The 60948-nt window shown below is 31.7% G+C and overlaps 8 protein-coding genes across 13 annotated transcripts; 6 read left to right on the top strand and 2 right to left on the bottom strand.

Annotated features, from left to right (window-relative positions):
* The first annotated feature begins 1581 nt into the window (after positions 1–1581).
* LOC114182680 (aldehyde oxidase GLOX1-like) lies at positions 1582–4158 on the top strand. Its single transcript, XM_028069598.2, has 3 exons — positions 1582–2145; positions 2425–2585; positions 2769–4158. The coding sequence occupies exons 1-3, from the start codon at positions 1681–1683 to the stop codon at positions 3949–3951; spliced, it is 1809 nt and encodes a 602-aa protein (XP_027925399.1). The 5' UTR covers positions 1582–1680; the 3' UTR covers positions 3952–4158.
* A 2109-nt stretch (positions 4159–6267) lies between these two features.
* XTH26 (xyloglucan endotransglucosylase/hydrolase 26) lies at positions 6268–8200 on the top strand. Its single transcript, XM_028069313.2, has 4 exons — positions 6268–6464; positions 6592–6692; positions 6789–6982; positions 7518–8200. The coding sequence occupies exons 1-4, from the start codon at positions 6287–6289 to the stop codon at positions 7924–7926; spliced, it is 882 nt and encodes a 293-aa protein (XP_027925114.1). The 5' UTR covers positions 6268–6286; the 3' UTR covers positions 7927–8200.
* A 1300-nt stretch (positions 8201–9500) lies between these two features.
* Positions 9501–13358, top strand: LOC114182189 (casein kinase 1-like protein 3). The gene is made up of 15 exons (XM_028068990.2): positions 9501–9694; positions 9816–9856; positions 9994–10063; positions 10196–10344; positions 10595–10690; positions 10802–10872; positions 11118–11179; positions 11264–11327; positions 11430–11514; positions 11587–11713; positions 12047–12129; positions 12205–12262; positions 12358–12473; positions 12652–12845; positions 12939–13358. Exons 1-14 carry the CDS (start codon positions 9619–9621, stop codon positions 12832–12834), a joined length of 1281 nt encoding a protein of 426 aa, XP_027924791.1. The 5' UTR covers positions 9501–9618; the 3' UTR covers positions 12835–12845; positions 12939–13358.
* Positions 13359–16348: 2990 nt separating this feature from the next.
* On the bottom strand, positions 16349–22658 carry LOC114181221 (putative lactoylglutathione lyase, chloroplastic). 3 transcript variants are annotated; one of them, XM_085671834.1, is made up of 9 exons: positions 22501–22658; positions 22019–22217; positions 21798–21922; positions 21615–21679; positions 21199–21411; positions 21063–21110; positions 19936–20043; positions 19623–19763; positions 16349–17040 (listed from the first exon to the last, which is right to left on the bottom strand). In XM_085671834.1, the coding sequence occupies exons 1-9, from the start codon at positions 22598–22600 to the stop codon at positions 16549–16551; spliced, it is 1491 nt and encodes a 496-aa protein (XP_085527960.1). In that variant the 5' UTR covers positions 22601–22658; the 3' UTR covers positions 16349–16548. The 3 variants fall into 3 exon arrangements, with proteins under 3 accessions (XP_085527960.1, XP_027923417.1, XP_027923418.1); XM_028067616.2 differs by having other exon boundaries at positions 16732–19269; XM_028067617.2 differs by having other exon boundaries at positions 16732–19269; positions 19649–19763.
* Positions 22659–25368: 2710 nt separating this feature from the next.
* On the top strand, positions 25369–28647 carry NINJA (Putative interactor of JAZ). 3 transcript variants are annotated; one of them, XM_028068416.1, is made up of 4 exons: positions 25369–25464; positions 25597–25820; positions 26487–27597; positions 27908–28647. In XM_028068416.1, exons 3-4 carry the CDS (start codon positions 26607–26609, stop codon positions 28402–28404), a joined length of 1488 nt encoding a protein of 495 aa, XP_027924217.1. In that variant the 5' UTR covers positions 25369–25464; positions 25597–25820; positions 26487–26606; the 3' UTR covers positions 28405–28647. The 3 variants fall into 3 exon arrangements, with proteins under 3 accessions (XP_027924217.1, XP_027924216.1, XP_027924215.1); XM_028068415.1 differs by having other exon boundaries at positions 26481–27597; XM_028068414.1 differs by having other exon boundaries at positions 26425–27597.
* A 1977-nt stretch (positions 28648–30624) lies between these two features.
* On the top strand, positions 30625–32713 carry LOC114181176 (E3 ubiquitin-protein ligase ATL42-like). The gene is made up of 2 exons (XM_028067537.2): positions 30625–32361; positions 32542–32713. The coding sequence occupies exon 1, from the start codon at positions 31053–31055 to the stop codon at positions 32349–32351; it is 1299 nt and encodes a 432-aa protein (XP_027923338.1). The 5' UTR covers positions 30625–31052; the 3' UTR covers positions 32352–32361; positions 32542–32713.
* Positions 32714–34325: 1612 nt separating this feature from the next.
* On the bottom strand, positions 34326–43259 carry LOC114181074 (protein phosphatase 2C and cyclic nucleotide-binding/kinase domain-containing protein). Its single transcript, XM_028067406.2, has 16 exons — positions 42324–43259; positions 41520–42187; positions 39990–40121; positions 39653–39883; positions 39347–39472; positions 39088–39150; positions 38591–38673; positions 37933–38164; positions 37545–37858; positions 37351–37429; positions 37209–37275; positions 36515–36792; positions 36351–36416; positions 35377–35498; positions 35023–35179; positions 34326–34887 (listed from the first exon to the last, which is right to left on the bottom strand). Exons 1-16 carry the CDS (start codon positions 42688–42690, stop codon positions 34639–34641), a joined length of 3234 nt encoding a protein of 1077 aa, XP_027923207.1. The 5' UTR covers positions 42691–43259; the 3' UTR covers positions 34326–34638.
* A 10237-nt stretch (positions 43260–53496) lies between these two features.
* On the top strand, positions 53497–56536 carry LOC114181164 (putative glycosyltransferase At3g07620). Of its 2 annotated transcripts, none has more exons than XM_085672179.1 (4): positions 53497–54429; positions 54516–54646; positions 54755–55112; positions 55759–56536. In XM_085672179.1, exons 1-4 carry the CDS (start codon positions 53752–53754, stop codon positions 56425–56427), a joined length of 1836 nt encoding a protein of 611 aa, XP_085528305.1. In that variant the 5' UTR covers positions 53497–53751; the 3' UTR covers positions 56428–56536. The 2 variants fall into 2 exon arrangements, with proteins under 2 accessions (XP_085528305.1, XP_027923323.1); XM_028067522.2 differs by having other exon boundaries at positions 53499–54429; positions 54779–55112.
* The last annotated feature ends 4412 nt before the right edge of the window (positions 56537–60948 follow it).

Raw genomic sequence — 60948 nt, 5'->3', positions numbered from 1 at the left:
AACACCTTAGTAGATTAAACTTACTAATTTAAAAAATTACATAATTAATAAAAAAGTACAAATCAAGATATTAGTATATAAAATGTATTTTACAAATCCTCTATGAGAAAAATAAAACAAGAGTTTTGAAAGATAAATAATATTGCATCAACTAGGTGGCACCCAACACCCCACTTGGCGTCCAAAACTAGATCCTCTAGTCCTCATTGTTAAGTGAACGCTCAACAAGACCAAGGACCGCCCAACAACTTGGACCCCTTGAGCTCACTAACTTGAGTTTTACGAGTGGTGCCCAACGATTCTATGGTACCACTCATTAGAGTTTTGACTCCCAAATTAACTTGAATAGGGCAATTTTAATTCAAAATAACCATAAGATAAATAAAATTGGACAATCCTAGAAAAATCAAATAAGCTCCACAAATAACCAAGCAACCCAAAAACAATATTGCAATCAATAAAATCACAATTCATAGTTCACAAATCAACATGATTAAATGAAAAACAAACACAAGCTGATCAATTTTACTATACAAATCACAATTTCACAATTAGTTCATCAAATTAAAATACAAGTTAATAGACTCCTAAAAGGTGTTACAGGTTCAACTCTCACAAGCTCCATAAACTCTACTTTACAAAAGTTGTTCTACCTACACATAATATACACTCTGATCAATGATCAAAACTCACCTTAACAATCTTAATTGTACAAAGATTCATATTGATCTCTTTAACATCACTGCAAACATATTTTTTAAAAGTTCAAAAAGAAGAACAAAAGATGAACTTAATCTATTCAAGATTCTGATTGCGTAGGATTGTAGATTTTGACGCTAGAAGTTTTCCCTTTATACATATATTTTGTTTTTTGTATAATTAGTCGTATAGTACCCAGTTTGGGGTTAGGGTGTCAAATAGGTACCCGGTTTAAAAAAAGTGTCAATTGCATTTTAACTTTTGAAAAAGTGCTTCAATTAGGTCCCTTTCAGACAGAGTTGGTCCCAAACTGAGTATCATGCGACTAATTATACCTTTGCTTTTTTATACAAATTGGAACATTCTAAATACTTCATTCTTTTAATTACATACTAGTTATTGTCGATGAAAAATTATTTTATTATTTTTAATTATTATTACCATTATATATAAGTATATCATCTAAAATTAAAATTATGGTGATAGAAATCTATTTTACAACAACTTTTATTCTTAAAAGTTAGATATGTAAATAACTTAAAAGAAAAAAAAAATAGTTGGCCTCCTCTTAGGCAGATTTATGAATCCATTCCTACTTGATATAGTATTTTTTTTCCTAAATGACTTGATATATAATAGTCCATGAGATATATTCACCACAATTATCTAAAAGTGGAGATGTTTAATGTTAGAAAGAAAATGAGTGTTGTACCTCGTGTGTTATATTCCAATGCTAGAAGAGAAAAATGCTAATTACCATATATTATAAGGCTATCTCCAATGGCTAAAATTGATGTACTACTTTTGGCAAATGCTTGAAGAACCAATGGTCATCGGAAAAACCACATGCATGAAGAAGGTTTATTAGATAGAAACATAGATCCTAGAACAGAAATTAGGCACACCCGAGTTCTTACATGTCGAATCTAGTTCATCATCCCTAGCTCTTGAGGTTGCTCAAAAAATCAAACAAACACAGTGATGGATCCAACAATGACACGTTTCTACAAAGTCCTTTTGTTTCTCACTGTCTTGTTCCTTGTGGTGAATGCGAACGAAGACAAGAACAGAGACAGAGAAAAACCGAATAAGGTTTTCCATAAGATTCCTGGACATCCACAGTATACGAAGCGTTTCACTCAGCCAGGCACTGCACAATCTGCTGTCATGGATGGTGGTGGCTTACCTAATTATGAAACAAATTTCTTAGGAAGCTGGGAATTACTTTCACCGGACTCGGGTGTTTCTGCCATGCAGATTCAACTCATGCCTGATAACACCATCAATGTCTATGATGCCACTGTTTATCGTGTCTCTAGACTCCGTTATCCACCAGGAATGCCATGTGTTCAATTCCATGATGCAAACCTTAAACGAAACGTAGATGATTGTTTTGCTCATGCAATGGAATACAATATTCTCACAAATCAAGTTAGAGCACTCACGGTTCGTACCATGTTTCTTCTTTTCTCACATTATCATTCGTTACAAAAGTTTACCTCTCCATAGGTTGTTTAATTCAAATATATAATTCATCATATTAAAAGAAAAGGGCAATAATATGCTTACATACACTGATAAATTGTTTGATGTAATGAAGAGTTATTATTTGTAGGGTTGAATTAAGCTTGGATGTAATGTTTACCATGATGAATCCTTTTTCCTTTTTTATGACACTTTCAAATGAAAGACTACCAAAAATGTTAAGAATTGACCATGGTGCAGGTGAAGACAGATCCATGGTGTTCATGTGGCGGGCTTACGGCTGATGGTACTCTACTGGTTGCCGGTGGTTTCGCCGACGGAGGAAAAACTTCTAGATACTACTTTGGTTGCAAAAATTGTGACTGGAAGGAATACCCTGAAACATTGAGAGAGGCTAGATGGTATGTCTTTATATTTTAACCTATTTTTTTGACCTACTTTTAATCTATTACTTTAATCACGATAATCTAATGATCTAATGATAATTGAAGTGTTAGGTTGAAAATGGGTTAAAGTATCCGATATCTGATCTCAATTTTACAGTGTTTTACCTTAAGACATGTTTTTGCACTCTTCCATGTTAGGTATGCAACTCAAACTCTTCTTTCCAATGGAGAGTACATAGTGATGGGAGGACGAAGATCTTTTAGCTATGAGTTCTTTCCAAAGGAGGGTCAAGTCACTGAAAAACCCTACTTTTTCCCGTTCCTCTACGAGACCTCAGACATTGATGAGAACAACCTTTACCCTTTCGTGCATCTCTCTAGTGATGGCAATCTCTTCGTCTTCGCGAATAACCGCTCCCTCCTCCTCGACCCTATGAAGAACAAAGTGCTTCGCATCTTTCCAGTGCTCCCCGGAGGTTCCCGAAACTACCCAGCTTCCGGCATGTCTGCAATTCTCCCCATAATCATCGACCCTGCTGAAACGATCAGCGCCAGAGTCCACGTTGAGGTCATGGTATGCGGCGGCAACACTCACGACAGTTTCAACATTGCTGAAAGAACGAAACAGTTCCTCCCAGCTCTCAGAGACTGCAACAGAATGGTCATCACAAAACGCAGCGCGAAGTGGGTACGTGAAGAAATGCCTTCGGGAAGAACCATGGGGGATCTTCTTATCCTCCCCAACGGACAACTCTTGTTCATCAATGGCGCACAGAAGGGAACATCTGCCTGGTGGGATGCTGATGATCCTAATTTCACACCGGTTTTGTATACGCCGGAGAAGCCTCTGGGTCAGAGGTTTCAGGTGTTGAACCCTACCCAGATAGCTAGAATGTATCACTCAACCTCTGCAGTGCTTCCCAGCGGCAAAATCTGGGTTGCTGGTAGCAACACTCATGATACTTACAGGGAAAAGGATAAGTTCCCAACGGAAACTAGGGTTGAGGCATTCTCTCCTCCTTACTTGGACCCTAACCTAGCTGCAGTTAGACCCAAAATTATCGTGGAATCTTCTGTGAAGTGGTTGTCGTACGGAAACAACTTCGACACGGTGTTCAAGATGCCTGATGTGAATCTGAAGTTGGGCCCGAAAGACGTTAAACTCACCATGTACTTTCCTCCTTTCACTACTCATGGCTACTCCATGAATCAGAGGCTATTGGTTCTTGCACCTACCATTGTTCAAAACGCCGATGGAACTTACAAGGCTACGGTAAAGGCACCGACGTTCCCTCAGGTATCTCCTCCGGGATATTACGTGCTGTTCGTTGTCCACCGTGGAGTGCCTAGCGAGGGAATGTGGGTGAATATTCTTCCGTAGACACACATGGAATTTTTTTTTTTTTTTTGTAGTTTCTAATATCTAGAGAATCGTATATTTTTGAAGAACCAAAAATGGAGGAAAAGAAAGTGGTGGTGTTGTCTCACCCTTCTTCATTTGTATTGTAAAAGTTTAAGTATTTTAGTTGAAGAGTTTTTCAACTTTTTCACCACAGGTATTATATATATATATATATATATATATATATATATATATATATATATATATATATATATATATATATATATATATATATATATATATATATATATATAAGCAAGACTTGTGGTGTTGAAGTTGGTGAATAAGTCATAGTTCTACATATACGTGAATTAAGGGTGTGTTTTGACAAACAATGTGAGGTTATGTAAACAAAGATCAATTCAGACTCTTTGTATAATCTTTGTATAAATTTTTGTTGTATGCTATAATTAATTTTTTTTGTTGATAAAAAAATAACACTTGTGTAAATATATATATATATATATATATATATATATATATATATATATATATCTTATAATGTAAAACTATCTATAAAGAAAGTAGAATATTAATTAGTACTATGCAATAAAAATATTATTAACTTCAAGAAAAATGTACTAAAATGATACTATTCTAAGATTTTCACTTAAATTATTAAAACTAATTATGACTCAAGTGAAATTAATTACAAATATAAATTAATAATATGATAATGTCACTCTCACAAAGATATAAGATTGACTTAGTTTATTTTTTCATTTTAGAATCTAAATGTTTATTCGTGTATTATTTGAATGTCCAGTTGGAGTATAGGTGTCAAACTATCACCATATTATTAAAAGTTACACCAAAAGTTTAACATTTTTTCTACATTTCATTCATTACAACGATTGATTTCAAAACAATATCATAGTGTTTTTCTCTTCGATGAGATTTGTTTTCATTCAAAGAAATTTACTTTTTTTTTTTGGTTATATGGTACATTAATAAAAAAAATTGACAAAATTTGATAAACTACTAAATAAGGTAAAAAAAGTACTATTTTTTATTACTTCTTTTTTATTAAAATATAAAAAATAAAAAATTAATCTACTCTATAATTGAAACTCCTCTTTTTTTTAACTACAATCCAAACATACTATTAGTAATAAATTTTGGAAGGGATGTTAGAAAAAGTTAAATTTTAAATTTTTTGGGTTAAACTTTTCTCATTAACATTTAAAAGATATAAAGTTGACTACATGAGTTTTGAAAAGATGGTAATAGAGGTTGAGAGGTTACCGATTCAATTCTTTTCTACTAACAAATATGAACAATTAACATTATTAATCAAATAAAAAAAAATAATGTTATTCTTACTTTTGTAATGGTTCTAAATAAATTGAAAACATAACAGCAGAGAAAAACTAAGCATTATAATGCACTCGCTAGAGTAAAGTATGTATTCGAATAATACAAATTACTTTAATCAAAATTCTATCAAATTTAATGATAAACTTAATGTCCAAATTAAATATTCAATTACCATTAAATTTAAAGTTCAGTAGCATATAAATACAAAATTAAATATAAATAAAATTGTTAAAATTAATATAAATCACTTGTACATATATATTTTGACACAGTTGACTCACTTGCATTGTTTGTCCTTCATAAAAGAAATCCCAACACGTCTTTATTTAGAATTAAGGTTTTGTTTTCTTTTAGGGAAAGAAATTATGAGTAGCAACTTCACCGGATAATATAGTAAGGAACAAAAAGTGTTCTTAATCTTTAAAAAAAGAGCACAAACAGTTCCTAAAAAAGAATATTTTCTTGTATCAGGTGTGCACGACCTTGGTGTCACTCATCAATGGCACTACTCTTTGGCACGACATTTTTCTCCGCGTTCCAGCTATGTCTGTTTTCTTTCTTTTGCTTTCATGTTCTCAATTCATCACAGAACAAAATTTCAAGTTCTGATCATAAAAATCAAAGTGCAGTGTTTGTTTTACTGATTAAACTCCTTTACTGCATATTGGTTTTCAAATATAACCCTTTACTATTATTATTCATTGATCATGATAACTGTCTAAAGTACTTAAACATCAGATTCAAGAATATTGAACATATAATTAAAACTTGAGTTTGATCTTTATATTAATAATTATAATCCAAAAGGACAGCTAATGTTGTCAAACTTATTTATGAGGAGTTTTGACAATCTTAAAAAATAACAATTTCAAAAACAAAATCCTAAGGAAAGGTCAAATATTTCTCAGAGAATGTGACATTGCTACTGCTATATAAAGACATCAAGAACAAGGAGACAATGCATTGGAGTTTTCACTTCTAAACATCAAACTTTTTCATGTCTGTTAACATGGCACAATTTGAAAGATTGTTGGTAGTTTTGTTCTTCTCTGCGGTGGCTTCTAGCATAGTCATGGTGGATGCCACCTTCTCCAAAAGCATGTACATCACTTGGGGTTATCAACATGCATCAATGCAGGGTGAAGATCTTCAACTTGTGTTGGATCAAACCTCAGGTGAAAAACTCATGCAGTAGTTTTGCACAAGATTAATAACCAATATAAACAACGTTAAAAGAAGTTAATTACTCTATATATGTTATCATCTTAATCTGAAATATTTGGTTTTGCATTTGAATTTCAGGATCTGCAGCTCAAACAAAGAAAGCTTTCTTATTTGGAAGTATTGAATCACGAATCAAGTTGGTTCCTGGTAATTCTGCAGGAACAGTTACTGCATACTATGTAAGTTCAATGGTGCAGTAGTTGGATTTCAAATCAGTTAACTTAATCAAATTGCAGTGTTGTTGACCAAATACGTCATCCATAAAATTTGTGCAGCTTTCATCTACAGGAAGCCAACATGATGAGATAGATTTTGAGTTCTTAGGCAACGTTTCAGGACAACCATACATTGTTCATACAAACATATACACATTAGGAAATGGAAGCAGAGAACAACAATTCTACCTCTGGTTTGACCCTACTGCTGATTTTCACAATTACACCATTCACTGGAACCCACTTGAAGTTGTGTAAGTTGATAAACTGTTAAAAACTCTCACAGCACTGAGTTAATTACATCATTTACTCTGTTTTTACCTTTTATTTCTATCACACTCAATAGTCTCATATCGTTTAGAATTCATGGTACGGTTTAAATACCTTTTTTTTCTCCCACTCTGTTGGAAGTCTCACATCAACTAGAGATAAGATCAATTCACAATATATAAGTGGGTGCAATCGTCACCTCAAACTGGTTTTGTAGGGTTAATTTAGGTTTAAAGCTCACTTCTAACATGGTATCAGAACCAAGTTAGAGCTTATCTTAACGAATTTTCTTGAACATTCTATTCCACTCGATATCGAGTTGTGAGGTTGAGTTAGGTTTAAAAACCTACTTCTAACACACTCTCCGATACACCGTGATGGAGCACATGCTCCAAAACGACCAGTATCTTGAATGCAGGCTGATTCAGAGTGATTCTATCATCAAAGATAAACAAAATGCATGAGTATTCACTTTTATGAGTTCATGACATGATCTATGTTATTTTGTTGCTTCCTCAGGTGGTACATTGATAGTATACCAATTAGGGTGTACCGCAACTATGAAAATGAGGGCATTGCTTTCCCAAACAGGCAAGGAATGAAGGTTTATACCAGCCTGTGGAATGCAGATGATTGGGCAACAAGAGGTGGACTTGTTAAGACAAATTGGAGTGGTGCACCATTCATAGCTAGATTGAATAATTTTAGAGCAAGGGCTTGCAAGTGGAATGGAGCAATCAGCATCAACCAGTGTTCTTCAAATATCCCTGCCAATTGGTGGACTTCTCCCACATACAAGCAACTGAGTTATGCTCAACTGGGTCAGCTGAATTGGGTCAGAAACAATCACATGATCTATGATTATTGCAGAGACACCAAAAGATTCAATGCACAGATGCCTCCTGAATGCTTCAAGTCACAATTCTAAACACCAGAAAGACTTGCAAGATGAAAAATGCTTTTTTTTTTTTCATTCAATTATTGCTTTTGTTTTTGTTCCATTTGTTTGTGTTTCTTCAATCTCTGTGATTCCTTTCTTGTACGCCAAATTCCATTCTGGATTTTGTATTTCAAATCAGCATCATATTCATTCCATGCCATTGGTAAATTAGCCACACACCAATATTATCTGTAATAAAGAGTACATTATGAATTGACCACTGTCTAGAAGAAATTTGTATCGATGCCAATGATTTTACTGATACATTTATCTAAAAGCATACTAGGTTGAAGATCATGTCTATAGAGGCTTTCATTATCATAGTATAATAATATATAAGTATGATGATGTTACACTTCATAATTGTGTGATTGTCTTTAAATAATCACAAACTCAAATCAGAATAACCTACCTATAAAAACATGCAACCAAAAAAGTTTTGCAGCAAAACAAAATCCGGATTCGATTAGATTTTTTTATGTTGTTCCTCTAATGTCTCTTCATAATATATCGATTATTATTAATTTTGATATTTTAAAATATATTAAAAAAATATTTAAAATATCAATATAGTATACTTTTAATATTCAACAAAAAATAATAAAAAAAAAACAATAAAAAATCTAGACTCAACACATTCACACCTCAGGACAATAAAGCAGGGATATCAAAACCTAGGATTCTTCTTGGTTTACTTCCGAAATTAAATTTCAAAAACAAAATTAAAAAAAATAAGTCTAACATAATCTTGGAAAACTTCATTTATTTAATAAAATAAAGTTGTTTAAAGGAAAATTAGAACAAGTAACAGTATGCAAATAAATATGCGTACTCTCTGCAAAAAGAATAATGTACTCTCCGCAAAAAGAATAATTCTTGCTCTGATTTCTAGAACTAATTAACTTGTTGGAGTTATGAGAAAAGAAACTACAAAGATGTGCCAATTTTAAGGAAAAAAAAAACAAGAAAAATTACAAATAAAACTGTAAGCAAAATAGTCATCGTTTAATCAACTATATTTTAATATGTCATTTTTATTTTTAAATGAATTTTTACCTTTTTGAAAAACTATTGATAGTTAGAAATACAAACTAACTTAACCTTTTACTGAACATGTAAATTTTATAATTACGGTTAATAAATATTATGAGAATTTAATTTAGTTATGGTTACATACTAGCATCTATACCCGTGCAACCACTAACACAGGATTTTAAAAGTTTAAAATTATAATACATTTATTAAATTAATTTAAAATTATAAAAAGATAATTAAATTTAATATAATTATTTTATTTTATAAAATTAAATAATAATTTTTTATGATTTTATGGTAAAAATATATTTAAGTTATTTATATATATTCTTAACAAAATATTATTGAGAATTTAATTTAGTTATGGTTACATATTTTATTTTGATTTTATATGTTTTTAAAGTTTACAAAATTAAGAAATTTAGAATTTTAATTAAGTGTCTTGGATTTAAAAATATGGGTAGAGGAAATGAGAAGGAAACAGGATGAAGAGGTGAAAAGACAAAAATACCCTGTAGTGCGTATTTGTTTGTTGTGTTCTCCACCAGTGATTTTGTTTGGTTTGGTTTTGGGTGTTGTTGCTTTGGGATCGAAGCGTGCGTTTGTTTGTATTGTTGTAGCGCAGCGGTCGATAGGGTTAAGGCCATGGAGCGCATCATCGGCGCCAAGTACAAGCTAGGTCGCAAGATCGGAAGCGGATCCTTCGGCGAAATCTACCTCGGTTTCTCTCTCACTCGATTTTTAATCACGAATCTCGTTTCCTAATTATTATTGTTACAATTGTTGTTGTTCATGATGTTAATGTTATTGCGTTCTGATTGCGATTCAATTCAATTACGCAGCGACGCATATTGATACCTTCGAAATTGTCGCGGTCAAGATCGTACGCTTTCTATTCCTGCGCTTTTGTTTAATTTGAAGTCCTGCTGTTTCAGCTCAGTTTTCTTGTTATTGGATGCGTTATTTCGTGGTCGAGGTTTACTTTCGATTTTTTTAAAGTTTTTTTGTTCGGTGTTGCAGGAGAACAGTAAAACGAAGCATCCGCAATTGCTTTACGAGGCCAAGCTCTACAATATTCTACAAGGAGGAAGTATGTTTTTTCTTTATTGGTTTAAGCGATTTGATTTAATTTTTATTGTTAGTATGGTGCATGGGTCTGAGGGGAAGGTTTTACTGTGAGGAAGATAGTGAAGTTTGGAAGTTTTGCATTGTTTTCATCCAGGTGGCATCCCGAGCATAAAATGGTGTGGTGTCGACGGAGAGGATAATGTGCTTGTTATGGATTTGCTGGGACCTAGTCTTGAGGATCTGTTTGTTTACTGTGGAAGAAAGTTCTCCCTCAAAACCGTGTTGATGTTAGCTGATCAAATGGTAACCGGCCATCTCTTTAAATTATTATTGTTGGACATATGGGTTACTATGTCGTATGCTAATTGTCCATGGGTTCAGCTCAAAGGACAGCAAAACCTGATTTTACAGCCTTGTTCTGTTATTTAGTCTCTTAGAAAAAAGAAATTGCCGTCGGTGGCACTGTGTTGTAAATTTGTGTTCGTCGTGATACTAGGTGAGTGAAGTGTGCATTTGATGTTGAATTTGCTTTTCTTTTTTTAATTTCGTGCAGATGACTAGAATTGAATATGTGCATTCTAAAGGATTCCTACACAGGGATATAAAACCTGACAACTTTCTCATGGGACTAGGTCGTAAGGCAAACCAGGTGATTTTCATGTTGTGGTTTTCCTTCATTTGCGGTTGACTTGCACTTTTATTCCTTCAGATATCTGTTGGCATGGCATCAACTGAAAAGTATTCACGTTGTACTTGTCAGGTTTACATAATTGATTTTGGGCTTGCAAAACGATATAGGGACTCCACAACTAATCGTCACATTCCTTACAGGTCACTAACTTTATACTACAATATTTTGTTGAATTAGTTTTCTTTCCTTTTTCTTTAGGGTTTGATGTTTGAGTCATGTAATTTTTATTTTTTCGTCTTGTCTTCCACCTGCATATCCAACTGATTTCTTAATAATTTTTCATGAATAAAACTTAACATTTTTAAGAGTATTTCTTTCTTTGTTTATTCTCTTCTCATCCCTGATAAATATGCCAGAATTAATGCTAGCAAGTTGTACTGAACAGGGAAAACAAAAACTTAACAGGGACTGCACGCTATGCAAGTTGCAATACTCATCTTGGGATTGGTAAGTCGGAAAAGGTTATTTAAGCTCTTCACTGCACGTAAAATGCAAATTTTCCTTATGTTCAATTTGTACTTTATTTTGTAGAGCAAAGTCGACGGGATGATTTGGAGTCACTTGGGTATGTGCTTCTGTATTTTCTCAGAGGAAGGTAGACATTCTTCTCATGATATTTTTCTTCCACAAACATTTATCTATTGAGAGCAATACGATGAAATGTGTTAACTTTAAATAACTTAACTTTTGTGTTTAGCCTTCCTTGGCAAAACCTAAAGGCTGCAACAAAGAAGCAAAAGTATGATAAAATATGTGAGAAGAAAGTAGCAACTCCTATTGAGGTTAGTGTTTGGACATTTTATCTGATGTGAAGTGTTCGATCACGATTCTTATTTGTCTGTTATTTCCCACAGGTTTTATGCAAATCTCATCCCGTAGAGTTTGCTTCATACTTTCATTATTGTCACTCTCTGACCTTTGATCAGCGACCTGATTATGGTTTCTTGAAGCGCCTGTTTCGGGATCTATTTGCTCGTGAAGGTGATTATTTTGATGATTTCTTGAATAATATTGGATCATACTTGCAGGAATGTGTTTATATTCCTTTGGAGTAGCATCTTTAGGCATGGAAGTTATTAATATAACTAGTAAATGAGATTCAACATGTCCTTTAAATATATCAAAAGAAAGGAAGTGAGTTTTTTAAAATAGAAAGGAAAAAAAAGGCAATATATATACCATCTGTAAGTCTGCAATCTTTATGTTATACACACATACTTAGTGTGAAGCACTAAGCAACACCATTCGTGTCCAATAATTTATTTTTGTTTTCCTATCTACATTTATGTAACTTATCCTTATTGGTTTGTGCAGGTTATGAATTTGATTATGTATTTGATTGGACTATTTTAAAGTACCAGCAGGCACAGAAGAATAGGACCCAGCCTCGCATGTCTGTAAGTATATTTACTTTACGTGTATAGAGGTTTGAGTGCTCCCATGCTTATAATACTATTTTTGTCATATTACAGATGGTCCCTGGAGCAAGCAGCACTCCTGCAGTGCCAATGGATGTGGACAACAATCGAGGTTGGTTCATCTGAAATAAGTTACATAATTTTGTGATTCTGCTTAAACATGTCTTGTTCATTATCACTTATTGACCGATATTAATGCTTATTCAGGGGATGTGTCAGCAGAACGCATTAAATCAGGCAATGTAACTGGTTCCGGTGTTAAAATTCAGTTTAAATCACCTGGTTTAAAAAATTTGGGTTCTGAAAAGCCTCTTGACAAGAATGTAAGTCATCTTTGATTAAATAGTTATGAATTTTGCTATGATTGTCTTATGATCGTCTCAGAACACTTAAGAGTCAATTCATTAGTTGCAGTTGCAGGCTATTATAATTCAATATGGAATAGATCAGTTTTTAGCATTTAACAGGCATGATTTAATTATTTTGTTCATTTACTTGTAGATTTTTGGTGAAGCAAATATACCCTCTACCTCATACTCTCTTGCTGGCACCTCAAAAAGGAACTCTTTGAAGCCTGCCTTGTCCACTGAAGCTGCTAACATAGTAAATGGGCAAGGAAGTAATAAAATTGGCCCTTCAAGTAGTTGGATTTCATCTGTGCAGCGCATATCTTCTGCCAAATGAATACCAATATGGTAATTTTATGGTTCATAATAAATGTGCTGCAGCGAGTGTTATTGTCACTGTGCCCCACTCTGTCACTGACTTCATGTTATGCTGTTTCCCAGGTTTGGTTCTGATCTAGAAGATTCCCGTACACATTTATGAAGCTGCAAAAATTTAAGATATTTGCTTGCTTCAACCTTACATTTTTGGTCAAGAATTTTCAAGTGATCTATCTATGGAGACTGCAAATGTGCTGCAAGGATGATAAATTTCAAAGCTCGTCATCTTCTGAGACCATCTGTGTTGCTTTTTTTCCTAAGGTGACTGCAAATGATTGTTTGGTATAAATTACAGACTACCCAGGCTTGGCTGCTTTGATGTAGATAAATTCAAATGTGACACGCAGCAATCTTGTGTATCCATGTTTTTATGTAAAATTAATGCGTGAATGTAGCCTTGTTTCCCCTTTTTGTTGATGATAATTATCATTTGGCCATATGATATATAAATACATATATACATGGTGCACAGTTTCGTTTAAATTGATTGATGATATTATGAATTGTAGTGTATTTTCAGGTGGTTCTGATAAGATATATTTGATTTTAGTTTTTGGCTTTTGTTAGCCATTAATTTTTAGCTGAAAGTTTTTCTCATAAATATTTATCAACTATTTTGGTGTTCTGACTTTTTCTATCACTGTCAGATCATTTGCCTCTGATGATGGTAAGTTGCTATTCCTGTCAATGTGATCATGTTTTAAGAGAATCTAACTATGAAATCAGAGGCAGAATTATTGCAGAATGATTCCTGAAATAATGGTTTCTTAACAGAAATCAAAGGTAGTTTTTGGTAGCAGTTATTTAATACTTCCAAATTGTAGTTTTATGTTAGTCTATGAGATTACTAATTTCTGGGATCTGTATTTCATCATTGGTTTTTTCCAGTTTAGTCTAAATCTAGATGTTATTCAAGAAAAATCTCCAGTGACCTGTCACTGTCAAATTTTGAATTTTATTCAATTATCCATGGTTGATAAACAACGATTTGCTCTTTTAGATTACCTCCTGTGATATTTCTTATTTTTCAAAATTTTATTTATGTTGCTCAAAAAACACTTTTTTACTTGTAGGTAGCTTGAATTTGACGGTCAGCCAGATTAACTAGTCATTCTTGGGATGAATGAAATCTGGTTGTGTCATTGTAATTCAAGGTTCGGATTGCTGTATTCTTTTTAAGTGCATGAGCAGCTTATTATCAATCAGTTCACACTTTCTCTTTTGCAGGATTTCTTTTTTCAACCTATATTGTCTGAAGGGTGAAACATGAGTGACAATTGGTGTTATATCGATGTCATTGTCAACGGGAACATACCTATTCGTACATAGCACTTTGGGGAAGTACTTGTCACAAGCTTGAGAATTGATTTTGATGTTGCTTGTGATATGGATTTTGGTTAAGATTTTCGAAGGTCTATGAGTTGATGGGTGGACAAATAATTGATTCTTGCTGGGTATAAGTAAGCCTCATAAATCGAAATATATGCATAGAAAGGAATTTCATTTTCGTAGAGTGAGAATTACATGCCTAGAAACGAAGTTTAATTCCTTCTGTAAGTTATTTCAGTTAAAGACATTTTTAACGTTTGTAGATATTCTCTTAGAAGCAAAGCTGGAAGTAACTGAGTATTGATTGGTCTCTTCCTCTAATAACTTTTTTTGCTAAATGAAATTTGCATTTTTATATTTATATTATATCAACTGTTTATAATTCAAATATCCCCCTTTGGACATCTTGACCAATCATGATCGTTAGATAAATTTTTTAAGGTAAGTTTCTTAATTTTATCTTCCACTTTGGATCGAGAAAATTTCACTATTTTAATTACTAAATTAATGAAAAATTTACAATTTTAGCGTTAACTCTTTCCTCTCCTTTATCTCAATTTAAAAAAAAAAAAATTGTAGTTATTTTTGTTTGTTTCAACTTTTAAAAAATCAGTTATTTTTAAGGAAGAAAATAACAACTGCAGTTATGTAATTTTCATAATTTTACGATTTTTATTGAGTATAATTTTTTAAAAAATAAAGCATTTTCTCTTGTTTTGAAGTAATAATTTGGTACAAGGCATAATTAGTTAATTAGGTAACGAAATGCAAACACAGTAATTCATTAGTCTCGACTTTTTTTACTGCAGAATACTAAGGTCGAGATCTATTTTTAAAGCGTGCTTAAAAGATATATATATATATATATATATATATATATATATATTAAAAGTACATGATGAATATTATGGATTAAATTATATTGTAGAGAAATTAAATATGTTACTGATTTAAAAAATATATTATTAAAATATGATACATGTAAAAGTTAGATTTTGACGAAGATTAGTATTAAACAAAATTTAAAGTGAAAATATATTTATTAAATATTAATGAAAGTAAAATAAAAATGTAAATAAATATTATTGAAAATTTTGTAACTAAGAATGTACCTTTTACTTCAAAACAACACAATACTTAAGGATATTCTATTTATTTCTTCCCTCCACAACTGTTTTCCATTGATTTGATTTTATAAGAAGCTGTAAACTATGTATTTTAATCTTGTCTAATATCTCATCAATAATTAAAAGTGGTTTAATGTATATCAATTTATTTTATTTTATTTTATGATAAAGATTGGGTAAATTAATATAAAAGATCTAAACTTAAATTTTATGACATGTGAGATACAAAATTAAAATGTAATGGTTGGTAAAATTAATGTTAACATTGGGAAAATAGGTAAATGTTTAATCTAAGGGATGGAGTGAAAAATAATATTGTCTTGGTTTCATCCTATATGAGGCTAGAAACTCGTTTTAGCTAGATTTAATATGTATATATGTTTTAATAAAATAATATTATTTTTATATTTTTAGAATTATAATTATTATTTTTGAAGATCAATCCAACCTAAACTTATTAAGATAGATATTAAACAAATCAAACTAAAATCTGACCATTTCAATTTAGGTTTGTATTTTTTTAACTTTGACTCATTCCATTTTACTTATTATTAGGATCCTCTTATTCAACCTATTTTTTCAAATCTAATTTAGACGAACATATGTTTAATGACATTGATTAGTTATCACAAAATTAAAAAAGAAAAAAATCATGTGAGCTGAAGATAATATCTTAAAAATGTTGAAAAATTAATTAACATTCTTTAAATATCTATGTTCTTAATTGTTACATCTAGTTTTAAAAACCATTTACACGTTGTATTTCCTGGAGTCAAAGTAAACTATTGGAAGCATTGATGCATGATAAAGAATGAAAAAGCCAAAACAAAACTATTAATGTCTTTCAGTATGTTTTTTTCAGGAATTATGACAAGTATACATTTCTCTTTGTGATCCAGAACATTTCTTCACATGGAAAATTTGTGCATATTTTCAGTATTTTCATAAGCATTATACATAAACGATCTCGTTTGGATTATTAAAGTAATTCTTTACACAAATTATTAACTGTTGAAGTCACCCATGATGAATTTTTTGTGTTAACTTTCTGAGAAAAGGAGATACAAAGCTGAAATACCCAACTGAAAATTATGAAGCTCAATATTTTATAGGTGTTAGATTCAAAGACATGAGAAAAAGTGCAGAAGTCACATTTCAAGAAGTAAAAAAAATGGTTGAGGCCATGATATGAGAAGAACTAAAATTCTTAACCTCATTTAAGCACTTAACTGATACTGATTTATCCTGTTCAAAACCTTAAGAATTCTCACTACTTCTTTCAGCACAGTTGCTGGATCAGTAGTTTCAACTCCAACCATTGCAGCCAATACTTCAACTTTCTCCTTTGTTTTTCCATCTTGCAGCAACTCCTCCAAACTCACTTCTTCATCTGATTCATCACCACATGCCTCATTGGATGAATCTGTGTCTGACTTGGCACAAGAAAGGTTCTCAAGAACATCACAATAGCCAGATGAATCTTCATTTGGTGTGAAGGAATTGAAATTGGAATTGGAATTGGAATTGTTCAGCTCATTGAATTCAAAGGTAGAAAACATGGGGCAGAAACTGAAGAGGGTGTGATTATTTGGTGTGAAGAGGGTGAAGGGAGAGAAGGGAAAAAATGATGAAGTGAAGAGTTCTTTCTCTCCAAAGGGTACCTTTGAGCTTTGTCTGCCATGATTCATTGTTGATGCAGAGGAGTAACACTTGAAAGAACAGAACAAAGGAAGCTGATATATAAGTAAATCAGTGCATGCCCTTTGGCCAAATGAAGAAAATCAAGAGAGTAAAAGTAATAAGGTGATTATGGACCAAAGAAAGAAAACAAGGTAATTATGGCCATAATTCAATTGGACCTGATTTTAGAAATTTGAGCAAGGCCTAATACTTTTAATATCTTTTGGTTAACTATGTATGGTCCCATCTTCTGCACACTGCTGTTTTACTATATAGTATATTTGACTTCTGTAGTTTTGCAGAACATATTATATTCCCTTTTGGTACTTCATATCTGATTAACATCTATGATCTGAAGTTCCATTAAACCACTCCTTTTGTCAAGAAAAGACTAAACTTGCTTTATCTCTAGTTAATTTGGGATCTGCAGTACACATTCCTCATGTCAGGACATATAGACAATATGGAACTAGACATTAATAGATTATTAGATAACGATTCGATAATAGATGGAATGATAAACCCAAAAAATAACAAATTTCGTTAGGATGGATTCTAACTCATTCTAATACCATATTAAGAAGTAAAATAAAATCGTCTTATCTCTAGTTGATACGGGATCTCCACCCTCTTCCTCTTTAACACACATGTTTGTTGAGGCAAGAATGCTAGTTGAGACATTTAAGTCACACTTACAAACAGACACAATTGAGTACATACATGATTGATGAAACTCGTTGAGTATAGGTATAAAGATAAAGGTGATTATTTTGTGGGTGTGTTATGATTGATTAAGTGTGTTCATAAACATGTTCAAATGCCATTGAACAGTAATCTTACAAATTTCTTCAATCATGTCAAGTTTCTTAGAATGTGAGGAATGGAGATTGAAATGGTTGAATAAATGTAAATAGAGGAAGAGGAATAATGAGTGGCTAAAGCAGAGGCATGAGTGGGAATCAAACCTGTCCTTTTCTGTGCAGCACTTAAAGAATGATGCATACTACTAACTAGGAAGGTAAAACTTCACTTCACACTGATTCAATATCATTGCTTTCTCTCATTCACTTCAACCACTAAATCTTATCACAATTCAAGTCCACTCTCACTCTGCATATCAAATTTGGGTATCTTTCATATCCAAACTTATTATTCAATCAGGTTCATTGCTAATTCTATTTTAACTGATAACAAATAGAGCACAATGTTTGTGCAAAATGGTTTTACCTACCATTTAATTACAGTCATCATTGATATGAGTTTAATATTGCTCATATAAAAGTCAACAAAACAAACTGTGATTAGCTATGTAACTTTTCTTTCTGATAAATAATGATAAAACAGGATACTTTGATAACATTTCTTGTTTTGGTATTTTAATAGTCTGACATTATTTAGAAGTTAAAGTTAAAAATAATTTAAATATAACATTCTTAATTAACTTTCTGAATTATCTTTTAACAATAAAACTGTAACAAGAGTTTATCTCCCTCCTTAATCCTTGACTGGAGATATAGATTGTTCTGTTTTAGTTATCCAATTTTTAATTGCTAAAATAATAAGTTTTTGTGCATTGTAGTGCCATTTCTTCACTACAGTAACTAAAGTTTAAGTATTCCAAATTTTCAATCAAAGGTGGGTCATCTGTTGAGGGACCATAAATATCATTAACCCAAGATTTTATTGTAAGTTGTAGTATCCTTCAACTCAATTTGCTTTATTGCTACTATTCACCAACATGTACAATACTATTCAACTTATTATTTTTATATTTACAAAACTGAAAGAGAATTAAAATATATTAATGAACAAAAATTTAAATTGAGTAAATATTTTAAATATGTCAATGGACTTCTATGATACATTCCCTAACTCTACAACTTCAAAAACACAATACCACTTCAATTAGGTTTTCTTTATGATTTTGAAAATATAAAAAATATAAGAAATATGTTATATGAAAAATTTGTCATTTTATTTTACTCATGCTCTATGAACATGTAAAAAAAATGTGAGAAAGTATCAAATATTTACAATATCTTGATTTTCTAAACATAAATAATAAATAAATATATTTTTTATCCTTATATAAAAGGTATTTCTAAAGAATGAAAAATTTCCAAAAAACTAATTTAAATAAAAAAGATTTTAAGCAAATATTTTCATCGCCTCAAATTTTGATCAAGTCCCAAAATTGCAATGATGACTCATAAGAACTACTCCAGCTCCCTGCTGAAGTCAATATTATCTACAAAAACCTGTACATAAGAGGTGATGAAAACAAGTTAGTCATAGATGTTTCATTAATGGACTAATACACTTTTTAGTTCATTATCTTTTTTTTGTTTCAGTATTTTGTCCTAAGTTTAAGAAGTTCCATTTTAATCCCTTAAAAGTGTCATACTAATGGTATTAGTTAGGTTGAAGTACTTGTGGTAAACTGATGAAAAAGCTGATTTGGTCTAACAGAGACACTTTATGGAACGAATGTGAAAACTTTCCAAACTTGAGACTAAACCAAATATAACGAGTGACCAAAAGTGTATTCTAACAAAAATGATGAATAGACAACGAAATGGAAATAGAGAAGAAAACATTCACAGAACCATACAGTTTTCCAACCATCTGGATCCTCACATGATGTGATCTTTGTCTTTATATCAGGTATTGGTCCAGGTTCCCGAGTAATCTTCCCTCCAGCAAGTTTAATTGCTTCAGCAGTTTGGTACACATCATCTGTAGCAATTGCAATCTGTGAACACAGAGAAACACATGGTAGCAAGCATTTCAATGAAAAAATTCATATGAAAACTCAGCCATATTCCTTACGTCAGAAAACAAAAGGCAAAATTGAAAGAATGAATACTACTTAGCAGATTCGAATGATGTAATCAAGAATGTAAATACTAGGAACTTCTGCTTACCTGAGCATAAGCATCTCCTTTAGCGTATTTTGTGACTCCATAGTTGTAAGTTAACTCCAGGACAGTACTTTTTTCCTCTGGACCATATCCCAGTATTGCTATTGTGTTCTACCAAAAAGGGAAGAAGAAACTTTTATACAATCACATGCAATGCATCAAACAAGCCATGGGAACAATTTTTCGGACAACAAAAGCAAGATGGAACCAAGTGGTAAAAATGACTTAAACCTCAAAAGATTAATCGATGATAGATGTATTTCAAAAGAAACATAAATCTGAAAGCATATGCTAGTTAAAGTATGTAGAATCTTTCCCAAAATATATGAGGGAGTAAATTGGAAGCAGAATTAATTGGATGATGGTTCTTAATGTTGGTGTGTGTCTTCTGGACAATTGTAAACTCACAAAAAAAGGGCTTGCTAACCTTCACAGGTAATTTTAAGGACAATTGCATACATAGAAGGTTTCAGTGGCATCAAAAACCATATAGATACAGCTGGATTGTATGGGAGGCAGAAACAAAAGGAATCATTGGTTTAACGTTGGTATTCTTGTTTTGTCTTAAAACATAGATGGAAACTTATGGAATCATAAATCGATAAAAGAAGAAAAAAGATGTTATATACAACTTTTATGCTAAGGCACAAGTTGTTCAACAAACCTCTGATAGCCCCGGGGAAAAAGAAAAAATTTCACCACTACATGATAATCGCACAATCTTACTTATATCAAGTTGATCGATGCGCACTCAGATACATGATTTCACACAATAAAAAAAAATACACAAACAGTTATTTGGTAGGGACACAGACACAGAATTCTTCCATTCTAAACAAGTTGATTGAGGCAAACAAAAGGCAACAAGTACAGCATACTTTTTTAGAATTGGGTTTGAAAAAACACACCAAAATGCCATAGCTCGTACAGTTATATCATAATGTCACTTCTAACTCCCAGAAAGAGATCATTGCACCTCAGGATCAGAAAGGGATTCTGTCCCTCTTGCCCTCAAGATTAATGTTTCCACCCAGATAAAATGGTATCAGAAACTATCTATTAAGCATACACTAGATACATTAAAAAATCTCAGTTCCAAATATCTGTAACAGAATGAGTATCAAGGGCACCTTGGATTCTGGATCATCTTGTGTTCGAAGTAGCTCCATACCAAAAGCCTAAGCAGCAAGTAATCACAAACGAATAAATGTTCTGTATAGAAAACAAGAACACAGCAAACCAACGTAAAATTGCATTGACCTTCACCTTCTCATAAAATTTGATGGAACGGTCAAGATCACCAACTCGAAGCATTACTTTGCACAAAGGCTCGGGAGAGGGAGGCCTTTCTAAAAGTTCAAATTGATAACCATCAGGATCTTCAATGAATGCATTCACTGAGTTGCCTCCCTTGATAAGCATAGGCTCTCGAGTAATTTTTCCACCCTTAGCTCTGACAAGTTCCACTATTCTTGAAATCTAGTAAATAATTATAAATAAAAGAAAATTTCATATTATACATTGGTCAGAAAGAACTTAGAAATCCCAAGTAATAACCACAACTGCATCTTCATGCCCACAATAATAACAATAAAATGACACATTTGGAATAGTTCACAAAAACATATTTTTTACAAGTGAAGAATGTTTACAAATCATAGCAACAAGTTTGGCAAACTCACATCATCAACAGCAAGACCAAAATGACCAAATCCATCGCCAATGTCATACTTGTCAACCCCATAATCTGGAACATGTTAAAAGAAAACCAACATTAACAGAAGAGTTTTCACGTCTCAATAATGTAAAAGAAATTTCAGAAAATGCGAAGTTATGCAATTATCAGAAATGCCAACAGCTCTTACTGTATGTAAGTTCAACAGCAAAGTGTGCATCCTCAGGCCCATATCCAAGAAAGGCATTAGTATGTCTCTGCTCTTGCATGTCACGCTGTCTGAGCAACTTCATTCCCAGGCACTCTGTATAAAATCTGAAACCACGACAAGAAGTTTGTCTCTCCCATAAGAATGAAGAATGTAGAAAATTATATAGATTCTTAGGTTCTACTATTTAATCATGGACATACTTTATGGTCTTGTCCAAGTCCCCAACACGATACACAACATGAAGCATTCTTCTCTTGTCATGTTTGACCCAATCCAGCGCATTTTCCGGTGCAGCAGTTGAGGATGTGTTCCCAGATGCCTTCGCCCTCATGCAGTGATCATCATCATGCCTCAAAAACTTAGAAGGTTTCAGGCCAAAATTGTGAAACCGTCTAATACCTGCATAAAACAACCCAAGAACAACCCCAGTTGATAAAAATCACACGCACCACCCTCAACGTGCAAGAGTATCAATTCTTGTCAAAAACATGTGACAAGAACATGACAAATGCAACATTAATACAAACAAGCACGATTTGATAATAAAAATGGGAAAAACATAAATCCCTTTTAAATTGGGTATAAAATCTTTGATTGATCAAATGGTAGATGAAAAAGATAGCATCTTTGGGGACTATTTGCAAAAGGGTGAAAGACATAAAGAGAGATGGCTCTGGCTTACCGCTACCGAGATGAAAAAGAGAGAACTTTTGAGAAGGGTTGCAAGAAGAGAAGGAGGGTAACATGAAGGAAGAAAGTGAGGGACGAATCGAAGAAGCCATGGCAGAAACAGAGTGAAGTGATGAATGTAGGAAAGACAAGAATAATATTAGGCTAATGAAAGAGTTTATAATAAGAAGAAAAAAAACTCATCACACCTGATATTCTAGAGAAAAATAAATATTGTATAATAGGTAACTTATTAATTAATTTTTAATAAATGTGACTGAATATTCCTTATATTATAAACACATGCGCTTACACATTTTTAAATATATACGATATTATACCAGAGATAATATTATAAAGCAAAAATTATAATATTATAATTTGACTGAATATTATACCAGAGATAATATTATAATATTACTAAATTAATATATAAAGCAAAAATAATGTTTATTAAAAACAAAATAAAATAAATGGAGAAATGAAAAAAATAATAATTGTTAATAATTGGAAAGAAAAATTGGTAGAATATTTTTTATAAAAAACGTGTAAAAGTAATTGCTAGTATTTAAAATATAAATAAAAAATTATATTACAAAAAATAAAGTAGAAAAAAATAATTGTGAACATTTTAATATATAATTATAAATATATTATAAAAGGTAAATTAGGAATTATTAATTATAAACACAAAAGAAAAAATTGTTTCATATATATTATAAATATTAAATTGTGAATAAATAATTGAGACAGAAAAGAAATAATCATCTTCATATATTGATATAGATTTATTATAAAGAATAAATTATGAATAAGTAATTATGAACACAAAATAGATAATATATATATATATATATTATATAAATGTTAAATTAAGAATAAATAATTGAGACATAAAAGAGAGGATTTTTTTCATATATAATTATAGATTAAATTAGTATTTTTAAAAAGTTGAGACAATTAAGTCAAACAATTTATTGGATATTAGTAACAAGATAAATTTATTGGAAAACGAGACTTATGATTCTTAGTCTCAAAATAACCGTGACAGAATGAGAGAGATATGGGTGACCGGATAAGAGAAATATGAAGTCTCTTTTACATTATTAGAAAACACAAAAAACTTATTTATTTAGAATTACTTTGACAAACCTATCTATAATTACTTTAATAAAGGTGATATGTGTCTTGTAAATAAAAAATAATGAAAATTAATAAAAGACAATAATATAATTGAAGGTGTTTTACTTCATATTCAGGAGATTATTCCCATAATCAAGAACAATAAAAGAAACAAATACAATAAGTTACATGTTTTTTCATCTTATTTCTATTTTAAGAGAAATAATCATCAACAGAACATATGCAAAATATTACAAATGCAGTAAATCAGGACATATATAAAAACATATACAAATCTCAATATCCAGATGTCAAAAATTGTATAACACAAATCAAATAAGAAATTACTTCTTATAATATCATATTTTTAACAAACAAATATACAATAGATCAAATCATAATCGAGAATGTATTTAATTATTATTATTATTGGAAAGGCACACCATATATCCATCCTACTAAAGTAAAGATTTTATGAAACTATAAAATAATTTTTAATTTTTAAAATTAATTTTAAAAATTAATTTTATAAAAATAAAAAAAATACTTTGCCAATGATTTTTTAATATAAATAATTATTTAAATTTAAAGAATAATCATTGAACAATAAAACTAAAAACTATTTTTTATTATGAATAATTATTTAAATTAAAAAGATTACCAAGTAAAAAACATTATGTACACAAAAACAATGAATTCCCAAATTAATGACATAAATTATTATTATTAAACAATATATACACTTAAGAAGAAGGTAAAAACAACAAACAAAACACAAGAAAAATTTATCACAACTAAAAAAACAGTCACAACATAAAATTGAACAACTTAACTATTTTTTGAGCACATAATACAAACTCAATATTTATTGATTCACTAACCAAACAAACTTAATTTTGTCAATTACCTCAATTTTCTAATCTTTGCTATATTCATATCTTATTTCAGGTCTACCAATAATGGCAACAACAAAACACCAAGAATAAAATAAATAAAGTGGTAGGTGGCTTCTACTTTATACCACACTATTAATTATAAGAACATCTATCTACTACATTATTTTTGTTTTCTTTTAAATCAATATACCTTATCACTTTAAAGTAGAGAATAATTTAATCATTCATACCTTATACATGTATATATAAATCGCATCGATCTTTTATATATACTTTGATGATTATGGTTATTTATGCATAAAAAATAAATAAATTCAGTATAGATCTTCTCAAGAGATGATAAAATCTTCATGAAGATATTTATATTTCTCATGAAATCACGAGTTAATGAACTCAACTTGCAAAATCTCAATCACCATAATGAGTGAACTGAATTTACAGTTTTCTTAAAACGTCGAAAAATATAAATATTTTATTATTAATTAAAAATTGATAGTTAATAATTATTATGTAATTTCTAATGCTTATACTATTAATTAAGATTTGTAATTCCACGTTTTCAAGGATTTTCTTTTTCTTTTCTAAATGTTATTTTGATATTTAATAAACGTCATTACAAAAATATAAAATTATCAAAATCTAATTTAATAAGTCTTTTGTGTTGAATTGATTAAAAAAGACATCTGATTGACCCACCTACTCAACAACACTGCGTATATTTATATGTTTGTTATAAAAAATGAGAAAAAAAAAGAAAAACAGTGTGAATATATCAAATGGGATCCAACGTAAGAATCACATTGGCAATTCCGACGTTAAAAAAATGTTATTTTTATTTTATTTTTTAAAATATTATCCTTTAAAGCATTTTCTGTGTTACAGTCTTAATCTTCCACTGATACAAAGAGAAAGATGCAGACTTGACCTAGGGTTTTAATCATCCCTCTTCCCGATTTCGGGTATATACACTTCTTCTCCCTATATTATTACTTTCTTCGTTTTTTCAATCATTGGCATGTGAACCCTAATTTTCTGGTTTTTAATATGCTTTTATGGTTCTTCTTCTTCATCTCCCATCGTGCATCTAACAGAGTAAGCTTTGGATCTCCGATTGGTGCCTTACCCATTTTTTCTTATCCTTCAAGCAACACTTTGGGGCACCAAAGGTTCCAAATTGAGAGTGGAAAAGGCACGCTCTTGTAGCTGCTGATTTGGCCTATGGCTTTTGGCTTCTTCAGATTGGGGGATCAGAAGCAAGAATTCCACACCCCTTGCGAGAGTATGAGAGAGACGGAAGATTTGGATCACGAGTAAGGTGAGGTCTTTCACTTGATTCAAATCATTGCTTGTAGTAAATTTGACTGAATATGTGTCTTTTTATTCTAATTTAAAAATTTGTTATTCTTCTAATCTGCTGTAGATTTTGAAGTTCTATTTAAAAGTGTTTGGTTTTGGTGGATTTTTTTTTTTAAAAACTATTTGTTTATTGGACGGTGAAGTACCTTGAATGGTGTGTGATGCTTCAAACGAGTCTTCAGCTTCCCAATGGAATTTTGTATTAATGAAATATGTCCCATCTTGATAATATAGATAGGAATGAGTTATTTGTTATTATGTTTTGTTTCCTAAAGTGATGAAAGGAGGAAACGAAACTTAGATATAGTTCTTTAGGTGTTGTTTGTGCTGTTCTCCAATCAGAATTTGATTTTCATCTTAATCTAATCGTTTCATGTATGATGTGGATTATTGAGGTGAAATTTCAATTTTGATCAGAGAACAATACAAACAGTGCTTAAGGAACAGTATCTAAGTTTTACCCTAAGTGAAAACCATGGTTATGTTAATATTTTTCACTACATCAACCTGTGATATGACATTACTAATGTTTGTTTTTGTTTGATTTCAAACTAAAAATGCAGATATTCATTAAACCTGCGTTGTGATAATTGCTTGCCATGTTTGACTTCAAACTTAGATGCAGATATTTGAGGACGGTTGCTTGCGGTGAAAAGGTGTGCGTGGCCCGATGAATTATTATGGAAGATATAACATGCAAGCTGTTTGATCTGTTTTGAATTTTGATAGACTTGGATATTAGAATATGGAGGATGAGAGTGGGCTTGAGCTCAGCTTGGGTTTGTCTTGTGGTGGCTCGTCTGCCAAACCCAAGGGTAAGAATGGTAGCTCCTCAGATAGTAGGGCTGAAGAAGTTGGTAGAGGTGGCAAAATGGTGGATGACTTTAAGAGCATGTTTGATAATGCTCCTCAGAAGCCAGAATCTATTAGTGGGACGCGGAGAACTGATTCCCCAAAGCCTGAGGAGAACTTCTTTAGTGACCTTTCAAAGGCCAAAGAAGAGAATGCTTCTTTGAATTTAAATGGAAGAGGATTTCTGGTAGCAAAGAATAGTAAACCACTTGAAACTGAGGATGAAAAACGGTCGGAGGCAGCAAATAAGCGGAAAATGCCATTCGATGAGATACGTAGTCAAAAGAAGCATGACAATGATGTCCACCACCCTGATTTACATGACAGGGCTAGAACATCTCATATATCTATAACAGAGGATGGTTCAACTGCAGAAAATGAAGATGTGGCTGACTCTGAAACTGAGAACTCCACCTCCAGGCCCATCTCACACCACAGTGATGGTTCCAAAGGATTCATCAGAGTCGGTTCTTCTTCTGATGCTGCGAAAGAGGTTCGTGGAAGTGCAGACTCAAATGCTACTGAGTTTAATGGGCAGAAGAGGTTTAATGGCTCATCAGAAAAAGATTTTAAGCACACAAACATGAATTACGGTGCTTCCTTTTCTGTTCAACCTGTAAATATGATGAATGTATCTTACCCTTCTTCAGTACAAGAGTCTAACCCTGTTGGGGCACCAGGCCCTCAGATACACGGAGTGATGCATGTAATGCCTGCTGCAACCGGTGAACGTGCAGGAGCCCAATCAGTGAATAATGGGAACCTGCCGGTGATGTTTGGATATCCGCCTGTTCAGCTTCCCATGTTGGAGGACCAACCATGGGGTTTGGTTTCTCGTCCTCAACAATTACACCCTTTTGTTGGCAGGGGTCCGACTAACCCAGGTACTTTTTATATGAATGGAACATATTGGTAAAATTTTTCTAACTCAAACCTCCTCCGTAGAAGTGATTGATAAATAGTTAAACTGTTTTGGATTGTGCATATAATCTATAGTGCATTATGGTTGCAAGATTGATAAATTAAATCAAGTATATGGTAAATCTCATATAAGATTGAAATATTAAACTTATAACCCGTTTGTGTCAGAAAAGTTATCACAGTGATAAATGTTTGTATATCTGTGAAGACCGCAGTTTAATATGATTCTGTATTAATTGCAAGCTCAATTATAATGTTATTGTATGGATATAGCTGCACTCCAAGTAATCTCAAACAACATATCCGAGGCCATACCATACGAAGGAAGGCCATTAGATCGTTCCAAAGGAGATGGTAAACAGCGTGTCACTGAAGAAGGCTCCTCTTCGCAACCTGAAGATGCGAAAGGAAGAAGCACAAACCTTAGGGCCAAAGATATACCAGACCAATCAGCAGGAGAAGGTTCCATCATTGATTTTTCAAACATTAAGCCCGGTCTTGCTGCAGATGTTAAATTTGGCGGATGTGGTTCCTATCCAAATCTGCCTTGGGTATCCACCTCAGGTTCAGGTCCAAATGGCAGGACAATATCTGGTGTTACTTACCGATACAGCACTAACCAAGTTCGAATTGTTTGTGCATGCCATGGTTCTCACATGACCCCTGAGGAGTTTGTTCGCCATGCAAACGAAGACCAAGCAGCTGCAGAGGGAAACGGAGTTTTGGGGACAGTAGCAAACGGCAATCCTGCTGCCTCTTCTCATGGCTAGTCTTGTACTGTCTAATTTGTACCTTAGTATTGAAGTTCCCAACAGGAGAATCAGGGAAATAGGGCTTAAATTTTTGTATAGATGAATGAGTTTCCTACCATTTTTCTGTACACACTTTGATAACTTGTCTGGCTATTCCACTTTATTTACTTGTAGCCAATGCAATGAAGTTTGCAGCTGTATGTAATAATGAGCCCTGCTAGCATCATCTGTTCAAGTATCAATATAGTGTTGTTGTTTCCAGATTGCTTGGGGCATGTTGGGCACTAAATGAACTTCAAAAACTGAGGATAACCAACCAATCCCTTTTAGCAATTATTCCTAAGCTTTTATTAGAGCATATGCAAGGAGTTGCTTATGGAGTTCTTAAAACACCGGAACTAGTTATCCCGTTTCATCATTTGAACAATTGACGTAGCAGTTAGTAATGATTCCTCATCTAAACAACCTTAAGAACTGAAAGACTTATTTTGAATTCATTATTTGATACTATTATACAGAAAATTTATTTGAAGTTTCTAAATTTCACGACATTGTAGACACCTAAATTGAGTTAAGTAACTCAAATACGCGTGGTTAAGATTAAGCATTGCTTTGAATGGTTTATATTAATATTGTCATTGCTGCTGAAAGTAATGCTTCCTTTTCAATTATCGAACGTCAAACTTCCAGAAAACCTGCACCCACTTTCCTCTTCCACCAATGCTTTTGTCTTCCAAACTCTCCATTCTAGAAACGTGGCAAGTCCATTCAAAAGGGGCATGGGCAAAAATCACTTCTAGATCACTCCATTTCTCGAGGGAATTAATGACCCTCCTGAACTACCATTTCCCTTTGTTTTCCCCATGCTCAAACGGAGCCTCACTGTCACAAAGGACATAACAAGAGAAGAGTTTTTGTGGCAAATTCCATTTTTAGTTACATATTCACCTCATTTTTCTTTTATTGTTGACATCATTTTGTTGTCTTGTCAAACTTACAGTATTAGTATGCTATCTAGTCATGTGTTTGAAAGGGTAGTAACACGTGATTCAACATGGATAATACCATATCTGAACTAAACTCTTACTTTAACTCTTTCTTCCTGATCTTGCAACATGTAATAAATAATAATCATCCAAATCTAGCAGTTCCATTTTAAATCGAGAGCTTAAATATGGCATCATGCCAAAGGGCAATAATTTCAACCATAACTCTTTCGTGTTTACCACGTATCATTGGCATTATCTTTTCAGCTGCTACTGTCACCATACAAATGAAAAAATAAAATAAAAAATAAAGCATTCTTTGACCAAACGTGTTACATAACCTTCTACCTCTTTGCTACGAAGTCTAGCAACATCACAGCTTTTATTAGGCAGCAGCAAGACAAGCATGTCCTTTATTGATTGCTTTATTATAATTGACTAAATCAAACTTGGAATATGTATATTAACATCGTTTTTCAACACTTTCTTTTTTAGGTTTCTTTTGCAGGGTCAGCGAAACTGATGCAGTTAACATGGCTGCTATTAGTAAAATATAAGTACTGAGAGGAATATAACAGGTTGTTAGGAAGATCAGTGAAGGATTCATGATCATCATTGAGCATTGAAAATATATTAATTCCTCACAAAGCTATATCAGTTTCATATGTTCAATCTAATTTTTCAAGTACTTTTGTTTTGATAATGAGATCATAATATAACCCTTTTCAAAAACGTGACATTTCTGGTGAGTTAATATAAGATCCATGTCTTGAAGGTCTGCCTAAGCTGCAAGAGCAGCTGCAAAGGTAGATTAAACCTTGACTAATGGAATGTGATGTGATAACTAACTTTGACATTTTTCTTTTTTCTGGTTTTCCAAGGCTATTTCCCCACCATTTGGTCATGAAGGCATGGCCTAAACCCTCTTCACAAAATGACTTTTTCTTACCCTGAAGCACAGGTTTTACCTACCACTGTTCCCAATCCTTGGTGGGGTTTCCTACCTTTGACATTGTCAAACCAAATGTAAATTTTGAAAAATAAATAATACATGTATAGAAAGTGTAAATGTCTTTTACAAAGTGATTTAATTACATAAATCATCTTATATAGTAAGTAAGTCTGTCATTTTTACTGTAAATGTCATATCAGAGAAGATTTTCAACTAGTTGATAGGGTATGCATACTAAGCTTTCTTAAAAGACTAATGTACTTATTATTGAAAGAAATGGAATTTTCATGTATCAGATTAAGTAGTACAGCAAAACCTAAACGAGGTTAAGTTCAAATTTCAATTTCATACGCAAGGTGAGAGATTAAGGAGTAATCTTCCATGTATTACCAGCAAGGTGGCGTAAGGATTAAACTAAAAAACTTTGCTTTGTCATACCATATGTCATTGAGACACACATACCAAGTCAGAAGAAGCCTGAGTTAAATACAATTGTAGGCCAACCCCACCACCTTGTGGTCACTACTGAGTCCTGAATATTTTATTGGTATTTTATATGAAGAATCAAGTTGAGACGCAAAACGTAACCTGAGAAGAAACCAAGAAAACTGACATAAGGAAAGGTTACCATTTGGGGGAGAATCATTGAATAATGTCCATGCACAACAACCCCATTATAAATCCATAAGCCTCCAACTCATCAATTGGAAACTTCTGCTGCAGAATGCATGAGGAAAACCAGAACCATGAATCAGCTTGGTGTTATCCTTTTTGTTCTCTCAGTCTTATTCCTCCATGTTAGAGCACAGACTGCTGCACCTTCAGGAGATGCTGTGTCCAATTTCCAACCAAGTCTTGCTGTTGTCATAGGAATCCTTGGTGTGATGTTTCTACTCACATTCTTTCTTCTCATGTATGCAAAATTCTGTCAACACCGCGGAGGTTCAACTTCTCTTGGGGACCAAGAAAATTTACCAACTTTTGTGAGATCAAGGTCTAGATTTTCAGGAATTGACAAGACTGTCATAGAATCACTCCCCTTCTTCAGATTCTCTTCACTCAAAGGGTCAAAGGAAGGGCTGGAGTGTGCAGTGTGCTTATCAAAGTTTGAAGATATTGAAGTTCTGAGACTTCTACCAAAGTGCAAGCATGCTTTTCATATTGATTGCATAGACCACTGGCTTGAAAGGCACTCTAGCTGTCCTATTTGCCGGCACAAGGTCAACCCTGAGGACCACACTACCTTCACATATTCAAACAGTTTAAGGAGGCTGGCAAACCAATCAGGTCTAGGTGAAGAATCCAACTTAGAGATCTTTGTCCAGAGAGAGGAAGAGCATCATGGTTCATCAAGATTCAGTGTTGGAAGCAGCTTTCGGAAAATGGGAAAGGGTGTGAAGGAAGAAGAATTGCTCATCCAGAAAGGAGCAGAAGATAGTGATGGTAACCAGAAGGGGTATCATAAACACAACCACATGATTACTATATCTGATGTGGTGTTCAAGCACAGGTGGAGCAACGTGAGTTCTTCAGACCTCATGTTTTTGAATTCGGAGATGCTGAATGCTGCATCAAGCAACAGATTCAGCAACTTCGAATCAAATGCAGACATGACATCAAGCCCAAGAGAGGTGGTAGAAAATGGTGAAATCAAGAACATCAAGGAGGAGATGGAGAGGAAGATTTCCTTCGAGAGCAAAGTCAGTGCTCTTAGCAACACCAAATCAGTTTCAGAAAAGGGTCCTCCTTTTACATCAGATTCTGCAGGAAAATCAAGTCTTGCACCAAAGTATGCAAACCCAGGTGAGAAAAGGTCAATGTCAGAAATCACTGCTGTCTCTAGATTTGGAGATTTTGGCACGAAAATGAGGGTCTTCAAGGATTCTTCTTCTGTTCAAGACAACCTTAAAGAGGAAAAAATGAGACAGATTTGGTTTCCAATAGCTAAAAGAACAGCACAATGGTTTGTGAATAGAGAAAGAAGGTCTCAGCTATCTCTGGATAAACAACTACCATTAGATGTATAACCTTTCTAAGGTACACATGTTTGGTTTCAGTCCTTGTTCAACAACTTCGTATAGATTTTAGATTTTTTGTTTTGTTGAATAGTATACAGTTAAGCAAAGCAGGTACAGGTTCCTTGTTTTCGTTCAATCAACCACTATTTTTTTAATTCTTATGATCTGCATAAAAACTTACTTAATCTTTCTATGGCAGAAAATTTAAGGAGCCCTCGTGACCAGAGTAATCGAAACCCTTGTAAACTTAAAATTTTATCTTCTTTTTCACCTCATAATGAATTTTGTATTGATTTTCGACAAGAATAATAGAAGACAGCTTCATACCGTTGTGCTCAATAATGCTGTGTATATGTGTCTCAGCCCTTTAAATTAAATATGTTCATCTTGGTCATATTTTATTATCCCTTCCATTCTCTTTTGCTTAAGATATAAACATTGCACATTATTAACAACTGAACTTAGGCAACAAGGGACTGGATAACGCCATGGTTTCATTAACCAAACAAGTTCTTTTTGTCCAAATGGATTCAAATTCATGAACTAATTTAATTCTCCATCTCGGGTTTGAATTGGACTGAAAAAATAATATTTTTTTTTAAATATAGGTCAAATTGAACTTACTCATCTAATTCACCATTTAGACATGTTAGAATGGATTCAAATCCGTGAACTAACTCAACTTTGAATTGGTTGATTTATTTAATTTATTGTTAAATGAGTTTAAATTGAGTTGAAATAAATTGTAACAATAATTCTTTATCATATTTTCATTACCTTTTTATTTTAATTATTTATTATTTTTAATTATATAAGTTAACGTTTTGATTTTTTTAAAAATTAAATGTTTATTCAATAATATTTTATTTTTTCAATGATTTAATTTATTTGTTTCTCCAAGGTTGACAATTTGATTTTCACTTAATATTTCTATAACTATTTTTATTAAACAAGAGGAAAAAATGTATCAATCTCAAAAGTTCAAAGATTTAAAGCACTGATATTTGATTAAGCAAATTCATCAGTTTTTACATGCTTAACCAATCCAAAAATCTAACCTTTCCAAAGTTTTACATATCTCTCCCTTCAATTTTCCCTCGGATCAAATCTAACAAATAATAACCAATGGTAAATTGCCAATTAACCAATTTGCGTCAAGCCAATAATCAATAGAAAAAAAAAAAAGTCTGTAATTTATGTGATTAGGTTGAATAATTGGCTATAATATGCATGACCCGAAGAAAGTTTTCAAAGTAAGATAGTTTTTGTCAGTTTCTTGTGTGTGAAGTGTGCATATTAATTCATGGCGAAAGAGAGGCAATACAACACGCAAAGAAAAATAAGCTCTATTCTTCTGTCTTGAAGCAAAAACGAAGGATGCCATTGCCAAAATGTGACTTCAGCAACACACTAACTCTGTCTGCTACGGCAATAGTTTTGTATTAAGCAGATCCAAAGTCGGCTAGGTGCTAAATAGACAAGGTGCTTACATGCTGCATAAAAACTTATTTTAAGAGTATTTTATGTACCAGGTTAACATTAAGTATGGTTAAATTTGTCATTGGTCACATTTTTTTAGGGATTGGTCTCCTTATCATTATCAGATTAAATTATTTTGGTTTGAACTATGGGGAAGGCGATTGAATATATAAACAAAGTTGAAAACATGTAATTAAAAAATTATGATGACGTTAGTGGCTATGCTACTATTGAAGTACACTTTATTTCCTTTTCCCCTACCCTTTCTCTTAATAACGAGGCTTATTTTTATTTTATTTTCTAGAAAAGGCATTTTGAATGTTGGGTGTGAAAGACCACTCACTTCGAATTGCCAATAATGAATAAAACAGGTTTATCAAAATGAGAAAGTGTTGTGTTAGAAAGAGAAATTGTCCCAAAATTTGATGTGAACGCAACAAAAGTTGAGTTAGAACAAAAATGAGTTTTAGTTTTATGTGTTAGTATAGTATGAATATTGGTCAATGACAAAACTAACTTGCTTGAATTGCAATTGACTGAATTCAAATTCAATCATTTACACTTATATAATATTTACAGGGGAGGGGAATTACCCCCAAAAAAAATTAGGAAAGGGAAGAGATGAAGATAATAAACCTACCCTACCCAGTCTGCAACTAAAAGATTCAAACTATAGGGAATATTTTGCATCTGTTGCGCTGTTCACATTTTCTGGTTAACTGCATTCTTGGATTGCAATTTGTCCAGATAAACAATGGTAAATATTGGTGGAGTGCCAAACTTCAAAAGGAAAACAAAAAGTAATGATCATCACCTTCTACCAGTCCTCAAGCCATTCAGGCACATTAAGTTCTTCTACCTCCTGCAAAGGCGAGCCCGGATAGCCAGTACTACAATCCTCAGAATGAACTTCCAAGTACTGTGTTATACGAGAAATAATTTCCTGAGGAACAGGAAAAGTGCGGTTTCTAATCCCTTCCCAATCAATACCATTAAACCATGGGTGACTCTTGACAGAATCAGGACCTTGGCTTCCAAGTCTATTGTTTTCTTCCACTTCAAGTAGCTGAACCAATCAGTAGAATAAAATCTAATTAGAGAAGTATGTATGGATGTTCCCAAGAATGCATTGCGTATATTTTAAGCAATGCAAACTACGTAGACTATCTTGAGAGAAAGAGAGTCTTGGTTTTTGCAATACCTTGGAGATGAGATCAACCGTTTCAGAGCTGAAACTCTCCGGAAGGTGTAGCTTCCGTTTTGCAATTTTGGCAACTGTATCAAGTTCATTTTCTCTCCATGATCCAAATGGCATCTCACCACGTAACATAAAATATATCAAAACCCCCAATGCCCACCTGCATAATCATAAGAAAAGTTTCCCACCTTGACATCCATTAAATGCAATTCAGAGGAAGCTTTAATTATACATTCAGTAAATGCTATGCTAATTTAGGTTATCTTGATATAGAGGAAATAAAGACAGAAGTTTGCTACTGACGAGGAATTGTGGTTTAACGAGAATTAATGTGTTTGGAGAAGGTTTTATTTATACCAGTCGGCAGGGAAACCATGGCCTTTTCCCAAAACAATCTCTGGGGCCAGAGAATCTGCCATCCCACAAATTGTGAATGTTCTCTCACCAGATAGCTGTTTCCCAAATCTGAAGTCCACCAGCTGCAATCAGTACATACAAAAAATAATTGATCAGATACTGCGATATTGTGAATAACTGTGTATAGATAGATACCCCCTATCAGGATTAATACCCTTCTAAAGGATACTTTGGAGTTTTTATATTGTAGATTACCCACTTGATCATTAAAAATGAAAACGATGATAACATCAGGAAGGAGCAGCCAAGTGAGAATACATTAACAATTTCTTTGTCTTTACTTGATTTGTACTTGTAGTTTCTGGTGGCCATGTAAAAAATATTTTGTTCGGATTTTAATGCATTCAGATGCAGATTGCAGAGACAGGGGGAGGTGTATGATCTTACCTTGAACTTTTACCTCAAAAATACGTTACTACACGCGATAATTGATTACTTCTATCAATGAAAGAGCATCGATCACATCACAGGTTAAGAACTGAAGGTATGTATTTATGGTTTCCTATATTTCACTGTGAATAGTTTTACATGATAATTAAGAAGTGGATTATTTCATTTTATTTTTATACTGTATTATAGCAAAGTTTCCTTCAACTTAAATGTTTGAAAGACATCTAACTAGACTTTATTCTGGATCACACTTGCATTAAAATCTTGGTATCACCTCTGATTGCATTTATATTAGTCAGGGAATTGTGATGATTTTAGTTTGATATGTTAGAGAACATTTGAATTATCTTCATAATTATTGATGACGTGTTAGATTTGATGTATCTATATTATGCATATTCTTAGTCTTTAACGTCATCCATCATTTACAGCAATGTCATCTGCCATAACTATGGAAGATTCACCATCAACACCACAGATAAACATGGATATGTTGAAAAGCAATCAAACAAGAGTTCCCAAACCTGTATCTGTCCTGTTTGCTCCAACATCAAAACATCAGGAGACACACCTCTGTAGAGAACACCATTCTGAAATTCAAGTATGAAATGAATAAAGGAAAGGGCAACCTTAGCAACTAGCCAAAGAAGGCACAAAAGCGAAGACAATAATTATTTAGATACAAGACCTTGTGCAAGTCTTCTAAAGCAGTGACAACAGATGCAGCACAAAACCGTGCGGCTGATTCACCAAAAGGACTTGAAAGTATGGAAGACAAGGGGCAAGCAAGGTGAGTATTTAGCAATATTCCAGCATACATGCGATCAGCACAAGTGCATAAAACCTGTGGTATACTAGCTGAAGAGCCCAAACCCTTAATCAAATCTTTCTCTTTCAAGACCTGTGATTCCTTTCCAAACCTTTTGACCTTTGGCTTAGAAAATCTCTTCAAAGTAAGCAAATTTTCTGCACCAAAATGTATCCATGCAGCAAACTTCATTAGAAAAATAAATCCAGCATACATTTTTTATCACTATGGAATACATTTAAAGGCTATTTAATTGATGTAGGAAAAGGAAACCAAGATACCTATGAAGAAAAAAGTCACAATTTTAAGAAAATATTCATATTTTGACGACTAAAACATTAGGCTTACATCCACTTGGTCCTTTTTCAAATATTTTTCACATCCACTAACTACATCAATCTTCAAATTTGATTAATTAAGGGAACAAATCCTCCAAAGATTTGGTAGGTTTATATCAAGTTCATCTACAAAAGAACTTTATAGATGTATTAAATTTATGAATGTCTATTATTTCCAGGATCAAATAATTCGTTAGTTATTTTTCATGCAAGAAATAGGAGAAATGTTTTTGTACCTGATTCCTTTAAATTTGCAACCCCTATTTGGGAACAGTCAGTGGAATATAGTGTCTTTCTCCACTCCTGCCAAAAAATGGTCCATAAGCTAATTTGAGGATCTCATTCCCAAACAATTGAAATGCAACAGAAAACACTTACCAAATCTGAAAGCTGTACTTTATCAAGGGATGAAAAATCATAATTTCTTCCGGTCAACTCCATGGAATTATCCTTTGACCTATGATTAAACTAATGAAGTCAATGATATGAAACTTTGTTTTCAAGTTCAGTATACAAGCATACAAGCAGAATTGCATAGCTGTCGTCTAACACATGCACATAGTAAAACGTACTTGTGATCTTCCTGAGAAATCTTTTGTATGGAGCCAATTACAGATTCAAATTTGTCTTTTGTTAACAAAGCACATACAACATCACCCACAGCAACAGCATTTATGGAACCAATACGTTCACCATAAAGGGTCCATTCACCAAAATAGCTTCCCTCAGGCTTCTCTATTGATAGTTCTGTTCTGCTCTGAACATCATCCTCCTCGTTTTGGATGTCAGGCTTGAGGCTGTAGGCATTTGGACTCGTCAATAAATCAGAGTCAAAAGTGATTTTTACGCATCCCTTCTGTATGATGTACAATGCAAGGATTTCATTCTGCAAAGACATACTGAAGGTCATTAAGAAAAGATAAGAGAACAAGGGATTAAAGCAACCAAGCAATAACTTACATTGTCTATTATTGTCTGCCCATTTGAGAAGGAAACTTCAGAAAGGGAGTCAGAAATCTGACTAAGTTGTAAAATTGATAACCTTGAGAGGAGATCTACAGATCGAAGCAACTTCAATGATGATAAGTTAGAGAATTCTGACATTAAAATCCCACGAAAATCTTCTCGTTTTAAAGCCCAAAGAGTTCCGTTTGTTACAGCACGTACAGAAGCCTGGAGTGGTTTATTGTACCTGTAATGCCATTTTTTGAAAACATAGTGTTAAATTGGCAACGCAAAAAGGTAATATTGTCGTAGCAGCTACATATAAAAAAAGAGCAAGAGGAAAAACATAAAATGACTTTAAATACAATAACAACAAACTAAGCCTTGTTTGTGTTAAGGCATCCTCATAAAAATGACTCTGCACATTTTCAGAAAAAAATAGGTTGCAAAATCTTAGTTCTTAAAGCTGGTTGAAAAATGTATATAATATTTCATATATTCTGGAATAATTATAGTTGAACTTCATATGCCTATCTGGATAACAGTCCTCAAAGAAATATTAATACCTAACCGGGAGGAAACTTCAATAACTAGATATGTTTCATGGAAAAAGAATAACTTCAATTGAGTTGAAGAACCACAAGATGCTATCATGTATGATTGAGCGACTTACATTAGAGCAAGCTCTCCAAAACATGAGAGTTTTTCAGCTGTGTAGCGCTGCAAAACCCTAGGTACGTCCCCTTCTTTTTCTTCCTGCCATAGTAATGAATGTTGAAGAGGATTAGTAACATATCTCATTGACAATATAGAAACACACAACATATTGGAAAAGACTAGGTACAGGCAGCATTCGTTACATGACTGAAGATCTTCAAAACATGATTTCATTGACTAAACCAAGGAAAAGCCAATTAGAAGAGCTAAAATGATGGACTGGGGTTTAAAAAAACATAAAGCTGGTTTTTGAAAGGTGTTGAATCCTAGAACTTTATCACGAATGAAAAATTATTAGCATGGAAATCTAAGAAATATTTAAAGAAGTTTTTAAAGCCTGAGGTGGTGCCACGACCTTGCCTTTTGCTAGTACAATTTTCAATATTTTCCTAATAGAATATCTGTTGAGTCATCACAAATCAATAGAGCAATCAAATGATAGAGTTTATAAACCTGAGTTGCCAAGACCTCAAATTCTCCACTACCAACAACATAAAAACAGTCACCTTCACCACCCTGCAAAGTATAACTTTTGTCACAATTGTGCAATTATAAATGTAATCAAAGCCAATATAAAGAGAAATTTTTAACAAGAACCAAAGGCATGTTCCGTACAAGAATGGTAAACTTCAATTTCTGCCCCTGGAATCTACAATATCCCCAGGTTGGACTGTGCACAATTCTATTTTCAAGTTTCAACTAAAAAACTGACCTGTTTGACTATAATATCCCCAGGTTCGACCTCCACTCTTTGCATGCAATCCAATAGAACATGACACTGAGAATCGGTAAGTTTTCGGAAGAGAAAATGATCGTGCAATGCCTGCTCTATGTGTGCCTGTGGCATATGAAGATGAAGCACCACCAAAGGTTCACAGTCATTAAACTTTCCAGTGGGAGAAACTAAAATTATGACTTTATAGTATCATACCTATGTTTTTATCGATTTAAATAAAAACAAATGAAAAAAAGAAGAGCTAAATCAATTCTAAAATTAAAAGATGAAGTGGGGGATTACTTCTTCTTCCCATGTCTTTCTATGGGCTGAAGGGGGAGGAACCCAAGCTTGCCCATTTTCTAGGGAATTTTCAAGTGCTCGGAGGCGTGCCCTTGACAAGTCATGTCTTACACGATGGTTTCTAGCACTCCAGCCAAAGGTGGAAGGGGATTCTGAACCTGTCACCTCTACGACTTGTGGCACAGGTTTTCGCAAAACATCACCATAACTAGCCGACTGAGCACCAGTAGACTGATTTGGAAGATTAGATCAGTTACTAACAACGAAGTAAATGAAAGAGACTATTTCTAGGAATATAATTGAAGAGAAACAGGATAAAACAGGAAAAGTACCATACTTCAGTTAGCCCATTTACATGTACAATGATGACTGTGATGTCATCTGTACGAGTTTCATATTGCAGCCAGAGTCGATAAGATTCTGCCACAATTGCAGCACAAGCATCACGAGGATCTTTGAATTTTGCAACCTGGAAACATAATGGCAATTAAGAGACAAAATATTTTACTTCAATTGGATGGTACACCATATCTAGGTTTAAAGTTGCATTAAATTAAATTCACAAAAACTCAGTTCCATGATCAAATGCACATGGTTGTCATTTAAACGTATTATTATCAGCAATCTGTAAGGATTAGTTTTATGATTTAATTATAATTAGAGTTTGGAAAGATAGTTCCAAGGTCAATGACGCATCAACCTAGTTGAACATATAAATTTCTGACCAAGCTTCTGTGAATGGAGACATGCCCAGATACATTTCCACATCAACTGGAAAATTTTACAATACCATTACCCAAAAGATATGTTTTGTAATATCTTTATCTATCCTACATGAGGGAGAAAAATTTACTCCATAAAACTCTGCTTACATGGCACCGAATCACCAAAAGTATGATGCAATTAAGTAATTTACGTGTCAAACTTAGGATTCAGTTAATCTTAAACGTTTCAACTACAGGCTTAATAACAGACGAATTTCAACACAAAATTGCGTCCAATTTGACCATAACACAAGACCAGTTGATTATTAGACTAATACCATAATATGAAATTTTAAAACTGAAACCAAGGAAATGTTAAACTTGTTGGAACTATTGCAGGCGCATTGCACCCTTCTAAAAATCATTTATCATTAAAATCAACTACAGCCACAAAATGGTGTGCCTGGTTTCAATTGGATAGTGTTCTTGCAATTCTACCAAAACGAGTCTTGCATGAAACAGAAAAACAGCTTCATATGGTGAAAAGACTAATTGCTCCCTCCCGGTGCATAAAATACATCTGAAAATAATGTTTTAGTGAATTATCACCAAAGTGGCTATTACAAACAATACTCACCCAAAAAAATTTCCTTATTCAATAATAATTTCAACTGTAGAAGGAATAATGAAGTGGTTTGGAACATTGTTTACAGATGCTAAAGTTTGGCTGGAATATTATTTCAATTTCTAGAAATCCAGAACTATTAGCTGTAAATTTCTTTCCCGACACCCTTAAATGGAAAATTCGGTTTCCCTCGACTTCCATGTGGCTTTATGCAAAGGAGTGAATTTGAATTTTCTGTCAAAAAGTCCCCAGTTGCATAAGTTGGGTCGCCTAATTTTCAAAAAGATTCCTAGTCCCTAATTCCTGATTCTAATTCCAAATATGAGAGAGACACAGTAACCAACATTAATTGTGCCAGATCGTGATTGCCACTGAAACGAAATAATAACCTGCCACCAACTTCTTTAGTACAGATAAAAGCAAATTCAACAACAGAAGCCCCTCAAAAAAGAGAGAAAAGAATGTAAGCCTTTGCATAAGAATAAAGCTAGCGTAAAAGAAAAGCGAGGGACACAACAATAAAAGAGATCTACCATACCATTTCAACCACACTCTGGCTAGAGAGAAACTCAAACACCCCATCACTAGCAAGCACAAAGAAAGGGTGATCCTGCGTGAGCTCAAACACAACAATCTCAGGATTCGCCACAACCCCAATAGTCTCCGCAATAGAATCACCAATACTCCTGGTGAAAGCCGTCCCCGGGTACATCCCATTGGGCACCCACAACCTCGGAGGGTCACCATCATCACCCTCCTCAGTGCCCCAACACTGCACATCAGGGTTTTTCAACCCCTCAATCTGATCCAAAGTAAGAACCCTCGCCCCACAGAGCTTCACCCTCTCAAGCTCATCACTCCTAAACGGCGTCTGATCAATCGACAAATCAACGGCCACAAAATCCTTCCCTCTCCTCTCCGCAATCACCGCCCTTGAATCGCCGGAATTCGCCACGTATATCGTCCTCCCCCTCACCAGCACCGTGATCGCCGTCGTCCCGCTCATGCTGTCATCCAAAACATCAGCATGCAGCTGCGAATTCGTCGCCAAAAACGCCGCATGACAAGCCTCAACAGGATCACCCCGGAATTTCGAATTTCTGAGCAAATTCTCACACAATTTCCGCTTCGCAAACTGCGAACACTGAGCTCCAAACTCACCATGCCCGTCGAAGACACCAAAAAAGTGGTCATTAGGGTTCGTACCTGTCAACATAAAACCCCTCACACGCAATGAGCACCACAGAGTAGCCACTCCACCAAAATAAGCAGCCAAAGCCAAAGCCACAAACAGCAGAAAACCCAAACTCAAAAAAAAAAAAAAAAAAAAAAAAAACAGTACCAAAAGGCGTGTGGATGCAGAAGCTATCCTGGTTCGCTTTATCCAGTGCATCCGGGTAGTAACCTCGCTGAGACAAAAACGAGTATCGCAATTCAAAGTTCCCAGAAGGCACTTTTACGATTCGTGAACCGTCCGGCGGCAGGAACTGCGCCGAAACCCTAGCGAGTCTTCGGATTCCCGCTTCGGAGTCCCGCGTGATGCTCAATTGGTTGAGCTGGTCTCTGATTTCACCTTCTTCAACGTCGGAAGAAGTGTGCGAGAAATTGGCCACTTCACCCACATCGGTGGTTCTGGCTATGGGGTCTCCGTTGATGCTTGAGCCTCTGCAGTTGTCGCCTATACACACTCGCGAGTAAATGCAACCCATCGCGAGTAAAAGAAAAAGAAGAAGAAGCAGAAGATTGGAGTAGTAAACTCAGATGCTAAATTTGGCATCAAGAGATAGAGAGAGAAAGAGTGGTGCGGGTAACTAAAGTGCTGTGTCCTAATCTGAAATCTCAATTATTAGGAGCAAGGAATTTCGAACCACAAATTGTTTGCAATAAATGAGCACGAAGCATGGTGAATGAGATTACAAACCAATGGTGAATGGTGGTAATTGTAAATTGCGTGTGCTTTGTTGCTGATGATGCAGTGTGCAAAAATTAGTCCAAATCCAAAAGATTTTTCGTCTGCTACCAAATGGAGTTTAGTGGTTGGTGCGGGTTTGGTTAAAAGCGAAATCCAAAAGAGAAAAAAAAGATTAATCTCACTCACACACTAGAACACTAGAAGAATAGGATTAGGTTAGTTTTGAACAAGCTTCGATTAGAATTTGCAGTGTTTAATTAATAACAGTGGATGAGAACGAAGAAGAGTTGTGCATGTGATGTGTGTAAGGTCAGAGAAAGAGAGAGAGAGAAAGTGAGTCACAGGTTTTGTTTTGTTGGTGCTGCTCATGTGTGTGCGGGTGCGCCTTAACATCTTCACGCGCCAACCTTCACTTTTAACGTAACTAATAATATTTTTATATATGTATAAATATTAAATCCATATTTAATATTTCATTTAATGTGTTTTCGTTTTTATCCGTTGCGTAGAAAAAAAAACAATAGTTTTTAAACGGACGCTAACTTTCAAACAGAACGGTTTAATTTGAAGGTAATAATAACTTTTTTCATTCAACTTTGATTTCACAGAGGTGTGAATATTAAGGTTGCAGGAGGAATTTAAATAAATAAATAAAAGCTTAAATATATTTTCGGTTCTTAAATTTTAAATAAATTTTAAAATTAGTTTATTTTAAAATTTTAAATTAATTTAGTCATTTATTTTCTTAAAATACATAAATTTAGTCTTTTTAATCAAATTTTAATAAGTTTATTTAATATTTTAATCGTGTTTTATAATAGTGTTTGACTTAATATTAAGACAAAAATATGTCAAATAGTATAAACAACTCAAATACAATCCAAATGCGTATGAAACATCAAATAAAATTTGATTAAAATAACTAAATTTACATATTTTGAAAGATAAAAAATTAAATTAGTCTAAAATTTAAAAATTAAACAAAAACATATTTAATCTATAAATAGATAATGAAAATGATGATAGGAAAAAGGGACCCGCTAAGAATTCAGTGGTGCTGGCAATGAATTTTGAGCTGTATGATTGAGCAACTTTTGTAGGGTCATTATTCATTGATGGTTTCAGTGTTATTTTTTCATCATGTTCCTTCTTCACTGAATCATAACCCCTTATTACAGTATCTACAAAGTGACCATTCACACACCATGCATGATACAGTTCCAGATTAATTTAGATTTTTCTGACTTTTTTTTATACATATTGAAATTAATATATTTTGAAGGTTTAATAAAGATTAAAAAAATTTAATTTGGATATTTAATATGAGAAATTGATATTTAAAAAGTATATATTTTGTGTATGATATATATACACATCATCATTTCCTTTTCTAGTTTGGGAAAAGTGGTCCCTCACTCTTTCTTTTCTTCTTCTCTGACCTTAGTGCTTATCAATTTATCTATCAAGAATTTATCATTGGACACTTTTTGGGGCTTGAAGGATATTCTCGAATCAATTTAATGCAAAATATAAAAGATGGTAATTGAATTGAAAAAGTGAATGATTATTATAGTACAAATTATAAAAAGTCAATATCACCATATTAAACTAGCATATTATTATTTTAAAATCGTATAATAAGCTATAAAATATTTTTAAAATCCTAAATATATGAAATCTATCCAATTTTAATTCTTGCAAAATGTTTTAGATTTTATGTTTTTTTTCTACCTTTTAAGACATTATTATTAATTCTAGTTAGTTAATTTAGTACTTATATGGCAAACGAAACGAGGACGTTAATTGAGAAAATATATTAGTTTTAGGTAATTATATATAACTTTTAGTATTTGTGATATTGTCTCTTTTGACATTAATGATATTTTATTTATTTATTTAAAAGTGATTAAGATAAGATATTTTATGGTAATAATCTATTTTTATGATTTTGTGATTGTGAATAAGCATTAGTGGCATCCATTATGCATGTCCTCTCTCTTTTTATCATTCATTCATTCACTAAAGTCACATCAGCTTCAGACAAAATTCATCCCACGCACCGTCCTACGTTAATTACCCACATTGCCTATAAATGAGTGAAAAATAAAATAATTATTATTTTATTAATAAATTTATTATTATTATTATTATTATTACAGAAAAACAAAGAAAAAAATACACACATATAATTACAAAAGAAGTTTTTATATTATTATGGGGGTGCAGTTAATAATTATGAGATGTAAGAAGCAATAACCCAAGACAATAATAGCCCAACACTGGCCCAACTCAAAAGTGAGGAAAGGATAGACCTTATGGTCCCAAAATATGTGTATTCATTAATAATATTTTAAAAAACTAAATTAAGTAATTAATTAATAAATAATTCATTAGTACAATTCAAACACGCTATTCTATTAATCTATTTCTCTTCTTTTTTTTTTCTTTTTCCAAGAGTAATATTGTAATAAGTAGTATAAATTATTGTCATGAATCCAACCAATCTCCAGGTGACATGCATTTAAGTTTTTAAATTTCGGATGAAATAATTTATAGAATTTAATTAGGGGATGGATTTATAGGTAAAATAGTAGTTGGAATACCTAATATATTTCTCCTTCATAGTTGAATGGAAAATTTTTACTGCGTATTTAGTTTTTTCTTTTTTACACAAAAAAAAAATGTTTATTGAAATTCAGACACATTCAAAAACAGAATAAGGAAATTAAATATCATTTTACCCTCCTAAGTCTCATTTCTTTATTTCCTATTTTGTATTGATCCTTTCATCACCACATTGCATTCATTGCTTTATTCACTTTGAATTTTCCTCATACCATTCATTCTCGTTCAAAATTATTGTAAATTTTTGGATTAAATATGTTTTTTTCCCTTAAGTTTCAGTGAATTTTGAATTAGTTTTTCTTTGAAGCTTTATATCAATTTAGTCTTTCATATTTAAAAATGTGTGGATTTAGTTCTTGTTACCAAATTTTGTTAAATTTATTTGACATTTTAAATGCATTATATGATAATATTTGAGTTAACATTGAAACAAAAATGTGTCAAACGGTGTAAACAATTCAAATACTATCATGAAATACGCTTGAAACGTCAACTAAATTTAACAAAATTTGGTTAAAATGACTAAATTCACGTATTTTCAAAGATGAATGACTAAATTAATCCAAAATTGTGAAAATGGACTAATTTCAAATTTGACTGAATGGACTAAATTCAGTCTCCCATTAATTGTAGTCCCTTTGATGGTAAAAGTAAATTATCTATCATTAACAATACTAATAATATTAATAATAATAATTTTCTTATTCCTCTCATATAAGATTAGGTACATTGTACTCTTTAACTTAATTATATTATTTTATTTTACTACATATGTTCAATTTCTTTTCTTAAAAGAATTGCATCGAATAAATTTAATTTTCAAAAAGTATTTTGGCAATGATAAAAATTACAAATAGAATATTATTAATAAGTGCACGTGTTTAAGAAGTATCAATTTTTCAAATACAATATAATTGAACAATTAATAACTCATTAATTTCTATCTATATCAATACCATTTCAATCATTTTAATATAGAAAGACTTAATCGTGCATTTTACTTCTCAACCACAATCATTTTTGTTGATTTAACGCCCGAAAATTTTCACATAGTTTATTAAAAAAAATTAAACTAAAAAACAAGAACCCTAACCTAACACAAAGAACCATGTTCTTGTTACCTCATTCTTCTGAAAGTAACAACAAAAGACAACACGTCGGTTATGGAATGTCGAAACGCACGCAGAGCTACGAGATCTCCTTGCCCTAAACCATGCTGGTTGCAGAAACCGAACCAGCCTCTGTTGAGCACGTAGAACTGGTTCGAGTCTTTCACCCATTTCTTCAGCATCATTTCGAATTCATGGCCTCCTCTATCGTACACGTTCACTTCGGTTCCTTCTTTCACATCGTCTTCTTCCTTCAAAAACCCTATTAGGGTTTCTTCAAACCCTTGCAATGGCAAGAACAAGTTCCACTTGTCGTTCGTCAATTGCACCCCGTATGGCAGACTCAGTTCGCAGTCTTTCACAATTCCTGCATCGAGTATGAACTCCAGATGCAATTCGTCGTTGAATTGGATTTCCCTTGCGTGTTTGTTTCCTTCAACCACGCTTTTCGCCCTCCCTGCGTTCGATGAATTCCCTGCCATCGATGTTTTTGCAGAAAATCACGATTCTTGGTGCGATGTTTGGGATTTTCTTTGTGAACAGTGATGTTCCCTCGGGACAAAGTGAATAACTCTTTGGGAGGATTTGAATATGATCGAAACTATATAATGGGTTTTTATGAAGTAATAATATTTAAGATCTTTAAATTTAAAGTATTATTTTTATTCTGAATATTTATTTTTCTCTTTAATGTGAACAGTTACGGATCAACTCAATCATTTTGGTTGGACATTTTTAAATTTGAAGACATTCTTTTATTTTAAATATTATTATTTAAATATAAAGATGTTTTTAGTTTTCTAAATTTATATAATTACCCATCCAAAAAATACATTTATTTTCTATTCTTTAAAAATTAGCACGGAGGAATTACTCCAAAAAAAACATTAACGGTTCATAAAGAATAGAAAGTATTTATGATGCCAAGTTAGAGCATCAATATGTACTAGATTGTTTTGCATAAGGGTTAGAGCACCCCTTAAGTGCTCTTTCTTAATTATATCTATTCTTTGCTGATAAAAAAAAAACAGTTCATAAAGAAAAATAGTATTATTTTAAAGAAAAATAAGTCTAAAACTGAAAGTATCTAAACTAAATCGTTTTTTAAGATTGGATTGGACGTGGATTACGAGAACCATAATAAATATTATTAGTTAAGTAAAAATAAAATACATATATGATAATTGTTTGTCAAACATTTTATTCATAAATATAATGTTATTCAACACCTATTATACAAATTGCATACATACAAACCTCATATATCTTCACAATTTATTCACTATTATAAGAAATTACTTTCTTCGTCAAACATTATAACTTTATTAGATCATTTAGAAGGATATGATCTATAATATGAGATTCCATAATAACTATAACTAGCACCAAATGAAAAGAGAAGAACAAGCTTTTGAATGTAAATTCCTTGAGCAATCTTGAAATTATGTTAATAAAAAATTTCAATATATATTTATTCATACATTTTTCTGATTAGAATTTATCATAAAAGTAAACTAAAAAATATATTTTTCAAATGTCAAGTTATCTTGACACAATTAAAGATGTTTTTTAATATTTGGTTTTTATCGACTAGAAGTTGCAAAAAATACATCTTTTAAATTATTGAGTTCTTCATTACTGACCTAAGGATTAAATTTTCAAATATTTTTCATATCATTTGGTTTGATAAATTTTCATTTAATTTCAAGTTCTTATTTCAGGTTTCATATTTAATAGAGTTGATTGCATTCATTTGGTTTTAAAATCTTCATAAATTTTAGAATTTGATGACAGTCAAGTGTTCTTAATATATATTTAATATCTAATAAATTACTTATTCATGTTTTACATGGTTTTAGACTTTGTCCTTAATTTTATTACTCATCTCGATGAACTTTGACTTCCAATTATGCAATTCAAAAATAGATTCCACTGTGAAGGCTTCTACAATATTGTCAAAACATGAATCCATACAAATTTTCACCCTTCAAAAAGGACCAAAGAAATTTTCTTAAAAAAATATTACCCTAAGTAGTTTACATCAAGAACAATTAAGATTTGAACGGTTTTCCTTAAAACATTTTATTACATAAAAAAATATAAAAAAAATAAAAATACACATACATACTTATCCTATATCCAATATCAAGAGTTCTTAATCAAATCAAGAAAGAGTTGAAATCTTTATTAAATTTGTTGGTGTCGTCTCTTCAAAATATATTAATTGTTTAATATTTTAAAAATATTTTTAATATATTTTAAATTATCAAAATCAATATCTATCCATATATTTTAAAGGTACACAAAAGAAACAACATAGAAAAACACAATAAAAAATCCAAATTATCAAATTATAATAAATATTCCTCATGTGTGATGGAATGAAAATGGAGAAAACAATCACATTTCAGTTATTTTATTCATACAGCTTCTTGTAACAACTGTGACACAGTTGAGCATGTTTCTTCTTATACTACTAAAGAGCCACATGGCTTAATTATCAACAAACTGAAAAATGTGCAATGCAAAAACCCTAATACACACCATAACATTCGTCGTCTTCTTTCTTACCTCATTTTTGTGAAAGTGACAACGAACGATAGCTCGTCAGTTATTGCATGTCGAAAAGTTCGTAGTGCGACAACATCGTTTTCCTGCAACCGCTTTTCGTCGCAGAAGTTGAACCACCCTCGATTCAGAACATAGTAAGCGATGGAATCTTTGTCGAATTTCTTGAGCATCATTGGGAACTCGTGTCCCCCTTTGTCGTACACTGTCACTGGGAGTCCCTCTTTCACATCTTCTTCCTCTTTCAGGAACTGTAACAGGATTTCTTCGAAGTAGGGCACACGCAGGAACAGGTTCCACTTGTCGTTGGTCAATTGTGCCATGTAGGGCATGCTCAACTCGAAGTCCTTCACATGGCCAATGTTGAACACGAACTCCAACTGCATCTCGTCCTTGTACAGAAACTCTCTCTCAGAATCTTTGTCTTCGACGATGTTTTTTCCCTTCCCTGCATCATTTGATGAACCCTCTGCCATTGTTTTTTCTTGGAGGAACACAAAATGTTTGTTTGGTGAAGCAATGTGTAGGTTATGGAACATTGGTAACATATATATACATGGTGTACCTCTCACTGCCACTGTCTGATCAATATCTTGTCATTGGTAGATTCTGTTGCAGCCATCTGATATGTGTTTTTCCTTATCAGGTTAGAAATCCAGAAGCATGCACTCATCAAAAAATGAAGAGGAACACATGAAACTATACGTGTATTAACGTATGATACTGACGTCATATATATATATATATATATATATATATATATATATATATATATATATATATAAAGTGTTGACCAACCTTCAAGATAATTAGTGCTATGCATGAATATTTTCATTTTACAAATAAAATGTTTTTTTTTTCACCCTTTGTATAAGAAATATAAATTTTTTGTTAAGTTTTTTCTGTATTATTCTTTTGCTGTATTTTCAAAATATACTTATGACAATTGATTTTAAAGTTTAAAAATGTTAAGATTGAGCTTTTACTACTTCACTAAAAGTTATAATCATTAGTCATGACGTAAGTATTTTTACTTAAGAGTATAACCGCCTAAACGTCACAATTTAATTGTGACTTGACTTACTTTATTTTCGGCACGAAACAATTGATGTCATATGCAACATAAAATATATTAAATTTCTTTTTTAAATATCAATATAATGTATTTTTAATACTTAACAAATTACACACAAAAAAATCCAATAGAGAAAGGTGAACTTATCTATTAGTTGACAATTCATTTTTAGATATATTTTGATCATTGAAAAATTAATTTTTGTAATTGTAAAAAAAAAATAAAAGATAAAATAATAGATATAAAATATATGTAAAAATTTATTGGATGTGAAAATATAATAGTACACTTTTAAAAGTTTGAAACGATACTATTATAGATGGCCATAATTTATTAAGCAGAAAATGAGCTTTACATTTTTGCTATATTTTATCTCTCACATTGGGTAGTGTTTATAAATTTTTGATATGTTAAAATGAGTTATATACTTTATTCTAGTTTTGACATTATTCATCCTTGCTTTTCAGGTTAGTTTTCATTTGCAAAATTGTTAATTCAACTTTCATAATTAAGTAACTTTAAATTCTTCTCTATTTGCAATTCATTCAATCACTTGTAAAAAAGAGTAATTCATTCATTCACCTGTCACATATATAGATCGCGTATTTGTTATAAGGAGATCTCAAATTGCAATTTTTTTAATAATAATTTAAATACATGCATGCACTTACGAGTCAAATATTAATTTAATGTTTTTCTTAAGGAAATAATTTATGTTGTCAATAATTTAATTCAATAAAAATTAATGTTTACTAAACTGTATTTTTAAGATTAATATGGTTTTCTAACTCATTCTATTTTAATTTTTCAACAATATTGTCGATATTCAAATAAAAAAAAAACGTATAAAGTGGTTTGATGTTTTAAATTATGTTCAAATAACCTATTAATACAGAATTATATGATTTTCATATACTTCTCTTAAGACATTGTTTCCAATTTTTATGGTTACAATTGACCCGTATTAAAATTGCCATTTTTAAAACATAAATATGTTAAGTTAGTTATAAGAATAATTTAATTACTTTTGAATAATATGTAAATACTTGTATAGACACATTTACATTTTTAATATGTTAAAATTAACATGTGAACAATAACATAACGGTAAAGATCAAATTAATATTTATTGAATGCTAAATATAAAAAATGTTAAAAAATTAGAAGTGTTAATTTATATATATATATATATATATATATATATATATATATATATATATATATTGATTTTATTTTTGTATAGGGAGGGGAGTGAAGCGATTATAGCATGAACATGCTTAATTAGTTTCTTCAGATTAATATTATACTAGTTTCTTTTAAATTATATTATTTAAACTAAAATAATTTTTCAATTGATTTTTATCTTATAATATATTCAAAATAAAAATGTATGAATGAAAAATTAATTAATTGATATGCGTATAATATAAGAAAAACTAAAAAAATATATTTATTTTCAATAAAACCGAAACATTCATATCATAATCCATTAGTATATTGATTAAATATTTTTACTAAATTTTAACCTTTTTTTTAACAACTGAAAACTTGTTCAGTATATTATTAGGTTTTTATATACATTTTTTTTATCAACTTGCAGTCTTTTTTTATAAGATTTCTCAAGCATTTAACTTCTTATAACATGTTTATTTACATTTATATTTGCCTTCATTTTTTCGATTTATTATATTACATTTTTTTTTAGCCACTATGTACATTATTTATTGATTTTAGCATGACTAACAGATATTTATTATTATGACAGTATTATTGATACATATATAATACAAATTAACATAATGGAAGTATAACGCATTTAATTATATATAATACAGTAGTAAATATAAAGTTAAATATGACTACACTTGGTTTTAGTTATAAATATAATTTTATGTATATACATAGTTGGATTCGACTATTATTATTATCAGTAGTTCCTTATTATATATATAAAAAAAAGAAGCTGTCAACCAATATATATATATATATATATATATATATATATATATATATATATATATATATATATATATATATATATATATATATATATCTCCAACCATAACAAAAGTCATAAAAACACACACACACACAATGTTTATTACCTGCATTTATTAATCTTTGAAAATTTTAAATAAATACATTTTATTTTCTTATATTAATAATGATTTTAAGCTTACTTTTAGTATAATCAAATACTATTATTAAATTAACAAAAGAATGTGAAAATGTTATTATGCATTTCTAAAATTGACTTTTATAATTAATGAAAAACATTAAGTTATATGTGTATAGTGAGAAAAATAATTGATGAGAATACATAAAAAATAAATTATGTGCATTTTTCAATGAATTCAAGGAAATAATATAGCACAATTTCGTAAAGTTTATGTAGATCAATTTTTTAAGGAAAAAAAACTACAAGAAAGATTTGCAAGTTCAAATCCGTTTTATAAATTTTCCTTTACCGAAACAACCATACAAAAGTCAAGCTTAAACGGGTTTGAGAAATAAGCTATAATGTAAAAATACAATTAAATAAGGAAATAATTAATATATAAATGGTGTTATCTTAAATCAGTCATAGGAATAATGGTATAAAGTATTTAAGGTATAAAATTAAAAAAAAAATGAGAATCATAAATCTAAATTATGTTACATTTAACATTTTACTTTTCTATACATATATATGTTGATATTGATGTGTAAATTTATACTTAAAAGGTAACGTAATTAACTTATAAATAATTGATAAAATCTAATACACGTTTTTAATTCATTGGAATATATAATCAAATTTATTGTTTAAATTATTAATTTTTATATTCTCTAAACAAGACCAAAAGCTGTAAATACACTTTGAAATGTTAGAAAAAATGTAGACTTTGTCAAGAAAAGAATAAGAAATTAATAAGTTGAAGTAAAAACTGGATAAAAAATAGATTGTGCTGTAAGGGAATGGAAACACTTGTTTTCAACGTACCTAAGACAAGACAAAGAATTATTCAATTTCATAAATGTTTTTTGTTCTCTTTGATTTCGTTTTTAAAATAAGATAACAAGATTCTCTGTTTTTTTGTTACTGTCACTTCTAAAAATCAACTTTTGTACTCAACAAAAGTTTTCTTACATTTTCCAAAACGACGTCATTCTTTCATTTGTACAGTGGCAACAGCGTAATTATTTGCACCGGCAAGGATATATTAATATTATATTCTGCTGTGTCTGATCAACACACTACACTCCACAGCCACCTGAGAACCTGTTGAAATGGCATGGCTTTTAAGGTAATGTTCGTAGATTTTCCTTTTCCAGTGTTTTATGGTTAAAGGGTGTTTGGTTATGTTTGCAAAGTTGAAGTCTTTGTAACTAGTACCGAAGATTTCTTCGAAATATGTTGCTGCTGTGCTTGCATTTGATTCAGTTTCTGGGGAAGTTTTCCTCTTGAGTTTTGCATGAAAGGGGTTTCTCTGTTGTAGCTATGAAGCTGCGTCTTGTGGCAATTAGAAGGTTGTTAATTGTTGGGGTGTTCGTTGTTGTGATAGTTGTCTTCCAATGTTGTTGGACAACGTATAAATCTCTGTTGGATGCTGATGGGAGCTCAGTGGCATTCCCAGTTGAAGTTTCCATTTCTGGAAATTCAGAAAACAAGGGTTTGTATAGATCCACAGAAAACAATGTCACGGTTAATCTCACTTTTTCCTCTCATTCAGAAGAATATGCTGCTGAGAAAGAAGCTGATTTGGACCATGAATTGGAATCTAAAAGGGGCATAAATTCAAGAGAGGAACACCTCCCCAATAAGGGTTCTAAATTGGGAAGTCATGATGATGCAATTGAAGATTTCACTAAAGAAAGATCTAAGTATGCAATTGTGGATAACAAACACGATATTCAACATAATGTGCAATTTGCATCTCATGAGATTCCTTCTGAGGACATTAAAATTCTAGATGCTGGTTTTAGCATGTCTGATGAGTTACTTGTTGGAAAAGAACCTTCCAATGCCAGTAGAATAGAGAGTGTGGATATGGAATCACAACTGTTGAAATCTCCTTTATCCATGTCGAATACCTCATCGAACATGAGAAAGTTGGTGTGGCCAACTTCAATGACACATATGAGCTCATTGCTTCAGAGTTTTAACTCTGCTTCTATGGTATGGATTTCAGCTTTTTGGTTCCAATTTGAGCCACCAGGAATCTTTATGGATCCTAATTTTCTTGTGTTATGTATTGGTGACAGAGGCCAAGGTGGTCTTCTAGACCAGACCGGGAACTCTTTTCTGCAAAACTAGAGATTGAAAATGCCCGTGTCATATCAAATTCTTCAGAACTCTATGCACCTGTTTTCCTAAATGTTTCCAAGTTTTCAAGGTATCCTTGCAATTCTTTTATGTTAAATGTTGAGCATTGTGTTAGAGTCTTTTACTTTTGTTCTTGTATTCTCTTCTCACCCTCTCCCTGTTTTTTTCCCCTCTTAAGCACATTTATGAATTTGTTCTTCAGGAGTTACGAACTGATGGAGCGCAAGCTCAAAGTTTTTGTCTATAGAGAGGGAGCAAAACCTGTATTTCATCAACCTAAGATGAGAGGAATCTATGCCTCAGAGGGTTGGTTTATGAAATTGATGGAAGGGAATAAAAGGTTCATTGTGAAAGATCCCCGAAAAGCTCATTTGTTTTACCTACCATTCAGTTCACAAATACTAAGAGCTACTCTTCCTAACCAGAAGCAGATGGAGCAATACCTTGAGAAATATGTGGACTTAATTGCAGGAAAATATCGATTCTGGAATAGAACTGATGGAGCCGACCATTTTCTTGTTGCTTGTCATGATTGGGTGAGCTTTTAATGCATCCCTTTTATTAGCATTAATGGAACATTTTCACAGGATAGTGCTGGTAAAATTCTCTTTTAAGATTTGGTGGAACAATGGACCCAACAAATAACAAACTTCGCTATGATAGATTTTAATTCATGACTCTGATATTCCGATAAGAAATAGACATTAATAGACCCAACAAATAACAAACTTCACTATGATAGATGATTCTGATATTCCGATAAGTAATGGACATTAATAGATCCAACAAATAACAAACTTCACTATGATAGATTTTAATTCATGACTCTGATATTCTAATAAAAAATAGACATTAAGCCTGATTCAACCTTATTGTGCAACTCCTTTTGATCTGAGCATCTTTTTCATAGAGTGGTTTAGTTATGTCATTGCTCATAGTTGTTGAATACTTGTTCTGCTCAGTCATGGAAGAACTTTCTCATGCTACAAAACCTATAACATCATATATTCCACATGTTTTACACAATAAATTTTGTAATTTGAAAATGTTCCACATAGGGCTTATCTATCTAGTGAAAAGGGACAATGTCGCCATGCTATATTACTTCAAGTTGCTGAATGGATATATGTTGTAGCTTGAGTTTTCTGCAATATTAACATAGTATGATGTACACAATTGCAGGCCTCCCAAATCACAAGGCAACGAATGAAAGGTTGTATTAGGTCTCTCTGTAATTCCAATGCTGCTAAAGGCTTCCAAATAGGGAAGGACACTACCCTACCTGTCACCTACATACACTCTGTGATGAATCCACTGAGAGAATTTGTGGGGAAACCTCCTTCAGAAAGGTCTATTCTGGCCTTTTTTGCAGGAAGCATGCATGGTTATCTCCGTCCAATTCTGCTGAAACACTGGCAGAATAAAGAACCTGACATGAAAATTTTTGGTCCAATGCCACGTGATTTGGAAGGTAAAAAACTGTATATGGAATACATGAATAGCAGCAAGTACTGCATATGTGCTAGAGGCCATGAGGTTCACACCCCAAGAATAATTGAGGCCATTTTTTCTGAGTGTGTGCCTGTCATCATATCAGATAATTATGTGCCTCCTTTCTTTGAGGTATTGAATTGGGAAGCTTTTTCTGTGTTTGTTCTTGAGAGGGATATTCCTAGTCTCAGAAACATACTTCTCTCAATCCCAGAAGAGAAGTACCTTGCACTGCATTTGGGAGTGAAGAAGGTTCAGCAGCACTTCCTGTGGCACAAAGTTCCTGTTAAGTATGATTTGTTTCATATGATTCTTCATGCAATATGGAACAATAGGCTTTCTCAGATCAGACCCAGGTGATGATATCATTGATGTGAATAAGTTACTTGAAAATTTGTAGAATTCAGCTTGAAAAATTACAGAAATGGTGGACTGAACAAATTAATTGCAGAAAGTTATTTCTGATGTTTTCAATGTGTCATAAGGCTTATGAACCCAAGCTGCACTATGCATAAAAAAGTTATTAATATTAATATATCTGTATAATGTTCAAAAGAATTAAGGAATGTCAGAAAAATATATGAATATCAAAATATTTATATCATGCTTCAAATGATAAGATATTCTTAAGAACACAGTAGAGTTAACTATGATGTAGACCTAAAACTTAGATGAACAAAATCTTGTTAACTGCTACTACTTCATGTACGGGCTTTTTTGTTATGCACCCACATTATTACTAACTGCATTTTATGGTATTAGAAAAAAAAAACTTAAACACTCTATTAAATGCAGCACATCGGTGTTGCTTGAAATTATGCGGGTGCAGGAAGAAAAATTATTTGCTTTGACATATAGAAAGCCCAACACAAGCTTTTTTGTGACCTGTGCAAACATTGAAGGCAAAAGTGTCAATTTTATGAAAGGAACTAAATAGATTATAGACCTTGGTTGGTTCAGATACCTAAAATTATTTTTTGTCGTTTCAAATTGATTTTTTAAAAGTAATGAAATGATGTAAAAATATTTTTATATAAAAGGAAAATAGGGTTCGAAATAATGTGTGGGTTGTACTAGAGTCCGTAGAGTGTACATACTAAGGAATCGTAATTGACAAGACTAATTCCATAAGTGCCCTGATTGCATTTATTTCTAATTGTACTACAAATGTTTTTGGGCCCATAGTACAGTCACATATTTTTCTTTTTTTAGTGTACATTAAATCACGTAAGAGAGAAAAAAAAACAAGAATCATAATCTCATTTTCTTTTAAAATATAGAAAAAAGTTGTTTGACACCATTTAACGACCATTTGATAACTTGTATAAAGGTAAAATAGTTTTAACAAAAGTTAACTTCTGTATCTTTAGATAAAAGAGAAAATAAATAGTTATGAGAAATAGTGTCAAATGATAATAAAAAAATGGTGTCAAAAGTGTCCTAAAATATAATCAAATTTTAAAATTATCCAAAATTTGCCACATATAAAAATTTATGAGAATATTTGAACAATGGGACAAAATGCTAATTTAATATGAAAAATACTTTAAAAATACAATTAATTTTCTAATTATATTTTCAATCTTCATTTCTTTTTCCACCTTCCCTTTCTTTTAATAACAACCAATTTATTGCTTTCTTCTTCTTCCTTCCTCTTTCTGGTCCCTTTTTCTATTATTTCTTCTGTTTCTTTGTTCATTTATCACCAACTAAACATCAAACATATAAATAGTCAAAACATTGTCCAAGTTCACCAACAAATTTTGCTCACCAACGTTTATTTAAGACTGGTTTTAGGAACAATTTGAAACATTTTTTCATTCCCTAACATAAGGTTACACCATAGATTTCCATTTATAAGTTTGTGTTGTGCTCAAGCATATACACTCAGAATTAACAATAGAATAAATGCTAAGGTGCGGTATTTAGTTTATAATGTTTTAAATCAAGGAACTTTCGTACATTCATGCAAACAAATAGCTTCAACCACAAACAAAATTAAATTCTATAGTATATTTTTTGATGAAAATTTCATGACAGACTAAAAATATCGTAAATTTATAATACACACGTGAGTATAAACTTTATTTTACAATTTAGTTTTGTAAAATTGAGTTATACTTAAAATTTATATAGTAATACAACATCAACATTGTCTCAAATATATCTTAACAAGGTTTTGTTGTTTGTTAGACTTATGATATTAATATTAGATTATGAATACAAAATAGATTATAAGAAGCGTCAAATCATCGACATAATAAATTATTCCAAATATTAAAAACAGTTCCTAATAACAAATAGTATGCAGAAGCGTACTTAATTAGTAATTAAGAATAATATAGATGATAAGTGATACTTAATCTTCCAAATAGAATCAATGAAAGATTAAAATTGTTTAGGTGCTAAGACAATATGCTCTTTTTCTGGTAGGTTTTTCCATAACGCATCTTACATATGTGTTTTCTTCTCACAAAATCGACTAATGGGATATCAATTTTATATCCTTAACAACAGAGACCAGGGACCTCTCAACAAGTTACTCAATACTTAAGTCCACCAAAAACCATTAATTGAACAATCCAACCCATTACGAACCGTTCATCAGAAACCCAATATGTATTATCTATAAAATTAATGATATTTACTAATAATACAATTTATTAATTAATATTAATCCACAATAATAATAAAATAGAAAATAATAATCTTATATAATAAAATTATATAAAATACAACTATTAATTGTTATCGAACTATTCATTTATATATAATCTTGTACTTGATAGATATACGTCTGAGAAATAAAATAAAATAAAAATTTGATTATTTTATATAATAAAAAAAGTGAAAAATAAAAATAGTTATTATACTAATATTTCCCTTCAACCCTCCAAAAAAAGCATAAATATTTGAGAAGTTGAGGAAGAATGAAGATGCGTATTTAATGCAAAAAAGGGAACAGATCCATTAACATTTACATATGTACAATATTCAATTCGATTCACCAATTCATATGTACGCAGTTATTGAAGTTCAGAATTTGGTTTATAGTGTTTCATCATCCATAAAAAGAGAACATACTCGTCGTTTTTTGCTTCAGAGAATGAAAAGAGAAAAAAATGATGAATAATGTGTAAAGAGTTTGAAAATAGATTATAATTAAATGAGTTGTGAAGAAATACGTCTAAATGAGGAAAAAATGAGTACCTTTTTTCAGATTCCTGTTTATGTATTATGGAATATATTTTATTTTATTTCTGTCTTCATAACTATATGTTATTATAATTCACTATTTTATTCCCTTTTTTCTATGTTTTTTTTTTCTCTCTGTCAAATAAATCATTAATGAGTTTTGGAAGGTTGGTATTTTTCTTCTCTTTTTTTTTCTAAGACTGCATAGATACAATAACTTACCTATACACATATTTAAAGAATTATATAAAATAATTAGACAGTTTTTTTACATAAATATATTTTTACAACTATTTTTTGTATAATTTTTTTAAAATTAGAATACTTTATTCTTTATAAGCTAAAAATAATTTTATCATCGGACAAAAAATAATAATCATTCTACATTTGGATTTATAAATTTTTACTGAGTTTTAATATTATTTATAATACATCTGATTTTAATAGATTAATAAAAAGGAATGATATATTTTAAAATGTCAATTTCAAATTTACATTACAACACAAAAACCAACCTATTAAAGAAACCAAATTCCTCATTCTACATAAAAGTAACTTATAACCTGTCTCATTGATGATAACTTTTTAACCTTTTAACTCAAGATAATTACTCCAAACATTTCATGATTTATAATTATAAGTAAACATCTTGTTCTCACACTATCAAATTTTTATATTTAATTTCTTCAACTTTATACTCTTTTGAGTTAATTATGAAATTATTATTTTTATATATTTAATTATATGATTCACTTTGATTTTTACAATTTTTTTTACTTAATTGAGTAAATATAGTTAATGTGAACTATTAAGTTAAATTGATCTTAACATTGTTCAAAAAGTGTCACACATTAAAATCTAAGTCATTTTCAACCTTGAGACCCATATGGTTTAACATGTAACATTTCATATTTTTGACACATGACATTTTGCAAACAATTTAACAAAAGACACATTTCAAATGTCGTTAAATTTAATAAGTTTTAAATATATTTAATTTGGTCTATTCGATTAAATTGATGTTAACACTATTTAAAAGATATCTGTGTCAAAATCCAAGTCATCTTTTACCTTATGATCCATTTGATCTGACATATGACACCTTTTAGATTTTGACACGTAACATCTTTTAAAAAGTTCGAAATTGGACACCTTCCAAATATCGTCAATGCCAATTTAATAGAAGTGATCAAATTGACTATATTTAAAAAAGTATTGGAACTTAATTGATTAAAAAAATATAACCAGATCAAAATGAATCATAAACTTAAAAATAGAAACCAAATTATTAATTAAATGTACTATTTTTCAACTTGTGGTTGGTTACTGTTAAGGAGTAGACTTTGAACCTAACTCAACCCCACAAAACTCATTAAGGTGAGGTTTGCACCAACATGTATAGTCTAAATTGGTCTTATCTATAGTCGATGTGAGACTTTCTACACACTCCCTCACAGGTATATACATCTTATGCATTGGAGTAACATTATGAGTAATCCAATAGTGGCCCGATGGCGGGTCGAATAGTAAACCCAACAAACAATAAATTTTGTTGAGATAGGCTCTAACTCATGACTTTGATACCATGTTAAGAAATAAATTTTAAACCTAACTCAATCCTTCAAAACCATCTTGTAGGATTAGATTTTCACCGATATATATATTATAAATCGGTGTTATCTCTGA

The sequence above is a fragment of the Vigna unguiculata genome, chromosome 4, assembly GCF_037176805.1.
Source record: "Vigna unguiculata cultivar grain cowpea cultivar isolate G323 ecotype 2 chromosome 4, ASM3717680v1, whole genome shotgun sequence".
In the NCBI taxonomy this organism is placed as follows: Eukaryota; Viridiplantae; Streptophyta; class Magnoliopsida; order Fabales; family Fabaceae; genus Vigna; species Vigna unguiculata.
The sequence above is the reverse complement of the archived record's forward strand: the minus strand, read 5'-3'. Positions and strand labels throughout refer to the sequence as shown.

Excerpts from the sequence above, each read along its gene's own strand:
- LOC114182680 (XM_028069598.2), top strand. The coding sequence starts at position 1,681 with ATGGATCCAACAATGACACGTTTCTACAAAGTCCTTTTGTTTCTCACT. Across the intron at positions 2,146-2,424 it reads ATCAAGTTAGAGCACTCACG|GTGAAGACAGATCCATGGTG; the intron begins GTTCGTACCATG and ends ACCATGGTGCAG. Across the intron at positions 2,586-2,768 it reads ACATTGAGAGAGGCTAGATG|GTATGCAACTCAAACTCTTC; the intron begins GTATGTCTTTAT and ends CTTCCATGTTAG.
- LOC114181164 (XM_085672179.1), top strand. The coding sequence starts at position 53,752 with ATGAAGCTGCGTCTTGTGGCAATTAGAAGGTTGTTAATTGTTGGGGTG. Across the intron at positions 54,430-54,515 it reads GTTTTAACTCTGCTTCTATG|AGGCCAAGGTGGTCTTCTAG; the intron begins GTATGGATTTCA and ends TATTGGTGACAG. Across the intron at positions 55,113-55,758 it reads TTGTTGCTTGTCATGATTGG|GCCTCCCAAATCACAAGGCA; the intron begins GTGAGCTTTTAA and ends ACACAATTGCAG.
- NINJA (XM_028068416.1), top strand. The coding sequence starts at position 26,607 with ATGGAGGATGAGAGTGGGCTTGAGCTCAGCTTGGGTTTGTCTTGTGGT. Across the intron at positions 27,598-27,907 it reads CAGGGGTCCGACTAACCCAG|CTGCACTCCAAGTAATCTCA; the intron begins GTACTTTTTATA and ends GTATGGATATAG.
- LOC114181221 (XM_085671834.1), bottom strand. The coding sequence starts at position 22,600 with ATGGCTTCTTCGATTCGTCCCTCACTTTCTTCCTTCATGTTACCCTCC. Across the intron at positions 21,412-21,614 it reads TTGGTCTTGCTGTTGATGAT|ATTTCAAGAATAGTGGAACT; the intron begins GTGAGTTTGCCA and ends ATTATTTACTAG. Across the intron at positions 17,041-19,622 it reads ATCCAGATGGTTGGAAAACT|TGTTACTCCTCTGCATCAAC; the intron begins GTATGGTTCTGT and ends TGTTCTTTCAAG.
- LOC114181176 (XM_028067537.2), top strand. The coding sequence starts at position 31,053 with ATGAGGAAAACCAGAACCATGAATCAGCTTGGTGTTATCCTTTTTGTT.
- LOC114182189 (XM_028068990.2), top strand. The coding sequence starts at position 9,619 with ATGGAGCGCATCATCGGCGCCAAGTACAAGCTAGGTCGCAAGATCGGA. Across the intron at positions 11,328-11,429 it reads CTGTATTTTCTCAGAGGAAG|CCTTCCTTGGCAAAACCTAA; the intron begins GTAGACATTCTT and ends TTTTGTGTTTAG. Across the intron at positions 12,474-12,651 it reads AAAAGCCTCTTGACAAGAAT|ATTTTTGGTGAAGCAAATAT; the intron begins GTAAGTCATCTT and ends ATTTACTTGTAG.
- LOC114181074 (XM_028067406.2), bottom strand. The coding sequence starts at position 42,690 with ATGGGTTGCATTTACTCGCGAGTGTGTATAGGCGACAACTGCAGAGGC. Across the intron at positions 39,884-39,989 it reads ATGTAAATGGGCTAACTGAA|TCTACTGGTGCTCAGTCGGC; the intron begins GTATGGTACTTT and ends CTTCCAAATCAG. Across the intron at positions 37,859-37,932 it reads GGCAGACAATAATAGACAAT|AATGAAATCCTTGCATTGTA; the intron begins GTAAGTTATTGC and ends ATGTCTTTGCAG.
- XTH26 (XM_028069313.2), top strand. The coding sequence starts at position 6,287 with ATGTCTGTTAACATGGCACAATTTGAAAGATTGTTGGTAGTTTTGTTC. Across the intron at positions 6,465-6,591 it reads TGTGTTGGATCAAACCTCAG|GATCTGCAGCTCAAACAAAG; the intron begins GTGAAAAACTCA and ends TTTGAATTTCAG. Across the intron at positions 6,693-6,788 it reads GAACAGTTACTGCATACTAT|CTTTCATCTACAGGAAGCCA; the intron begins GTAAGTTCAATG and ends AAATTTGTGCAG.